The following is a 60948-nucleotide window of genomic DNA, read 5'->3' as shown; positions in this document are numbered from 1 at the left end:
TAATATATAATATTATGTACAGAGGATTTTTTTTATACAAAACATTTATTTTCCCAATCAGTTTTATTTTTTTTTCAATTTTTGAAAGTTTTAGGTATATTATTATTATTAAACGACTACTACGCGTATAATACCTATACAGTACCTACGTAGATTAAACAGTTACGTAAATACATATACGTGTATAAAAGATACTTAGTAGTTAGCAAACAGCTCACAGCTGAGTAATAATAATCTGATCGAAATACTATTACGATTACATTGGGGAGACATAAAAGGTACAGATAAACACAGTCTAGTATCGTAATAATTCATAATATAATATTATAATTTCTTATACTTTACAAAATTTATTGGTACCTACTATATGTATATATCTATTAATCTAAACTTGAATAAGTCAAAAATAATAATTTATACAGATACAGTTGATTCAATAATTTAAAATAAATAAAATATATAATATTCTTAAATTTTTTCAAAATATAAAAAGTATAAAACCTTATAATAATTAAAATAAAACAAAAATAGTATTTTTTATAACTAAATAAATAATTTCAATTCTATATACACTTTTCAACAATACAAAAATTGCCTAAAAAATAATTTACTATCTCATATTACATTAAAAAAAAAATCACCATTTGTTATGTATAGAATCCCATTTCTGATCAGCCGTTTTTTCAAGAAAAACGAATATCAAATTAAAGTAATCATATTATTATATACCTATCTAAATTCTAAATATCTAATATTTGTTATTTGTATATTTATAAATTATGAATATTATATTTTTAATCGTAATTTTAAAAACAATATGTTTATTATACGCTATATATAGTATAATATTATATTGCACTCAAAATACTTAATAATAATTACGTCAAATCACGTAGTAACGTAATATCTTATAAAATAAATTATAGCTTAGATAATATCTATAATATGTGTGGGTATGACGTATATACCATAATATTATTTTTACACTCAAAGTAGGACATTAATTGAATACATTTTTATTCAAACAATCATCTAGATAAAATCGAATACATTTTTTGAAATTATTTGAACAGTTTTTAAATACAATTAGACAGGTATTCATGTAAAACAATTATGTTTAAACAATTTTTCGAATAATGTCTCATTTTAATACATGTTTATTTAGATAAAAATTTTCCTAACTTCATTTACAGAACTAACTCGTTAGACGCGTGAGAACGTTTACTCGGAGAAAAATGCGTATCAACTCGGTTCACGGTTACCTTTATTGATGTAAACTCGACCTGCGATAATCAAAGGTAATAGAAAATCGATTGTAAATTGTAAACTAAGCCCGATAATATTTATCAGTGAAATGTAATGAACTCGACACAATTTTGTTTGGGAATAATAAATAACATACATCTATATCTTTTCACGGACAATACTATTATTGCCAAAAATATAATTAAACATTTAGACAGATCAATTCATTTTTGTATTGGAATTCTGAAACGACGTTTCAGCTGTTTTGTGATTTTTACATAATTGTCATAATACTCATAATTATGGTCGATTTAATGAAATAATTTTTAGAGAACAATGTGAATCACCTCCTCGTGGTGTCCTCTTGGGTATTGCCAAATGGACAAAATATGGTTTTCAACAATATAGGTAATAATAATAAGGTATAAAACCAACGAGAAGATTCGACGGGTCATATTTTTCTATTCGAGTGGAGTTTACATAATATCAATAATTTTTATTTGAAAAATATCGGGTCGAGTTTACAAATGCCAAATTCGCGGGGAGGGGTAGACGTATCGTCACGGATAGTAGCCCAACGAGTTTTCAATGCCACACTTGAAAAACGACGACAGGACGTCACCGTCGTGGACGGAATGTCGCCTGGCGGCCGGCTTCGTCTGTTGTAGCAGTGGCTGTCGCGCGTGGCCGCCGTACTGGACCCGGCAACCGGCCATGTGCACCGCTTCGGAGCTGTACGACCGCCTGCCCACGCCAGACGAGGCGGCGGCGCGTCGACGACCGTCTGCCACGGGCGCGCAGTCTGGACGGCGGTGATTTTGCCTGCCGCCGCAGCCGCGCGACTTTCGTGGTCCCGCTGAGGCATCGGCCGCGGTGGCCGCGAACAGCGCGTAATCGATGGCGCGAAAGTTGTCGGAACCGCTCGAACCGGACCGGCGGTGATGGTGTTTGGCGCCGCGCGGCGGCTGCGGCCGGCGTTGGTGCACCGCGGACGACGACGAGTACACGGTGGCCGCGGACAGCGACGACGACGGTGACGAAGACGAACCGATCGCCGCGGTCGTGTCGACGCCGGCGTTATTGCCCGGACAGGCCCGGCGCGTCATCTGCAGGTACTCGATGCTCTTGGACGGTTCGATGCCGCATCTGCCACCGCCACTGGCCGCCGGCGACGATTCGTCCCCGGCCATACCGGCGCTGCTGTCGTCGTGTCGTTGCTGCAACAGCATGAGCAACTCGTTCTTCTTCCATGCGGTGCCCGGCGAGTCGGCGCGCGACACGCTCGACTCGGACGCCGCGAACCCGCGGCTCTTGAGCTCGTCGAATATGTTCCGCGGGCGCCGCGGCTTGCCGCAATAACACTTATCGCTGTCCGCGCAGCTATCCGAGTCACAGCTGCACGACACCAGCGACGTCGTCGGGTCCGCCGCGCCGTCACCGCAGTAACAGCATCCGTCGTCGTCCGCCGCGTCGCCTGCGCTACACTCGGAACAGCTAAAGTAACCGCTGGACGCCCGGTGCAGGCAACCGCCTTCGGATGCCGTAGCTGTCCCTCGACCACCTCCGCCGTCACCACCGCTGCCGCGTTTCTTCGACGTCTTCTTGTAGAGCTGCGACGGTTGCTGCAGCAGTTGTTGTTGGAGCTGTTGATGTTGCCGTTGCCGTTGCCGCAACGCCGCGGCCGCGAAAAAGTCACTGTCGTCGGACGTAGACGTACCCGATGCCGTGCGGCCTTTGCTCGCCGACTTACCCGCCGGCCGTTTTCCCGCAATGGCCCGCCGCTGGAATTTCCGTTCCGGTTTCCGGTCCACCGCCGGCCGAACTTCGGCGGATGACCCTGCTACCGCCAAACACGAACATCGATGTCTCCTTTGTTGTTGTTGTTGTTGTTGATTTTGCTGCAGTAGTTGTTGTTTTTGTTTCCGGGACCCTCTGTTCCGGGTTTTGCGCTTGCAAAAGTTCGGCATCAACACGGCACTAATTCGCGACTTTGCCGCCCGCAAGTTCAACGCATCTCGCAGTTTGTCGTTGAGACGTCGCCCGCGACCGGCCGCTTGCGTAGCGACCGCCGGGCGCCGCTTGTTCCGCTTGCGTTTCTGTTCCGTCATTATCGCTTTGGTTCGTTGGTACAGCTCGTCTTTAGTGAGCGTCAATGCCAATTTCATCAGAAACTCCTTGTAAATGGGCTTCAGATCGTTGTACGACATGCCCTCCACGTTGATGATGGCGTTCAGTATGTCGTCCATGTTGTTCAGACCTTCCTGCGCGCGCAACTCGTTAAACATTTCCGAGAAGCCCATAATGCCACTACCGTTGCTCCGGCGTCGGCGCCTGTCGGCCGCGGCCGTCTCGATGCCACAGCCTGCAGCCCGCCTCGAGTACTTGGTGGACGCCAACCCGTTAGAGTTCAGGAAACTCCTGCTCCTGGGTATGGCCACTTTGGTGAGTATGTCGCCGCCGCCTTCCGGACGTTGCTGTCTGGTGCTGCGGGGCTGCACTTCCGCCGCCGAGCCGGCAACGCTGCTACTGTTGCACACGCCCCTCTGAAGCGACGGTGCCTGTCTGACGGTCAACTGGAAAGTCTTGGCGCCACTGCACACCTCGCCGTTGCCGTGGTTACCGTCAGCCGGTACGGACGTCATCGCCGACGAAACGCCACCGCCGTCCGACGTTGCACTGGTGATAGACGACGTGGACGACTTTTTGTTCCTGCGCGGCGGACGGGGCGGTGGTAGAGCAGGAGCCTCCTCCGCCGCGCCGCCACCGCCGGCCACGCTCGAACCGGCCGTACTGCTCATGCTCGTGAACCCGTTTCGCTGTCGGATAACACGTCTGGTCGAGGTGGCGGCCAGTCGTCCGGCTCCGTCGCCGGTTGTCGGCGCGTCCGCGTCCACCGCCACCGCAGCCGAAGACATGGCCGCGACGAGGGCACCGTACAGGTTGGCCGCCATGAGAAGCGCGTCGTTCTCCGTCTCGCACGCAAACCCGTGACACTCGAGCCGCTTGCCGGCCGCGCGCGTGACCACCGCGAACACCGGTGCGTGGTCGCCGGCCGCGTCCAACCGGGCCCTGTCGCCCGGGTCCATGTCCCGGAAAAGCGGCGCCTTGTCCGAGCCGTCGGGATCTGCGATTAGCGGCAGGAAAGCGTACTCGTAACCGGCACCGGCGGCACCTTCTCCGGCGATTCTCCGTTGCGGCGTCGGCGACCGGCGGCGACACACATACTTGAGCGCCGCCCACACGGCGATCGTCGGAAACGCGTTGGTCCGCTGCTCCAGGTCGCCCAGTTCGTTCCTGTAACGGATAGTAAGACCGCCCGCCGATATCTCCAACAGCCCCGAGAAGTCGCGCCGCGTGGCCGTTCGGTCGTTGTCGTCGTCATTGTGATGGTAATAACCGCGGCGGTACAGGTTGTCGCCGCCGCGGTAATGGTGTTGATTTTCCCGGTAACCGAAGTACATGTCTCGGACGGGCTTTTGGAGGCCCTCTAACGAGGATATCTTGCCCGACAGCCCGGCGCACCCTATGTACTGCACGTGGAATTTATTGCTTCCGGTATCCGTCGCCGGCGCTGCCGAGTCCATTGACACGTCGGTATCGAGTTCCGACGAACTGATTTCCGCAAACATCTTTTCGATCTTCTCCTGTACCGTATTCTTGTTGTTGTTGTTGTTGTTGTTTCTATCGCCGGTATCGGCAGCATAACCGTAATCGAAATAGCCGCCGCCCGCACCACCGTAGTGGTTATTGTCGTCGGCCAACGACTTGGTCAAGCGACCGGCGCGGTAGCGGGTCGTCCGCTTTGTGTCACCTGTCACGGAAGCGGTCGTCTTGAACATGCTGTCTATTCGTTTCTTGGACGCAATTGAGCTTGTGTCGTCGCTAAGCAGTGCTTCAGACGCGGCCGCTACCGACGCCGAAAAATCTCCGTCCGCGCCACGCAACCGAAAACTTTCCAGTTCGGTTTTGATGCTCTCGTAAAAATGATGGGCACCCCCGCCGGTTTGCGGGTAATTGTCCATCGCGTAACCACCGTATTCGTCGTTCGGGCGCAACACCATATTCTCTATATTGTCTCGTATGAATTTTGTCGTCGTCGGTCGACACTTCGTCGATCTCAGCTCTGATTTTGAATTTTACCTGAAACCACCAAGATTCCAGTCATTATTATCCGATTATTATAACATATCAAATTATGATTAAATAACTATAATGTGTATATTACAAGTATTTATAGATACAGGCACTCGGGATAGTAAATAGATTTTAAAAATTGAAAAATTATTTTTTTTTATTATTACATTAAATAGTATTTCTTATTTTGTGATATTCTATAATATTTAATACTATGGGTGGGGGCTCCACCCCCACAAATGCATTGTATTATGATTTTGAACGCATACATTAAGTTGAAACTCACACTACGCCACTGGGTATAGTATATATTATATATATGGTTTATATAATTTACTGTTATTGTATTATATTTTTAATATACCAACAATTGTTAATTGTTATATATTTAATATTTTAAATGCAGAATTTAAAAAATTGGAAAGTTGAAAGTTGACAATAACTTTTTGCTTTTGTTATGCATAAATATTATCCATGTATTTATTTATTTATTTTTAACGTCACGAAGTTCAAATATACTGCAGGTATTAGTATAACAGTTGTATTAATAACAACAAAAAAGCTTACATCAAATTAATTAGGTAGAATTTAAAGAAATACTGTTATAAACTATAAATTAGTAATTACTTATATTAGGTATAATGTTTTCTTCGGACGATTTATACGCATTTTATAGTTTCCATAATATATTTTAATTATTATACATCGACCATCAACGCATTTGTAAATTATATGACTGGCCAAAACAGAAAAAATAAGGGCACAGAAAAGAAAACGACATCGCCCCTCTCCTCCCCCAAATGGAACCGCTTGAAGTATAATAAGAGTACGTAATACAGCGTAGTATATTATATACTATTTATATTGCGTGTCAGCATATTATACATATTTCCGTTATATTCCTATGCGGCTGTGCTAGTGCATTACTCGCAACAAAATAACACCATGCAATTATCGATATTGAAAAGTGAAAGAATAATCTACATTGTTCAATTAAAACAGTTTTTATTATTGAGTGTAATTAAAACAATAAAAAACTCGTTAATGTCCATTTAAGTAACGTATTATATTTATAAGATATTTATTAGTACAAAAAAAACTATACCTACTCCTGCAGATTCTATGTACCTTTCAATTAATAACATATATTAGTTACTAATTGCCATATATGACTTATATATAACTAATATTTAATTATTGTTTAATAGTTTTGCGAAAAAAAATAAGCACTATGTGGGTTTACGAGTTGTTTACATTTCTCCACAAACGTTTAGGTAATAGATTTATAATTAAATGAATTAAATTAATAAATTGACCCAGCTGTTTTAAACGATACATACATTTTAAATTATGCACCACATAATTATTCGCGAAATACTTATCAGTTATCACTAATTAAAATAGTAACGGACAACGATCATAAATTGAAATTATATAATGGTAATGTAATAGCTGCTGATCTTATTATAAGTTGAAAAATATACTTTTTATTATTATTACGATTACCGTAATCTTTATACGATTATCTTTATAGGTGTTTAATTGATTAAAAAACACTTAAATATAATTATGATTTTATAATTGATCTTACCAATAGTATATAGTTAATTAAGAAAAACAATTCGTAATAATAATACCTACGTGGACTATGACCATATAATCCAAATATTCATAAGGCTATGTGAAATTGTGAAAATTATTAATATAGTATTTATTAAATACTAACAACTCTGAACTCATCTCTATTATTAAAGAAGTTATGAATGTCATATCATGTATAAAATATGCCTCATATTCTATTTTTCTAGTTTTAAATTACAGATATTAAATTTCAAGATGTAAATGGGGCGATCCTCGAGTCATTATGGGGGGGGGGGGATCGGCGTGGCCGATAATAGGGATGTTGACCCCCCGGAAGGTCTATGAACTAATAAGTTAGCAAGATGCTTTGATGTAGGGCCTTCTAATTTAGAAAAAAAATTAAACATTAAGTACTACAAGAATGTATAAGAATATAATATAATAATATTTTTCTTATCTTATTAATTAACGTTTCTACAAAGTAATCGACGACAAATAAAACAAATAATGGAGTGTACATTGGTTTATTTTCTTCTGTTTGTTAAAATTATTATGAAAAGAAACGTTGACACGAGTCTTCGTGTTGTTTATAAAAGAAATAATTTCGAGTGCATCAGGCATTATATTGAATTGAATTAATTGAATTGTGTGATTATAGTTCGCACACCGGTCATCATTATAAGACCATGAAATCAATTTTTCGTCAAAATAAAACTAGGCCTCGATGCGGTTTGATATAATTTGAACGTTTTCGTTGAAAAATAAACGAATTTATAAAAGAAAAAATCGAAAAAAATCGTTGTAATGTCATATGCATGGGTAATATATTTTATGTTTATGCGGACGATTATATATATATAATGGAATATATAGCTGCGGGGGTTTGAAAATTGGGTCAAAAACTCAAAAACATTCCCCGAAGACACGTGATTTGAAGCGAACGTTATATTCGGTATTTGTTTAAGCGCATTTTAGTACCTGTAGGTATAAAAAGATGGACATATCCGTATAATATGTCTATATACCATAAGGCATTATAGCTATTAAGATTGTTAATTTATTGTGCACAGTAATTAAGGTTAACAATAATTTCGTAGAATTCGGTGCAAATCATAAGTCGTCCGTCCGACTCTAGAGTTTAAATAGACAGTTTGTAAAAGCAATTAGGATTTAGGTACCTTTATGCATATATTACGTATAATACGCGTTACACAGACGCTTGATTGATTGGATAATCGTTTCAGCGCAAACATATACATAAATAATGTCGATATCGTGGCGTTTCTCTGCGGTACAGCTGATTCCTTCGTTTTCAATAATAATCACAGTACAGCATAATATTCGTGTTCATGTTAATTATTGTATAGACTGTACAGTCCAATTTTGCTTTTGGCCAAGTAATATAATAATATACAAATACATTAAAAAAAAAAAACATTATAATTTATAATAGTATAATAACCATTCTACAAGTATAGAGGTATAGGTAATATTACAAACACTGTTTAATGTTTAATGGATCTATAATACATATTAATCAGACGAGTTTTTAACTACCGACCATTTACCAAATAAATTATTATAATTTTTTCAACTAATAGAAATATTTTTTTTAAACTTAGTATTATATTAATAGATCATAAATATATATTCACCTTATTACTCTAAAAATATTTAAATAGTAGTCTATTATAAGAAGCACATAATTTATTCCTTGATAATTATTTTACGAATAATACTGCGGTTTTGAATAAAATACAAGCACAGAAACTCTTACGATGAAATTTCGAAGAAATTAAAACTATTAAATAAACGCACCCGCCGCGAAACTCCTCTAGACGATATCAGCTATATAGCAACTATTATTTTTTCATTGTATTTTTAAACGGTAAAATACATTATTACTGATGTATAAAAAAAAAACCACAAAAATACTGATGAAGTTGTCACTAACCCATATTCTATTGTAAGTCTTACGATAGACTAAATTTTATGTTATTGTGAGGTAAAGTTATTGCTGCCGTTTTATAGCAAAAAATAAACAGCCATTCTCCGCATGTGGGCAGGTCGTTGAAATAACGGGTTATAATTAATTTGTAAGCAGCTGTCGCGATTATTATCGATGTAAAGAGTAAAGACGCTAAGATGTTATTGCTTTAATATTATTTTATTTGACACCTGTTGAATTTATAATTACCTACTTGGTATTATGAGTAAACCATGTGTATATTGTATACACAATGATTATTAATTCTATCATTTATAGATATGTACCTACAATGATTTACTATATTAAGTGCAATATTACCTATGATAAAAACTGTTGCACTAATTATATAATAAGATATTTTATTATTTTTTAACTAAAAAATAAACACACTAAGCTAAACGGGATTTATTTAAATATATGATGATATAATAATATGATTTAACGGAAGGTATTTCACTTAAATAGTAAGTCTACTTTTAATATGGCTTCTAATAAGTCAGATGACACGATAATAAAGCCTATTGCGTATTTAAAATGTATATACATAGCACGCTCGATTTAATCAATTGTAATAATTGTCAAGAAGATGATACAACAGTGAACAGTTCAACACAGGCTAAGGAGCAGACACACACAGTTAATCAAACACAGAAATGCGCAACATAAATACAAAAATTGACGAGGACATAAACTAAACGTCAGACTACATAGCAAGTACGGAAGCCAACAAATTTACGATTGGTTAACCAATAAACCGATTTTCCAAATAAGCATAAAGGCGGACTGGAAGAGTTGAAAATAAAATATTTTGTGACTTCCGAGGACGACACAGAAAACAACCTCCTGAAACATATCAGTTGCAACCTTAGATCAAATACTATGGTTCATGGTTGTAATTATTATGCGTAGTTATACCGAATTGTGCTCAACATTATCCCCACCGCCTTCAAAATTTCACGGTACACGACCGATATACGTATAATACCGTATGCTCAGGATCAATTACCGCGTATTAGTTTAACGTTATCAGTCGTAATAAACAACCGGCTAGTTCCGAGCATCCGCATTTCACTGCATTTGTATCGAGTACCGTGACATTTTGAAGGTGATGACGATAATGCTGGACGCTAATACGCAGTTCAATAAAGGTGCCAATATACAAAACACAACTACATCCCTAGTATATTATGATCCAAAGGAAAGACGATCGTGAACATATATTTTGAACATCAGCAAGAAATTTGCAAAAGAATTTTGCTTAACGTTATCATTTTACGAATTTCAGACACCTAGGCCCCCCACATCAGTGAATAGAAGATGCGTATTTGTGCATATTGATATACTTAATGTTATAGTGTAAATGGAACAAAACATTCTGTAAAAACCTGATGATGCATTTTCTTTTTACTTAAAAAAGAAATGTTATTTTTCTTTTCTTTTTACCGATATATATATATTAAATCTGCACAGGTACGTATGTTTTTTTTACTAAAATGGAAATATCGAAACCATATGTATACATACTTATCAGTTGTCCACTATTTAGTTTCAATGATAATTATACATAAATAATATTTTATATTTAGCATAATAATATGCTTTCTCACACACAAAATATGTAGGGCTTTTCAAGATAGTTTTTACTGTTATGTTTAATTTAGTTTCAAAAATATTATAATAAACAGCGAACTAAGACATCTATAACCAGCTCCGATCTATATATTACACGGGTCATAAATAACATTCATAATAAATTCATTACATTTATCGAGATTTTTATGTATAATAAAATAAAGTTCTTTTAAGTAGAACACTGTGTTTGTATCACATAACTGCAGTGTTAGTTACAACTTATAATAATAAATAATAATTATCATCAGCTTAATATCCATCATGTACTGTTTCCCAAGCGTTTTTGTGTCATCGAATGTTGTGTGTTAGATCTTTAATGGTATACAGAATTTTTGAATGACGAGCCATTGACAGGTTAAACGTTCGAACAGTAATCTGTTTGAAAAATAATTTGTATGTACAATATATATTTAGGTAATAAATAGCATTAGTTTACTTTAAACTTTAATTGGACTTAAACATTTCCAAACTAACCCGATTATTATTGATTAATTGATAATCAAAAGAAACAAAGATAGGTATAGGTAATATATAGATAGCAATTATTATTTTCTGTGCATAATACAATTTAAAAAATATTTATTTTAATTTCAGCTATTATTTATACCATGAACCAATTTACATCGTTGTATGGTATGCGGTATACCTACAGTTAATAAAAACAATATATTATGATAAATTATACCTAATAATTAATAATATAATGTATGCAATGTTTTTGGTATAGACAAGTTCAATATACTGTACTTATATACTACTAATAGAAAAATAAATTACTTATATTAATTTAAATTAATTAAGATATATCCTTAGGAACAGAGGCTGATATACAGTTTTACTTAGAATCATTTTTTGCATGCAATGATTTATCATCAAATTAAAAATTAATACATCCCTATAACATTGATGAAGATATAATCAGTTACCTGCACTCGAAAACTTAACCTGTTTTTTTTTAATATTTTAATTTAAAGTATAACCCATTGAATTACTAGCTATTGATATAATTGTGTCTCAGGAATTTTTAATATCAATTAATATTAAACAAAATGAACCAAATGTTGAAAGGTGCCTGTAATATTACTGGTTTCAACTTTTCAAGCATGTGCATTAGCGATGATTTTTATATTCTACAAAATTGTTATTAGCCCTTTTCGCATTTCAATTGTTTTAAACATTTTTAATGTTAAAATTGATAGTTATTTAAATTACATTTTTTTTAGCTATTTTCACCTAATAGATACTTATTGATTATTTTGAGTACTTAAATATTGCTAACACTATCTTAAATAATTATCTTATACATTTCCTTTCGCTTTATCATATTTTTAATTGAATAATTATTCATAATATTTTCGCATTATTTGGTACCTACTCGTTTTAATTTGTTAAAAAAAAAGAAAAAAAGATTTATTAAAATATATTAATGTTAATGATCATTTTAAAAACTGAAATTCCCTGTTTCGCAAGCGGCTCTAAATATGGTTGGCTATTGGTTAATATTGTTTTACACATTACACACAAAATGTTAATATGCTTCTATACTACATGATTGAACTACTGTTATTGATTATTATGATTTAACTATTATAATGTATTAATATATAATAGTTTAACTATCATGCAATATAATAATTGATTTAAAATTAATTAATGATTATAATATAGTCCCACCACAACAAGCCTATAAAATGTATAGTCTATCATTGTACATAAGGTTCAGATTGGATTTGTGCAGTCCTTTCAAATGTAACCAGATCGGACAGGGGCAGCATGAGTACAGCACAATACGACCTTTCTACGCATGTACATAATATAATAGGCATTAATAGCTAATGTTTGTATATTTGCAGTCGATTATATTATTAGAACACCGCCGTGATCATTTTTTTGTTAAATATAATTTTATTATATGAAATATACTATTATTTATCATCAAAATTTCATAATGTAATATACGATTATACGATAATATATATATATATTATATATGTATTATATGATACTGATTATTTATTATATTATTATATGTACTTTTTAATATTATAATATACCTAATAAAATGTTTTATTTCGTGTTAATTACACATGTTTACGTGTATTTAATTTTTGTTAATATTGTTATAACTATTATAATAAATAAGATAAAACTATACTGATACGTTTGTGATTCCATATTTCTATGTACAAGATATATAATATACCTATATCTTATAAAATATGCAATATTAACCGAGTAATAAGTATTTATAATAGAACACCTGCCAAAATCTGTAAATATAATAGCTGTACATTATTACCTGTGTCCGATTATAATAGTTATAATTATTAAATCTTCTGGAGTAACGGTTGGAAAAACAATAACTCGTTTAGATTTGGCTCTAAATAGACGATGATAGGTTTTTTTTTTATAATAATATAGTATTTTAATACATTTAACCGCTATACGAGTTGTAAAACGTTCAATTATAATAAAATTTGATATTTTAAGCGTCGTTTTATATATATTATATTATACATAAGCGTTTTGACCGTTTTTATGTTTAAAATTCTAATTTAATAGCATATAATAAAACAGTTAAATTATTTTATAATATGTACAATGTACTGCTAGAATTATATATAAATGGGAATATGGGATAATATGAGAACAGAATAAATTTTAGAAAGTGAGGTTTCCGGGATCGACAAAATATATTTCGTACTTAAATGCTATAAAAATAACGTCTTCTAAAATAATCCGATTTTAACCCGCACTCCCGCAGTAAACTGCAATGTAGGTTCCTATTTACAATTATCATATAAAAACTATTTACTATTTTATCGTAATCGAGGTTAATGGTAAAAATAAGTAATGTATCGTTTTACTATATATTAATAATTACCTATCTAATTGTTTATAGCAACAAAATTGTTGAAAAAGTCCTATTTAACAAGGAAAATCACTATGCTTTGTATAATAGGTGTCAAGTGGACCTCATTTTTGAGTAGGTCACTGCAGCAATATTATAATCATGGATATTCTACTAAATTTGAATTCAACGATAAATTATTATAATTATAAATTGTTCACAAAAACGCATTTCGTAATTTCGTCCATATTCGAACCCTTAAAATATCTACAAATAATAATTGTTTTAATATATATATATATTTAATTTTATGGACCAGTATGAACAAGGTACTTATAGGAAACCTTTTAATAATTTTTCAAAAATAAATATAAAACGAAAAGTTATTATGAATTTTTAACTACAAAATACCTTGCATTTTTTTGCAATTTTGATAAATTTGATCAAAATTACAACTTCAAATGCATATAAAAAAAAAAAATTTATCTTGATTCCTGGTGGAATTTTTTATAGAGGTTAAACAATTTCTAATGCCTATAAATACCTCAAAAAGTGTCAAAATATTTTATAAATTTTATCGTAAATAGAAAATGATTATTATAAACATTTGGTTTCAAGAATCTACTGTAATTCGTTTTCGCGTTACACCAATACAACAAAATTGTTTTTGTCGAAAATCGGATTCGCTTAAATATTCCTGTTTTTCTCTTATCTATTTATTTTTATTTTTTCAGATAATAAAAAAAGTATTAGGAATTTATTACTTTGACCCTCTCCCTCACAAAATTCTAATTACATCAAATTTGTTATTATAGTATTACTAATTAACCCCAACGCTTAGCATAGAATCTAAAATGAAACATTAATTTTGATTTTTTTGGAAGCTTAAATTTTTTTTAACAATATGAATACATTTATAAATAATTTTAATTATTGTACTATTCTTCTTTTTTTTTTTTGTTAGTTTTTTTTACAGATTATTTTTATCGATACCTAACTTTATAACATCCAATACGAACGAATGTAGATGAAAACTCCCATATCGCATCAAAGCAATGAAAATAATATTATATATTACGAGAAAATATGGAATACGAGAAAAACCTTATGATGTGGTACGAATTAAGTGCTAGAATTTGGTCCGTGAATAACGGTTTACAGACTGCAGAGTTGGGATAAATCCGGTGGTTTATGAAGCAACATATTATTATTCATTGTTGTCATTTTGTTTTTTTTATATAATATTTACAAAATATATTTTTTTATATGATAACCGTTACATAGCGATTTACAGCACTGTATATTATAATATAATATACCTATTTACTATTTGCTACTACATAATAATAAATATATATTAACTATTTACGTACCTAACTATTTATAGTTATAGGAACCTGGAGCATATAGTAGCGGTTTCTATAGAGTATAAGTTATATTTTTGGTATATGTAAGTCTACAAAAATGAATTTTGTAATCATACAAAACATAATAAGTGTACATTTTCACTTAGTTAATTTGTAGATATTATAAGTAAAATTAAAAAGTCTATTAGGTTTATGTATATCATTTTTGTTCAAAATCGCAAATGGTCATTTTTTTTATCAAATAGAAAGCCATTCAATCAAAAATATTCAAATAATCTCCTAGCTACCCTGAAATAAAATTCTAACTAATTGTAATCCCTACACCAGTTATAATATCTAGAATTATTTGAATATTTGTACACTTTGAAATATTATTATTTCAGTGTTAAGATATGTTGAATAGTTTACAAATAAAGGTTATCCTGATATTTAGTGACAGCAACTGACGAGATAATCGTTGAAAATGTCAAATGTTATACGATGTTATCATGCATAATATAATAGCCAAAAATTATTACAGTATCTACCTATAATTGGACGGTATATTATGATTTATGACAGTCGTCAAAAAAAAAAAAAAATGATACTATACCGTTCTACTACATAGTTTATTTATTTCTCGACATATTTCCCAATAATTTGCAGTCATTTTCATAGTGATATATAGCTCATTAACCGCGATGATATTACTATAACTTATTACGTTTACAAAATGTTTATAAATTCAACGTTTCCATATACGTGACACGATATGTGACCATGTATTATATTAACCAATTTATTATTTGAGACAAGTTTATACAATAAATATACGACGTAGACGCGCGAGTATAGACATATAATATTATATAGGTATTATGCTATTTGGTTGTTATACTCTGCGTGTCGAAAAAAAAAATGTAATGAAAAAAATTGAAAAAAAACCCGCTTATTGTAACCGAGTAATATTAAACATTTTCCACGGCCTTGTCTTCGATACCGATGCAGCACCACATTATTATTATTATTATTATAATAAATAATAATATTATCTATTGGCACAAACAAAGTTACGTTATGGAGTAGGCGTATCATAAATGTATATATATATATATATATATATATATGTATAGTTATTATATACATATGAAATTATTTATATATACACACATACATACACATTTGAATATATATATACATACCTATTTGGTGAACGGTGGATTTTTATACATTTTAGAGGGAAGCAATTTCTAAAACCACCGCGTCGGTATATTATAATGCACCGTTTTTACCTGTGAAATAACATCGTCGCGTATATTATACGCAGGAAAACATTTTTAACATAATGCATCGTCGCGAGAATATCTAGAAAATCGAACTAATTGGCCGTGAGTAAATGGGTGGGTACCCGTGAAAATGGACCGGCTGTGTACGTTATTATTGTTACAGTGTGTATAACGTAATAGTATTGCTTACAGTATAACGTTGTCTTTGTTTACGTGTCTTCTTATTTCCGTGTATAATTATGTATTATACTTTATACTGATATGTACCTACGTACAAGATGATTCACACCAATTAGCGTGCTTAACCGGTCTCTTTGATACTTTAATATAATAATGAATGATGTATTTATTTTGAATTTTTAAATTATTTTAGTATACTTTCAGATACATGCTTTTATTTTTTTGACAGAAGCTCGATTTGTGTAAAACAAAATATTTTTAAAAAATTGTCAGAAATTAACAGAAAAAAAAATAATGATACCATTTGGATCACAGCAGTATGAAAATATGATATTTATGTATTATACTAAAATAAGAAGTTGAATAAATGTATAATCAAAGGAAAACGAGGACGAGAATTCTTGATAAATCTATCAGTATATAACCGCAAGTCCGCAAATAAATATGTACAAGAACTTTACTGCAATTGTATACTTGTACCACCGCCAACGATGGCTTTTGATGATTTTCAATATTTCATAACGAAATTATTATTCTCCGTGATCATATAAATCGTTGTATTATATGATTCGATTCGAAGATTCAACAATAAAATAATATTGATAATAAGTGATGGTTTTACATATAAATATGCACAAAGTTCATACGATTTATTATTAACCTATTGGTACCAATAATAATAACATCATAAAAAAATCTTCAAATTATTTTTCGTTTAATTGAAATTATTGCATGGACGATTAATCAATATAAAATCCTAAATTAGAAAATATGGCAAATAAAATACGATATTAGGTTCACTGATGATTTTACACGAATACAATACAATATTTATGTATTATAATAGGAGCATTATTCTATTGTTTAAAAATTAAAACGTATATAGAAGCGCATAAACATAATTTACTTTTTATAGGTTAACGAGCTACGATGACAATTTGTTGAATATCCGAGTGTTTGTGAAGTAGTGACATAGAGAGCAAACAGAATGAAGAAACGGCCAGTGAATCAACAGTGCGCTAATTATGTCAAGTAATTTACCATAAAATGGTACGTAGTGGTCGAAAGGAGATTTGACTCATCCGGTGGCGGTGGTCAGCCGCCTTCTATTGAGATCATCCGCCGTGGAGACGACACTTAAGGTCATGGTACAGTGATATTTGCCTAAATTGTGGTTGCATACCACAGTATTACTGCTCTTTAAGTTTATTTCGAAGACGAAACATGTAACATTTTATACATGTTCTTGAATCTTGAACATTTTTACTCTATTTTATAAGATATCATTTAAACATAACGATATTCATCACCGTGAATAGATAGTGCGAGTCATGGCATGTGAGCCAAATATAAACCAACTAATACTGTCTTAAAAATAAAAATCAATAATCATACAACTAATAAACAAGGAGATCCATATAGATCATACAAAAAATAAAATCTTCATAATATAAATATATAGACGATAGACAACATTGTAGTGTTTTTAAAATAAATAAATTATCAGGTTTGAAAGGAGATTGTTTGATTTTCTGAATAATATATTTGCCTACATAATATATATAGTTATGTCGAATAAAATCAACTGTACAAGTTATACTTATTTTTATTGACGACTTTATCATTTGACGGCAATGATTATTAATATAATATATTGTATAGCTACTAGCTAGTACCTACAAGTACAATACATATTACATGTATACTGTTAAGAAAGTTTTTAAATATTACAAACTTTTACAGTTTTACGTATATGTGCAGTTTTGTTTATGCGAGTAAATGTATATATTCTATACATTATATTATATTATTATAATTCGATATAGGCTCACAGTAAATATTTTTATTCAAGTGCATATTAATTTCAAACACATGATCCCTTAAAACTACAAATATTTTACAGGTATTGATATACATGTAAAAATTATTATTTCGATAATTACATTCAATATCTAATATTTAATAGGCAAACTGAATAAAGCTCATATGAGTCATATCTATTGTAAAATATTACATTATCTATTCATATTATTTTCCTAATACATTTTCTACGGAAAACACGACAATTTTTATCGTCTGTACTTATTTATCAGTTTATCAACAACCAAATTTGTCAATCAACAAAATTTAAAAAAAATTTTAAATATTTTTTGGGTTTGATTTCAGTTGAAAAAAATTATTTATTTATTTAAATTTATTTACTTAGTATTAAATTACCTAATTATAAGTACCTACTTGATTTGAGTGAAGGGATCTAACTCCCCCTCACTATTTGTACCAATATTTTATGTATATTAATATTATACATGGAACTACTGTACTTAAATGTCAACCATAAAATAACTATTTTTTTTTCTTGTGATGGGAACAATTACTCGTACTATAGGTAAGTTTTTCAGTAAATATTAAGACGAATCATATAAAGAAAAAGTATCGTGTAATACGACGTTTGTTTGTATGTTATTATTTATCTTTACATCGCGAACTCGTATACCCATAAAGTACCCATATAAGACATATGTATACAAAATGTAGGTATACTCAAGACCTAAACTACGCCATATTATACATACTGGATTATTATTTGTATACCATTTATACCTACTCGTATAGCATAATATAATAATATTATTACTATAAGTGTAGTAAGTAAAGACGTATATAGTGACACATACACATGCGTTCACTTTATATAGCTTAGAGCACTAACGGTACCTATCACACGCATCATCATCCACCGCTATCGTTCATATATAGTGGCAATATCGCGAAGTTGCCCGTGTGGTTGTATGGCGCTGTGCCGCTGTATGTACACTTTTTTATCCTGTATGATAAATGATCATAATATTAATAGATTGTGAATAGTAGAATTTTAATTCTGTGATAGTACTGTATAGTCTATATTAGTACCTGTCTAATCAAATACCCCGTATCTAATACATACATTTTACGTTAAACTCAGCCACAGTCTTCAACTGCACATAAAAATGAGACCTGTACCGGTTTAACAAATAATAATATTATATTATTATAGTATTTTACTGATAAGTTATAACCAGTATTAGAACCACTGGATTTTGGGACAAGTCACTACAGCAGGTTATATATTTTACGTGTTTAATTATACACGTACAGGTCAGGTATACCATAATACTGTTTTCAATGGTCCAGATGATTCGAATGTGGGTCACTGGGGTTAGACACTTATACGAGTTTATTTAATAATAATACGCATGTTAATGCGGTAGTCTACATATTTAAAAATGTACAGAACACGTAGTCATTACTTATATATAATATATATATAGTATATATGCACAGTATAAATATATTCTATTTAAAAGATGTTATTTTCAATAACAAACACATGGAAATATACTATAAATTATAATGGCATTACAAACTTAATGTACCCCGACGACTCCGGCTTAATTTTAACAACCGGACGTCACGACATTCCATTGGACTAAACTCCGAACAAATAATATAGTTAATATAAATAATATAATATATTGCGTTTGACTTCTTCCGTTCTTCGAGTATCTACTATTTCTCGTGCACCGTATACACAGACAACGAGTCAACGAATTATTTGACGTAGTATTTTAATTAAAATTATAAACAGGGCGATGATCTTCCAAGCATACTCAATTCTTTATTTTCTTCAATAACTTTATTATTGAAGTATAAACTAAGGAAATGTGTATACTTGATTTTAGTATTGGCTGGTAACATAAAAGTAACCAAGTATCTATTATTCTAGATTTTTAAATATACAGCAAGTATGTATAATACAATATTTTTGTAATTATACCTATTGATAATATTTACTTCAAAATATAATAAAATATAATAAAAAACTCTAATTTTTTAAGGATTCATAAGTCTCTAGTGCAGTTGTGTACCTCTTTAGTTACGCCAAGGAGCGTATAATACCTATTGGTCAATCAAATTTATCAAAATCAAATGTCATTGAATTTAAGTGAAGTTTAATTTTATTTAAATTTCTTATAATATTTTAATTTACTAATAAATTGTGTCTCAATTCGATTACTCAACAAAAATATTTCTATTTTTAAAACTTTATATACCTGACTATCTTAAATTAGTAACTTATTTATTAAAAAAGTAGATACTAGAATTATTCTATACCTATGATAGGTGTCTGCAGAATTTTTTCACAGGAGATGCCAGTAGTACAGTACATATATTTCAAAATAGCTCAATTTTAACTCCCTTCAAAAAGGCATAAATCAACATTTTTTTAGAATTAATTTTCACACAATTACAAAGTTCACAAAATAATTGTCAATATATGTATATATTATAATCTAACCTATGCCACAGCCCACGACATATCCGGCACCCTCCTCCTCTCGTGAATACTATTTGTACTATATAGTGGTATTATACTTTTAATTATACGCACATTATAAGTATGTATTTATAAGTATGATTTATAAGTATGTATTTTAAATTTTAATATCTTTGAGATTAAAGCATATTTAACAATCTGGAAATATATTTTAGGTTAAATTTAGGTATAATAGGTATATATAGGTTAAACATATTTTATTAACTGTTGTTTTTAGTATAATGACTGGACGACTGGTGATTATAAGATAATGAACTTAAACAACGCGTTGATATTAAAACGATGATACTTCATCTCTATAAAAAGTGTTAGGTGGCCAAACGTAAATTAGACGTTTTTCTATAGTATAAGTACTATCTAATTACTTAGTCATATACCACATCATGTACGAATATAGTATTCATACATTATGTTATTATTATAGTAGGTACTAGACTATTACTTAAACTATATAATTTAGACGACGCAAGCTGAATATAATGTATGTAACTTACGGTGTAACGACTGTTACGTGTATTATTTGCTCGACATACATTATATATTATTATATCACTTTCATAATTGATCTATTTAATTACATATAATATGATCTTTAACTGTTTAATAGGCTATTATAGGCAGGTTAACATGCAGTTTGAATTTAACTATTCAAAAGGTCTTAATGATCAATATTACGACGTAAGTATATCATAATATCTAATACAAACGATGTAATTACTTAAAACAAATTAATTCAAATTTTAATTTTTAGAATTATGTCTATAGGTATTAGAAATTACTTTAAAAAGAATGAAGACAATATTTTAAAATACTATTCTAGTACTTTCTAGAATTAATTATTTGTTTTACAAGAAACATAATTTTTTCCTTAAAAATTGTCCATTTAAAATCCTTACAAAGCAACAAATTTCTAGATTTATTGAAACTTGGATGATATGAGAGAAAAATGGAAGCTCTGAAGATTTGAATATTTTACTAACTAGTAACTAGGTAATATTAACCTGTCAATATTTTATAATTTATAAAAATTGTTCGAGTATAATAATTAATTCTAGATCCAATATTAGGTACACCTATTTTATATATTTTTTTAAATAGTTCAAAGACTATCAAAATTAATATTTATATTAACTTAGGAACAGCTCGTTAGAATTTTGACTTAGATACATCAACATTTTTAAGAAGTCATTTGTTTAATACTTTACAATTACGAGCTATAGATATGTACAGAAAAACATTTTGAGAAATTTAAGGTTATAAATATAAAAAATATAGGTAATAAGAATCTTAACTTATAATATTTAAGTAATAAATGTTTTCGTACAACATTTGGAATGGGAGTTGAACCACCGAAATCACGGCATAGATATCGTGTGCTTGCTATACATAGCTTTTATAAAAATCATAGAATCAAAAATAAATGCAGTCATTATAATATTTTAATTTTTAATACCAGATTAAGCAAATAATACAACGATTGCACTATAACAACATTTTTTATGTAAATAGGTCCTACGATCATATAATAAACATATTATTATAGTCATAAACTCATAAATTAATAATATATTGGTAGAACCAATTATAACATATAGGTACAAGTATATACATAATAGTATCTATGGTACAGATCATAAAAATTAAATTTGAAAATAGGTAAGTAAGTCTTAATCGTCGTATGGTAATATAGGTATATTTATAATAATTAATAAAATATATATTATCTTATTTTAGTATTGCAATATTTATGTACATCAAGAGTTTTGTACTACCTAGCTTATATATTAATAAAATTGTATGAATGTAGGTTCAGTGTAGATAGTTAATACATAATACATAGGTTTTTAGTATTTCATATTTCCGCATAGGTAATAATGTAATATAGATACAAATTACTCATAAATGATAATAGTACTCATTATTATTTTAAGTCGAAATATACAATCTACAATATCAGTAGACATAATAAGCATATGATAATAGAAAAAAAATAGTATGAAATAATACAGACTTTAATAAAGAAGTCACCCAATAATGACACTTTATAACTGGGTTTTCAAAAAGTTATAGAAAGAATATACATTTACATATACATTTACGTACATATTTTTTTAAATTATTCTTTTATTATTGTAAAAGGTCTCTACACCATTTGCGTTTTAAATGTCTAGGAGGGCTACCTGGGATTGTGAGAGAGGAAAGGTTTTTGAGTAGGAGGGAAGGCGGTCGTGGAATCTTTTATAGAAGCGTTTGGCTTCTTCATGGATTGTTTGTAATTTCATGTCTGAGTGGAGAGTACGATTTGAAATGTATGGAGGAGCATTAATTAATTATCTTAGGGCAATACATGGTACTCATTATAAATAAAATATTAATATAATTTTATTATTCTTAATAATTATTAAAAACAGTTTGCAATTAGAAATTATATTTATATATCTATTAGGTAAATAATTATATATATATAGCCATATAGGATGCTTAAAATTAATTTTTAAACTTATTATAAAAAAATTATCAACATTTGAAGACTATTTAAAAATAATTTATTTATTGGACAGAAAAAATTAATAATTATGAAAAACATATTATACTTGAATGTTTTTTGCTAATAAATAGAACTATTATTTTATTATTGTTGTAGCATAATAATATGTATAATGTATTATGATGTATATTTCCTATATCATAAATAATATATATTAACGGTAAAACTGTATAAGTGCAGTGGTACGTAAAGATAAAATAAAACTTGTCCTTGACTTGCACTTACATGTAACGCGTGGACAATGTAGGGTAGCTGCATCGGCGGTGAATCGCAACAGTCATCATCTTCGGTCGATGGTATCACACACAAACACTAGTATATAATGTTTTATCGATGATAAATAAATACTCGTTAGTCGGATGCGCCCGATGATCTCATACGGAACTCTGATATATTATATTATAATATTTTTCTTAATTTTACACTACACGGGATAAATGTATTGTACGTGTACAAACATAATATCATACATATAACTATATTAATGAAACCGGACACTACCGCGACTATCGATCTAACGTTTACGCTCCGACTGACACAACCGGTCCGCGCCGCAGACGCATTGCGTTTATAGATTTTCCATCTTGTGTATTATACGTGTTTTTTAAAATTTATCGTTTTTTTACCATTTCCTAGGCGGATAACGCGCGCTCGTTCGACGGAGAAGGGGAACTTACATGACAGGGGCAATATACGTTCTGTAGCGCACGTGGTGAAGAAGGAGTGAATGGAGGAAGGGCGCGATCTGAAGTGATTATAATATAGATTGGTAAAACATAACGTACATTTGTCATTATGATAGGTCAGTATCATTTTTTTTACTTTGTAACAAATAAATTAAGAAAATAATGTATGCATTTAAAAATTTAACAGATATCTTAACATTAAGGAAAATTAGAGTAGTGTATCAAGCATTAATAGAATTCATAATTAATTATGGCATTTCTATATGGGGAGGTCCAGGAGGTACATATATGAAACAACTATTGATCCATTAAAAAAAATACAAAATAAAATATTAAAAATTATTCTAAAAATAGACTCGAGATACCACACAAAATGCTATATTCTATACGATGATATGAATGTTATATACCAGTAAAAAAAATATTTTATGTATTAAATATTTTAATATATTATATTTTTGTATTTTAATCGAGGCGATAAAGGTATTGCTGTATCTAAATTTCTATAATAATGTTTTTGTACACAATCTATGCTTAAGTGCTTTAATATATATTGTTATAATCAGCGGCGCCAAATATTTTTTACTAAGGGGCGACACCGGGTGAAATTTTTTTCTGGTGGTGCATTTATGTATGGTTACTCGATAGTCGGTAAAAATGACACGGAAAAAACGATAGGTCAAAAACGTTAATTTTTGCTAAAAGTTATTAAAATAATTGCCGTCATAAATATAATTATTTTTAAATGTATATAGAAATTCGAAAGCATGTTTGTTGAAATAAACTTATAAACTTTACATTTACATTAATTTTTGCAATAATTAAGGTTCTGATTTAATAACTAGGTATCTATATTAAATAATTAGTACCTAATAATAATATGTATGTTATATTTGTTAATGCAATGATACCTGAGTGGCTGAGTGTGTACTCCTCGATAACTATAGTTTATTGTTATTATTATTTATACTTTAAGTAATATTTGGAATTTTAGAGTAAAATGCATTTGTCGTTTTTTACCGTTTCGTTTTTTCTTAGGGTATCATATTATCAGGAAAGTATTGCTAAACATTTTTTTGTTATATGTTATATTTCTAAATAAATAATCAATAAATATAAAAATATACTAAAATATATATATTTAAGATATCTTAAATCGTGGCATGGACTAAGATTTAGCTTGTTCGTGGTGATTAATCTTGGACCGAGTTTCAAATTACAAAAGTTCACGGTCTTCTATAAGACCATTAAGACCGTGCAAAAGTTCTTACATTATTATTATCACAGAACAATTATTTGTGATAATAACGAAAATTTCCAAGACTACCAACCGATTTTAGAGATATCCAATTTTCTTTCTAGTCCGTAATTTCCAATGATAGGAAAAAGTGATAATGATTATCAATACTGTTGTGATACTGCAACTAGACCTATCGTTTTTGTTATTGTTCAACGCTACTACTAGTACTACTTTACTTACAAGTTACAATCATAAAACAGGACTTGAAAATTGACAATTGTACATATTAAATTAAATATTAATATTGTAGTTCACTTTTGACGTAAAACAAGATCTCACTGCTCAAGAAAAAGTAATTGTAAATCATTCAATATGTCTTATATGTTAGCGCATTTGTTTAACGGCTGGCAAGTCGATCAAGCAATTCTTTCGGAGGAAGATAGAGTGGTTGTAAGTATAATGGTTTACTAATATTTAAATATAATTAGAATAAGTATGGATTTTGAATCTATTTACCTTTTTCCACCAATTCAAGTTGAAGATTTGTAAATGATTAAAAACTAACATATTAATAATATTTTTCTTTAATTTAATTTAAAAATTGAAATCAATTATAGATTAAACATAGGCTTATACTGCTTATAGTACTTAAGATATAAGCTAATTTTATTTAATAAATAAAAGACTGTTTTTTTTTTTTTTTATAAATATTAGTAGATTTGTTTATCTTGAAATCACAACAAACATGAAGATATTATAGTAGTATATTGGATATTATCTTTTTGATGTTTAGTTTCAAAAATGATACACTTGGAAACATTTTGGAATGCAATTAACATAATTAGTTGGTATAATAGAATATTATATTATATTAGAAAGCTTTGATAAAAATAGGAAATATAAATTTAAATAGGTAGGCAAGTCACAAGTTGGTACTGCTCTGCTGTATATTAGGAATCAATTGGAAATTGTTAACATTTTTTTTTTTTTTGCACTTTTTTGCAATGATAACCAATTGTCTACAATAGAAAACAATTCTTAGTGAAGACTGTTTAAATTTTGGTAACTACGGTTACAAAACAAATATTTTAATAATAATATTGGATTTGTGTAAAAATTCCCAGTTTACTTAAGTTTTTGTTTACTTTTTCCAATTATTAAAAAAAGTATTGGGAATTGTTAGTTTTGACTTCTTTAAAGTACAAACTATATCCAGTTTGTTATCCAAAACCACCCTCAAAATGAAAATGAAAGTATTTTATCAATTATTTGTATAATATTGTGTAAACCTTAAATAAGTACTCACCCGCCAACTTTTTCTCAAATTTTAAACAATTTCTCAATAATATAACCTAGGGTACCTAATATGTATTTACTTAGGTATAGATATGTCGTTAGGTGTGACCATGATAGTATAAATTATAGACTAATCTAGCCGTCTAGGTCCTAGAGACCGGAGTCATTGGGAAACCCACCTCTATTTTTGCATGAGGCGGCATGATTTTCAGATCTCTATTCTTTTTTTTCCATAGTTTTGTATGTAATCCATACTTTATTATAATAATGGTTTAGTAAATATTTAATATATTTGGACTATTTTGATTAACAGGTTATTCGTTTTGGTCACGATTGGGATCCTACATGTATGAAAATGGATGAAGTTTTATATAATATTGCAGAAAAGGTGAAAAACTTTGCAGTTATATATTTAGTTGACATCACCAAAGTACCGGATTTTAATAAAATGTAATTCTAAATAAAATATTTTATTAATTATTATTATACATAATATATCTACTATTGATTATATTTAATTTAGGTATGAATTGTATGATCCATGTACAGTTATGTTTTTCTTCCGTAACAAACACATTATGATTGATTTGGGTACCGGAAATAACAATAAAATTAATTGGGCACTTGAAGACAAACAAGAAATGATAGATATCGTTGAAACAGTGTATAGAGGTGCCAGAAAAGGACGTGGTTTAGTTGTTTCTCCTAAAGATTACTCTACTAAATACCGTTATTAAATGTTTAGTATAGTATGTACTAGTTTAAATCCTATATAATTCATCTAATGTTAATATAATGTATTGTGTGTGTGTATATAATATATTTGTGTATCTTAATTTAATGTTTTAATTCACTTCAATAAAAACAAATAAAATATTTTTAATTACTGTAAAAGTGAAAATAATATAAACAATTTAAATGTTTACTATTTTTAAGTTTTACATTTTATTTATAAGTTAAAAGTACAGCATCTTTTAGTAAAATACTATTTTGTTGTATTGTGTTTTTGTAACATACATTAAAGTTGTATGATGACATTAATGTATGTAGAAATTCTTAATAAGAAATAATTAAAACAATTATTTTTCATCTTGCATAATTTTTATTTCTCGATCCTATTCATACAATATAAAACCTTAATAAAATGTTAAATTTAACCATTAGTTTTGATTTTAAATACTTAAGTCCGCGCAACAAACACGGGCCGGTGAGAACCTGCGGTTAATGGCAGTTTCATGGCGGACGAGTTTTGGGATTACCAGCCAGTTTTCGTTGCACAGACTTTAATATAATATTAATGCTATATACTATACTAATGGTAATTAATTTTATACAAATATAATATAACACCCTAATTTCCAGTATATATGTTAATTTATGAAAATTGTTGACTGAAATACTGTGTTGAATACTGCTATATTGATTTTCAACAACATAGTGCTCAGCAAACCACATTTAGAAATAGTAATACTCTATGTCTACCAGTGGTCTTCAACCGGTCGGTCGCTACACATTTTTGGGTCACGTTAAGTCTTCTTTATAGAAATTTTAAGCAATTTTGCTTTTTTACAAAGCTTACGTGGGTTGCCAAAAATGTAGGCCTAAAAAAGTGGTAGTGAGTCCAAAAAGGTTGAAGACCATTGGGTATACCACACAACTTATAAATCATGTCAATTTATTCAAGTATTGCTCTGTGTTAATAAAGTTTGAATTTACAAGCACATAGTAGAGAAAGAAATATATATCAGAATACTGAATATTAAAAATTAAAAGATATTTTGCATTGTAGTTTTGTTTGGTTAAGAACTTGTGCTAGTAGTTAGAACTTAGGAGTAATAAATAACTTAAGATAAAAGTACAATGGTAATGTAAGTTAAAACTTCACCAACTTGTATGAAATGGTGACAAATGACCACAGAACTCATTATCTATACTCTATAGTTTATACCTACCTTATGATCATTGATCACAGAATCATCATAATATAAGGAATAAGGAATTTGTATTAATGTAAGTAACATATTATAAGTTAATTAATAACGATTTCTGTGTTATGAATTTATAATCATCACCGCCGCGGCGTGGCTTTAGAGTTTAGCACGAAGTGCCCGAAGTGGTAGCGACCACTTAGATAAACTATAAAGCCGTGATCATCGCTTAATTTAATATTATTGATCGCAATATAAATATTATATTATATTATATTATATATCCACCTTGATTGATCGCTTATGGTTACCAGTTATCACTTTATTTATTTTATCAGGCTAAAATTCGTGTTATCATAGAACAGTAATAATGTTATTCTGTGTTATAATTACCATAATATCACTGAACCATGCATATTGTACATTATATTTATCTATGTATCACTCATTCACTCAATAAATTCATATTCTATGTTACATAGTACATACTGCATTATAGGTTTAAACTCAGTGTTTTATATTTTTTGTAAACTATTGTATAATTACAATAATTAATAATTATCAAATAATGATGACAGATGATGTGCTAGCTTCAGGCCGATTTATTTCATAAAAATAGTACATAATAATACATTACTAATTTTTGCATTAAAACATTATTTGTTTATTAATTGATAAATTATAATTTTAAATAGTAATTTAAAAAAATTAAAGTTCTAGCACATCTTCAACGTTGTAACATATGTTAAAATAAATAATAACCAACGCAATAAATTAAAAAGTCAATAATTTAATTTTCTAAAATGGATGTAAGTGATTTTTACATAAAATATTATGTACCTATATAATTTTCTAGTTGATATTTTTGAAATATAATGCATGCTACTGAATTGCATTCATTATATTTGGTAGTTCATACAATGTATATTAATTCTTTGAAATCATGAAATTACACAGAGTACTGCCTTAGAACGGAAATTGAATAGCAAGTCTGTAGCTCTCACGTTATTAAGCGAAGAATTAGAGAAATGTCGAATAGAACGTGATCATTTGAAAATAATTTTGGAAAATAAAATGCTACATAATACATACAATAGAGTAAAATAATTTATTTAAAAAATTAATTTTCTACTAAAATTACATTTTTACATAATTTAGAATTACCAATTGAATTATGATAAACTTGTGAACCAACTAAGAGAAGAAAATAAGATACTGAGATTAGAAGTAGAGGATATACGTCAAAAATTACAGGATGCTCAAGGTGACAACCAAGTAAGATATTTTAAATAATTTATTGACATTTAAATTTATTAATATAATCAAATAAGTATATTAAAAACTTCACAATTAGGAGCAGGGAGTAAAAAATTTCTGCTTAAAATAATTTTTTTAAATTTAAGTTATAAATTGATGAAAAGATGGAAATTTAACAACAGATTTAAATGTATGAATTTAAAATTTGTTCAAATATATTTTTTTGATATTTGGTTTTTATTTTGAGAAACAGTGAAACAGTTTTATAATAATAAGTATGCCATATTTGTGGTCTTATACGACATATATACTTATATTTGTACCAAATGTATTGCATAGGTAAATCAAAGTTTTATAAAAAATTAACATATATTTGTTAATATTATTCTATTTTGATTAATTTAGTTTAAATATATATATATATATGTACATACAAATCTAAGAAAAAATGTCTATACTTAAAAAAAAATATCAGCTAGTGGAAAGAATTATCAATACTACACGAAAGAAACATAAATAGGAGAATCTCAGTTTGGAATATACTTGAAGTGATGTTAATTATAGTTAAAGTAACTAAGAAATAAACTGGATAGAATCACATATTATAAAAATTTAAATAAGTCACCAAAGAGAAATTGGACAACTTCCATCAAAAAAATATTTATATATATATTTAAGACCACTTAAAACTTCCATCCTATAATTTGTATTGATAATAATAGTAGTATATAATATTTAATAATGATTATTAAAAAAAAAATATGTTTAATAATTTTTTTAAAGGTTTTAAGAACTGGTGGTTTTGTTAAAGATTGTATCAATACAATATTAACAAGCTCCGATAGTAAAGAAGAATTAGTCAAAAATTTAGAAATAATACATTCAAAGGTATATATTATAATTTAAATATAAAATTTTTAAATATATTAAAAAAAATTGTTTTCTGTTCACTTTTAGTATCAGCAATTAAAGCTTGATTTTGGTTTATTACTGGATGATAAACAAGAATTAATCACTGAACGAGATGGAGTTCGAAGTAAAATAAGACGGTTAAATTATCAATTAGCAGCTTCTTTAAATGCTAATAAAAATCAATGTGTATTAGATATCGATAGTTTATTATTAGAAAACAAGTAGGTTTTTCAAAATGAATGAAACTTAGAATGAATTAAAAAAATATCAATTGTATAATATTTAGGTATTTAAATGAAAGACTGCAGTTAGAGATTGCCGAAAAGGAAATGTTAAGGAAAACAAATTCATTTTACCAGGTTTATGTCCTTTTACAGCTTCTTACAGTACAATTTTTGAATGTAGACTGTTTATATTGTTCAGTTGATGAGCTGAACATTGGTTATTAAATTATATGTATATGTACAATGATTGATTCATATAGTTGATGCCATATTTGATATTATTTTGTATTAATATTTTTGTGCACTTTTTTTCTTCTTTTTTTTTTCAAAAAATTAATTAATATAGAATGATATAATTTCATTGCAATATATTTTTAGTTATTTGACTAATATTCTGTTGTAAATACAAATAATTTTGATTTTGTTTGTTATAATTTGTAATTACACATTTTAACTTTTTGAAAAATGCACTATTTCATGTTTATTATACTATCTATAATTTATATAAAAAAATTAAGTGGCAGAGTACATGGTTATTTTTATAGCAAAAATAATTTCATGCTGAAATGAAAAGAGAAAATAACAGGCAAGCATTACATTTTTACACAATATAACTTAATTTTTGCAATAGCAATCATTATTTAAATAACTTCTACTAAAACCGTTATTTACTTTTTAAAACTATTTTTATTTTTTATTTAGAGTTGATATAATGCTTTGCTTTAGTATAGATTTGTTATCTAACTCGCATGACATCGATATTTAGTATATTTGTAGTTTTCAGAGTTCTTGAATGCATAAACTGTGTTTATTTGAAAATGACTTATATTATAATAATTACATTTTTACAATCAAACGAGAAATATTTTAATTATGATGTAGTGTATTTATTTTTTAATAATTTACTAACTTGTTTATTTGATGTAATATTTTTTGTGCTAAAAATTAACAATAATGCTTCATTACAGTTAATGTTCCACTATATTTATAGTTCATATTATTTAGATTTGCTATTAAAATGTATTCATTTTATAAAATGTTATTATTTTAGAGTACATCAAAAACAAATGATGATTTATCTTTATTATCTGCTAATAATTCAATAACTCGTAAAGTAATAGCTTGCAAACAGAGTGAGTAATATTAAAGTTATACTAGTATTTATATCAAAAAATTTCAATTTTATTTTAAATTAGTGCAACAAATTTTGGAAACTGGAAATCTTCAAGCTTTGTTTTCAAACAGCACAACACTTTCAGATTTAAGAAAGTTATGTCAGACATTATTTGAAGCATTGCAAGATAAAAGTATAGCGCTTAATCATCAGAAAAAGACAAATAAGTATTGTTATATATAATTTGGTATATTTATAAATATGTAATATTATTTAAACTATGTTTAGAGTATTGGCTAAAAGATTAGAAGACTTGGAAAAAAAGTTAAAAACGATTAACCAAGGAGAAGCCATTATGTCTCCTTCATTGGTTTTGTTGAATGAATGTTCAAATACATCTGATGAAACTGATATTGAAACAAGTTCTATGGATGGTTAGTAAAATAAAACTGCGAAATTCTTTAAATATCAACTAGACAATTTTAAGTAATTTCTTTAAAATATTTTATTTTTAGAAAAACAGTTATAATGTATAATGGGATCAATAACTAAAAAATAAAAATATGTCCTAGTAAAAATTAGTTTTAATAAATGTCATGAGCCAGGTCCACCTATTACTCTATTATGCGTAAATTATGTAAATAGTATCTAATATTATTCCTTTCTCAATAGTTTAATAATTAGTAATCGGAACTAGATATTTTCATTTGACTGGGCCACTCATGAGAGTCATTTGGTACCTATAATATCCAAAGGAAAGGGAGGAGGGCGATAGGGAACACCAATTTTTTTTTATTACAGTACTGATGTTTAACATAAGTAATTTATATTTATTTTATTACATTTAAAATAATATGTTCTTAGCAAATGTATACATTAATACGGAGCCAATTAGCTTGGGCTATGGTCCAGTTCGTAGTTCCGCCCATGAGTATTAATTACTATTGCACTGTTCGTACAATGACACTTTTGATAGAAGCTATCAAATTTTATTATTATTGTAGGGATCAGGCTTGCTTTAAAACCAACTTCTTAATATGACAATACTTGATAATAATCCTTATTCCTTAAATATTATGATAACAGGTAATAACAATATAATATTAATTAATGTATTAATTTTATAAAATTATTAAAATTATACTTTTGTTTTATTTTAGAACCAAATACGTGCTTAATCTATAAAGAAGATGATTCTATAATTAAAAGTAAGCATTTATTATCATCTACCTAGGGGTGACTAACATGAATGTGTTTATGGGCCATATGAAAATCAATAGTAAAAATACTTAAAAATATATATTCATTTTTTTTATAATATGGTAAATTTTTATTATTATAAAATATGAAAACCAAAAAATTTAAATTTCGTAATAGTAAATTTTGATTTTTTTTTAAATAAGATGGTGAGTTGCAAGTTGCCACCCCTGGTTTATACTGTGTTTATGATATAATTATTAAAAAAAAAATGTACCTATGTTAAGGTCTTTTATTAAAAAAACAATATTTTTTCATATTGTTCAACTATTTATTATAAAATACTGTAGTAAAACAAGGCAACAGTTTTTTTGTTATTCAAGCCATTTAAAGTTATTTGACTACTTGATTATAAATTATCTGCTGTCTGATTAGATTTGAATGCTATGAAAATATTTTTACACTTACCAAAACAGTTCCTCTAAATATGTTACTTATTATTATTATTTTTTTTTTCAGATATTAATTTTGATAAGTATCCTAATGAAATGAATACTCTACCAATAAATTTGCAACAACTTGTTACTGAGGCTATGCAATCAATAACCTTTGATTCGTCTAATCCTACTTCTACTAAAGATTGTCTTGATTCTACTTCAGATATAAATATATAATGTGATACTCTACAAAATAAATGTTGAATTTTTAGTAAATATTTTTTTATTTTAAAAGATGAAGTGTTATTTTACAAAAAAACTATTTTAATAGTACTTGATTTAAAATCATTGTAAACAGTAAAAAGTCTTTTTGCCATTTGTATTTTAAATTATTTATTATATTATTATTCAAGTTAAAAGATAAAATATCATTATCACATATTCTAATTGTACATATATATTATAACATTTGTGTAAAAATGCAATAGTATTATCATCACCATGCACTTTTTATATTTCTGTTATTTTTTTTTGTCTATATGCAAAAAAAAAAATACATTTACACTAAAATCTTTATTACTTTATTACCTCATAATTCATATTGATAAAACATGTATAGAATATAAACACAAAAATACAATTGGAACAAGGATATTTTATCGCTAGTGTGATTATTTTAGCCATTACCAAAACAGTTATAAGAATACATATTACCATATTACCTTTAGAAGTATTGCACTTTTTCTTATTACTAAAATATTAAAAATAACAATTATTTGGTTTAATATTCTAACACCTGTATTTTTGTAATATGCATATTTTTTTAAAATTAAGTATACCTATAATTCTAACATTATATTTTTCTTTGTCTACCGGGCCCAGCTAATGGTACATCTCTTTCTTCCCAAAGTGTTACACCATCACAAGCACATATCTTTTTGTTATTTTCAAATAAACCGGAAGATCTAGCAATAATACCACAAGCAATTCTGTAAAAATAAAACAATGATAGTTTAATTGTTAAAATAGAAAATGATTACTGATGATCAGGGCAGAGGACTACTACCATTTGTAAATTTGACATACACAATAATCGTAACTTATAAGTAAAATGCCTGGTAGAAACAAATATGCTTAATATAAGGATAGACAAATTTGTATTTTTTTTTTTTATATATATTTTTAATATTTACACATATTTTTGCACATTTTTTTTTTAAATAATAAAAGATTGATTTGAGTATATACTAGTTATTGACCTAGATCAGTAGTTTTCAACCTTTTTAACCATGTGGCACACTTCATAGTTCACCTCCTACAAAATTTTTGCGGCATACCAATCCATATAATATGTGACATATTTTATATATTATATACCAATATATACATACTTATAAAACCATTAATAGAATTTTCGCGGCACACTTCAATAGCGCTCACGGCACACCGGTTGAAAACCACTGTCCTAGCTATATTATTTAATATTGTTTTTATTAATAGATGCTATTTATTATTTAATTAAACCACTTGGAAATAAAATTAGTGTATAGTAAAGTATTCTAGGGTTGTATACATAATTATTTACTTTTTTTGTATTTTTATAGAGCTATAATACGTCTTCTGCCTTTAATAATCAAAAAATATAAACAAATCATAAAATTATAAATTAATAATAATTTATGATTATGTAATTAAAGATTTTACTAAAAATTTACTAAAAATTTACTAAAAAAAAAACAATAAGAATTGATTTAATATGTAAATAAAATATATTTAATTATAATTTTTTAAATATATATATACATTTTAAGCATATATTATTATCAGTTAATAAGTGTTAATATATTATTTAAAATAGTCATTTTTTTTTTTTGAAGGAGGAAAATTATGAGAACCTCTGTCTGTATCAGTTAAGGTATACTTAAGTATATTTAATATTTTGATTACAGCTTACAATAATTCATGCTCTATCACCGAATGAGTAGGTTTTTATTTTATTACAGTCATAAATTTATAACCCAAGCAAGTATTTATTCTAAAAATAATTATTCAAATAATGTAAGTTTTGTTTTTTAATTAATCAATTTACTTTTTTCCGCTATTTCCATCAATATCTGATGTATTGATTTTGGTTCTACCACAATCATCTTCATTTTCTGTGATACCAACTGCTCGACCAATTAAATGTGATACATTTATTAATTTATCTTTAAAGTAAAATATTGCCCTTCCATCTTCATTAGCAGTGACATTTCCTAAATCGCCTGTGTGCTGTAATATAAGTATAAATGAGCAAACTGAACACAAATAATGATAAATGATAAACAGTACCAACCAATTATAGTTAGAATTCTTGTATGGGTAAACTCATTAAAAATCAGTCATACCTATATTGTGCCCATTATAGCCCCAAAGGACAAAGCAGAACATTAAAGCAAAGCTTAAGTTCTATAATAATGCAAAGTAAAAAAAAAAATTTTTTTTTTATCATACCCTAAAATTTGGGTCATCAGTTTGATTGCCATGTGATGTTTGTTTCAAATTAAGATGATCTCCAATCCTAAAAATAAATGAGTTAAATTAAAAGAATCATAATGAATTATTTTAATTACTCAAACCTGTCACATCCATTAGATAAATCCCCACATTCATATACATGGATGCCGTGTTTTCCTGGAGACAAACCATCAATAGTACCATCCACTATACATTCATCATTGTTTATCTGAACAAACCGGACAACCCCATTTATACCTGATTTACTATAACCAGTTGATCCACCTAACATGGCAACAGCAGCACCTAAGTTCCTGTCAACTTGAAAAAAATTAGTTGAAGTTGTATTAAATGAATGTAAAATAAAGACTGAAAATATAATTCTTACATGTAGCACTTCCATATCCTTTAAGTACTGCTTTAATTCCTGTTTCTTCAATAGAATTCAAAATAAGAGAAGATGGCTGATCTGTAGTAACAGTAACAGTTCCGGCTTCATAAGATATATGAATGTCAGATTTTGAAATACCGTTTTGGCTCAGTTGATCTTGTATTTTATCAGCACATGACGGGGAAGACATTTTAACAGCAAATTCTAGCTGTATAGTTAAAAAAATTGTTAAGTTTAATAGGTACATATTTATACTATCTGTTTTACTATTACTTAGCCTAAAGGAGAAAATGTAACATAGCACATTACATTAAGTGGTAATCAACTAAATCAGCTTAGATTTAAAAAATATCTAATACTACAATAATATGTACTTATATTGAAATAAAAATAAAAGTTAAGCACATCTTACCTTGGCAGACATTTCAGCTGTATATTATTTCTATTATGTAGTTCAATTTTGTATAAAATGATTAAAATGTATTTGTATTAGCTATCTAATTATTATAATTTAATATTATTTGCATCGACAAGTACACAAATATTAAGGGTGTTGTATGTGGTTGATAGCATTCAACAAAAACACAATGTTACAACATTACTAATAGGCAGATATGAGATAAGTCACATATAGGTAAGAAATGTTGTAGTATCTAAGTAAAGTAGTATTAGTATTTAGTAGTAAGTAATGGTTATAACTAATAGAATATCGAAAATGAAGTTATGAATTAATACTTCTAAATTTTGACGAATAAATAAATGAAAATGAACTGTTAAAAGAAAATATTCAAACAATGATTGGCATTATTGACAAATTAATATTTAAATATTTATTATGTGATGTAGTTACATAAGTCGTAAGTTACATTATAATACTATTAAAAGTGGATTAGGTATAACGGCACAGAATATTCTGTGATAATAGTACACATTACATATAGTAACAGATAACAGAGCACCGGCCAATCATTTTTTTATGGCACCGGCTATTGATAAAGGAAAGATGGAATCTGATAAGTGATAGGGAACTAACTCAAATCAGTTTAAGTTGACCCACTTGTCAGAAGAAAACTGGTCGCGGTTGCGCATGTCTCGGAGTGTTAGTGTCCGATTTTGCAGTACCACTTGTTGAATATGACATTATACATCACGGTCTTGGTCTTAGTCATGGGCGTAGCGAGGGCGGGGCAGGGGGGGGAACAAGTGCCCTCACCTTGCATTTTAAACTAAATTACCTATATTTCTTACACCTTATAAATTTTAAAATTGGCTATGCCACTGCCCCCCTCTGATTGAAATTCTAGCTACGTCCATGGTCTAGCTTAGTCCTTAGAAATAATTACTTATATACCTATATATTTATGTCATTTATGATTTAAGTTTTAAAACAATACCTAGTACTTACCGATGGATATGAAATTAAACATATTTCATATACCTACGTGTTTAATATATTAATAAATATACTAATATATAGTAAATATAGTAACTACCTACTTATAGAATTAATAATTAATAAATATAATAAAATAACAATAATAAAAATACAAAATAATAATATAATATATAATTTATAAGAATGAATATAATGCGTGTGCCTAAGTACGAAATAATTTTTGTTAGTTATTAATAGGGGACGGATCCAAATGCTCTGAAAAACAAGAAGAATGCATTAAAAAATACGATTTAATGCATTCATAACAGAACTTTTTTTTAAAATATACAAATTAATGTGAAATGCCTACTAAATTTACTTATTCATACGTTACATACAAATTTCATTTTTTTCTTCATTAGTAGATTATTAAAAACCTGATAGCAAAATTTGATCTCATAATATAAGACAAATATTTTGAAGAACAATAAATTATAATTATTGATGACATAATAATTATTCACGTTTTATCCATTTGGCATTCAATTACATTCATCTGGTTTCAGTGTCAGTACTTATTATTTTAATTTCATCAATAGTCAGTTTTTTTTGTAATTATCTGAATAAAAACTATGATTTATTATAAAGTTTTACTAGCATTGTCAGCTAACCTAACTATAGTGATTTATCGTCACAAAATAGGAACATAAAAAAGGCTTTTTCTTCTTTTAATACATATATAAGGATTTAAATGATCAGTAACTGTTGAATTAATTTAAATATATGGGCATGAAAACCCCGAGATTTATGTATAAGCGTTTATCAGCATATAAAATTCGTAAAACCTAGTGAAAACAGGAGCGTCTCAAGCGAATAATCTATCACAGCCTACAATATATTGAGTAATAATAATAAAAATTAGGTCAAATATGATCCATCATATGTTTGACTTTAGAATCAAATACAATAAATGATATGTGTATCTTATTATTTACGCGTGGCTCACATGACAGAGTTGATTCAGTCTCTATATGGTTGAAATGTGTACTTAATCGTCAATAAATAACTGTATTTAAAATATTATTTTATTGTGATTTTGCTAAAAATATAACATAGAAAAGATAGAATTATAATTTATTTAAATACAAAAATTACATATTATAATCAGTCAATATATTTATTAAATTTTAAAATCATATTTTTTTTAAATGGTCTTATACTTTTATGGTAAATGATAATTACATTTTGAAACAATATAATCATTAGACAATAGACATTAATCAAATCTAATATGGATATTATATTCATACTGTATATTGTATAGAGTCGTGGAGTGTACGTTTTATCAAATTTTATTTTTATAGATTTTAAATATATGTATAGCCATACAGATCATAAATTATAAAATTTAAAACTTCTGTACGTATAAACAAATATTTATAATTATGAGTAAGGTATTTAAATAAACTGTTGACTAATAAATTGACTTTATACGGTTTTATCAAAAAAATATAAGAAATTATATTAGAAAAATAAGGTCAAATGTGGTTGTTGATACTATGTTTGATTTAGAAATCAAATACAATGCATAATATATTATGTGTCTTATTTACACATGTCTTACAAGACAGAGTTGATTTAGTGCTTGTTTATTTTTATAATGTTTATTGCTGAAATGTGTACTTAATTGTCAAGAAATAATCGTGTCTTTTCAGAAAATATCACTTATTTTAATCTTGCAACTCAAAATAGTTGGTTGTTCTTTGTAATAATCTAAACGTACTGAAAAATAAGAATGGTATCTTCTCAAACGTTAATAACATTAACAGTGATCAGTATTATAAGATGCAGTGATTCCAATAAATATAAAGGTAATAACAATTATTTTATATAAAAATGTTAAAAAAAAATTGTTATGTATAAACTTTATATTGTAAATTTAAAATATTGTGATTTTTCTAAAAAACATAACATAGAAAATATAGCGTTATATTATACTTCATACTTTATATTATATGAAATCATGGAGTGCACATTTTATTAAATTTTATTTTTATAGATTATAAATATATTATGTAGCCATACATATTATAAATTATAAAATTAAAATGTAATTCATTTTATTAATTTACCATATAAAAAAGAAGTTCAAATTTAAAAAAAACCTCTTTATTCACTAACAATGATTTTAAATTAAAATTAAGTGCATTAAATTAATATCATTTTTAGTAGAGAAAATTAAAAATGTTCAATGCTTATTTAAAGGAAATGTGAAAAAAACAAAAATATTAGCAAAAACATTTTTTGATAAAATAAATTTGAATCTTTTTGTTGTAATTCATAAATGAACAATATGAATTATAACACTTTTTAAATTAAAAAGCAAAAAAATTTAAAATATTTGTTAAGGATTTAAGTAACCTGAATTTTAAATATTTTTCAATATTGATCCAAATTGTTTGAATATAGGTGATTTTGGATTAAAAGAATATTTGTTCTCGTAATAATAATCTCGTAACTGGTAACTAAACCGTACAATTTACACGTTCCACAGTCGTAACGGTAGTATATTGAATTTGTATAGTGTATTATGATATCGATTATTGTTCTATAGAGATCTGTATCATTGACTTGTTATCGCTAGACGCTAATTTACGATAATCTAACGTGTAGGCGACTTATAACAATATTGTCCTACACTAATCTAGTTAATTTCTTTTCTCTGTGTTATTTTTCTAAAAATAATAAGTTTTGAAATTGTAGCTGGTAAACGACAAAATAATTAAGTTATTTATCAAAATGAAAATTGTCTTATAAAGTTATAACTAACCTTGCCAAGTATTTTTGTGCGTTTAAGTGAAAATATGTTAATAAAAAGTGTAATGTTAAAATATACATAATTCGGATATTTTAAATATGACATTGACCATCGAAACCACGAAAAACAGCCGATAAACTTATTAAAAAAAAACTATTTTCAAACCAACTCTAAAGAAAACTTAACGATTTCACAGATGATCCTGAAATAAAAACTGTTGAAGGTGAGTCATTTTTAATACAAACAGATTTGGTATCATTTTTTATTTGTTTTTTGTTATAACTACATGTCATAATATTATATGCATTAGCATTTAGTTTTTTAATAATAATATACGAAATAAAATATGCTGAAAGAAAAGAGGGGGACTACGTACAGGGGTTTGGTGTCAAGATTTTTAGTTTGTGTATTAGTAAGGTAATTATTAGTGATGAACTATTTATGTACCAAATTTCAGCTTTCGGGGAATTAGTTCCAAACGTTGACGATTTTTTGTTTAATTTGACTGGACTATCTCTACTAAATGCACGTAAAAAAGGAACTCGATGCAAAATTGATTTATGTTTTATAATTTTTTTATCTACAAAATTATTACGCGTTGACATTTTTGAAAAGTTATTAACTAATAAAAGAATATTTAAAGGCAATAAAAGTTTTTTACTTTTTGCAAAAGTAAAAATTTTCCATTTACACGCGCATGAGGCATTAGTGAGCGTAAAAAATTATCCTCCTTGGTCAATTTTAAATGTTTGAATACTTAAAGTACCAATACTATACATAAATATTAATAAACTATACAAGAATGAATAAATTATTTATTTATTTTTTTTTTAAATCTGTCATTAAAGTTTGTTTTATATTTTGTTTTTGTAAGAATTTAAAAATTAATTGTAAGGATATTTAATTTACGCTTATTTTTCATTTCACTACCTATATTATATACAAATGACTACAAACGCGTGAAATCACAGTCACTATATTGATTGTACTGCTTATTTGTTTGTTCTTGCTGTAATAAAAATACGATTTGTGTATTTGTGATAACGAAAGACGATTAATTGTATTTCGAATAAAAAGTGTAACGTTAAAATATTCATAAATTAATCTTAAATAGAAAAAATGAATTTTAATTATAATATTATCGAAACCGCGAAAAATGGCCGAAAAATTTATTAAAAAAATAACTATTATCAAATCTACTCTAAAGGAAACTTAACAATTTCACAGATAATCCTGAAATAACAACTGTTAAAGGTGAGTCATTTTTAATACAAACAGATTTGGTGAAAACATTGATGTGTTTTTTTTAGAAATAGTAATTTAAAGACTCTAAGCTCCACAAATACAATATTTGTTGATGATACATACTCTTTATTTAATATTTTGTTGTTATTCAAAAATAAATACATATATTTTTCACCAAATGATCATGTATTGTCATTGTCTATAATAAGTAGTGTACATTTTTAACTCTTTTCGAGCTATTTATAATATTTTATTTAAATTTGAAATGTTTCTAAGTTTTATTTCTATAATTAATGTCGATAAAAATGCCTTACTGCACTAAAAAGCTAAAAAATGCAGTGTAAGTATTCTCATGAGTTGTCGTTATAGCAATATAAAAGAATAGAAATACATATTATTATAAAATAATTTTTATTTATAAGTATTTTTAATGACATTCATTTATGTTCAATTAAACATTAAATTTATTTAATGCATTTTTTTTTATTATTATTAGCTTGCAATGGTAAAGAATATAATATTAGTAGATAATATATTTGATAATTTATTTATACAACATTTACATTACTATCTTTTGGATTTTACGTACTAGGCATACCTTTTTGATATTTACATTTTAAAGAATAATGCCAATTCGTTTATCATGTAACGAAATTCAACTACCTATACTTAATTTGTAACTCATTTCTTTTATTCAACAACCTTTTTTCTCTAAAAAAATAATCTTTTGAAGATTAATATATTCTGATTTATCTAATTTAAATGTTCATATTTCTTTTTTCCAATTAATTTTTTTTTTGATCAATATTTTATTCATAATTTTGATATTTAACCAACAGATGCTCTACATTATGCTGGTTATTCGAGTGAGTAGTTATAAGTTTATAACAACAACAATTTGTGTGGACATACTTGTTAAAATTACGAGTTATCAGTTGAAATTGTGTATTAATTTAAATTATTTTATAATAGTTAAATTTAATTCATAAATTCATATTAAATTTACGCTTTACACAAATCAACGTTCAACTTAAGGATAAATTAATATGTAATATATCATGTTTTAGATGAAATTGGATTTTTAAACTACTGTTATGTTATGCAATTTAGTGAGTTTTTTAGATAATAATCTATAAATTAAAATTATGACAGTGACTATTAATTTCAATACATTTTGGGCGCTTAGCGATTGTTTTTTGTCTCTTATTAATAATTTACAGTCATACAATGAACTTAATATTAAAGACTTTATTAAAAGTCATTATGTTATTTATTAGTAAATATTTAAATTAAATAAAAAAAAAATCAATTTTTATTTTTTGTATAATGTCTATACTCTATAATAATATAGTGATATATCATATTTTCATAGACTGTTTAAACAAGTAAAGTGCAGTCTATTAAATTATAAATGTATAAATAGTGTCACTTGATATAGTCATTGTATAAACATTTATAATAATTTATACGTTTTAAAAATTATTTCTATTTTAAGATTTATGTGACATTTCGAGTGTGCGGATGATTGTAATTTAAAAATTAACTATTATAGAAAATCATGAGGAGTTAAAATCATATATGATCGAGAAGAAAATATGGAATCCAAAAGCCGAAGGTAGGTTTTTATATTTATTATCGTGAACTACGTATTCTAGTTACGACACGTTACACGTTAACAAATAAATATTTTTGCTTTTTCTTCTTGATCAATTTGAGAAATGCCAACATCAATGCCAAATGATAATATACCTTCACATTATACATTTTTGTATTTACTCCTATTATTGAGAAAAGTATGCTAATCTAGGAAAAAGTGATGACTAAAAATTAATGTTATCTTTAAGGTAATGTCGTAGAAATGTAGAATGGAAATGGAATGATTAGTTAGGATGTTTTTTTTTATTATTGATCTAAAATATACATCGACAACTAGGCCATTAGTACAAGAATTTTTTGGTTACATTGTTAGTATTTTAGTATTTACATGATTACATTAAATTACATTGTACAATTCTGTTTTTTTTTAAGAATAAAATTAAGTTTTTAACGTCTTGTGGGTTTGGTCCAAGTGCTTTAGGATGTTTTATATAAACGTGTACCTATAATAACGAAAAAATATAATAAATTAAAACGAATATAAGTTATAATGGTTAATGTGAATCGGTGGTTGAAGATAATGGTAAATTTTAGTTACAATGTATCTAATTATCTATATTATAAATGATGTTATTCACCATCACTAAGTGTTTAAAAATGTGATCAGATAACATATGTTTACGCAATTGCTATTAATAATACTCAATTTAATTTATTCGAAATTGGGCAAAAACTAAACTATACGGTGTTTTAAATTTTTTTTATACTTTTGAGTAAGATGTTTATATATCTTTCCTGACCTACAACTATCTGGTGTGGAAAATTATCGTATTTATATAACAATTTAATTTGTATAGTACAAATTATATATTAGACCGATTAGTCAGTTCTAATAAATATTTTATAATATTAGAGATATGATATTTTTTTGCAACCAAGAAATAATAATAGTAAGCGTATAAAAGTAATTAAAATATCAATAATATTTATCCTTTTTAGAAATTGTAAATGAATTCTACGATGTACTAAAAAAAAATGGATGTGATAATTGTGGTAAGTATAATTCTTCAATATTGTAATTGTTTTATAATTTTTTATAGTTTTTTTACAATTCATTGTTCGTATTGTTGTATTAATTCTAGTAATTGTATTATTTAGAGATGTTCGTAAAATTATAATATGTTTTTGTAATATATAACCCAAAAAAATAACATTTTTCATTTTAATTTATTTGTAGATTTTCTACATACTCCATTAGAGTATTGTAATAAACTCGGCAAGTAATAGTATTAACGTTAAATATAAAATTTTCAAAGTTTATAAATCTGAAATAAACAATAAATATATAATCTGATACGATAAATATTTCGTGCAAAATAACATAAGATTTACTTAAAACATAATATTACCACGTATAAAATTTGACAAATTCTGATATACCTACATACTATGGAATGATGACACGTGAATAGATTAGATGTATAGGAACTTATACGAAAATAACTCGCTCGATATTAATCTAAATTTTTTCATATTTTTTTGTGATATGTGTGAGTTGTTACGTTTTTTCGTGTTGAATTTTCTTTGAAGTGTGTACAAATCACCGATTCTAATAATGCAATAGCCTGTTTTATTTCTTCTTGTTTTGCGTGTAAATTATTCTACAGTACCTATATGACATAGATAATGGTTATTCCAAATAGGCAATTGTTTTTTTTAATTATTATATTATTATACACTTTACTTGTTTGGCCAACATAATGGCCATAATTTATTTATTATTGTTTTATTATAGTTATTATTGCATTACATTTTTAAGTTACCGTTATTTTTTTTTTTATCATAGTTTTCTATTTGTTCATTGTTTGTATAAATACAAACACATACACACCTACCGCACAAATAAACACACAATATACAAATTTCAATGTCAGTGCGTAGTGGTGTTAACAAGTCTTTCGGTGAAATTTTACGGAGTTGTTATAATTAGAATTAAAAAAAAAGTTAAACGTAAATAATGTTTTTTTTTTTATGAACCTTTGAAGTTTTGAAGTTAAAATGTTGATGAGATTGGATATTTACGCGTAAAATAACGATTTCTCATTAATCGATATCGTTATTTTGTTTTAGTTTAAATACACATAACAGCAAATTTGCAAAATTATCTAAATATTTTTATTTATTTAAATATTATATTTACATTTATAGATTTAAGTACCATTAGTGGTTTTAAATGTTCTGGACCTTGTGGATTGAACGGTAATATTATTATAATATTTTAAATTACAGTAATTTATCTTTAACTAACTATTCATTTTCAGGAATTGTACAAATTTATTTAAAAAATAAAAATAAAATTTATGTTAATTATTGTTGAACTTTACAAAGAAAAAAATATATCAGCTAGTATTTGACAAATACATTCTTCGTAGATCTTCGTAGACCTTTATATAAGACTTGAAAATCTAACGTCGTCTCTCACTATGACTTTCCTAGTGTTGAAAATATGTACCATGTACCAGGTTTTGGCCACCTTGTATCTATCATAAATTTATGACCCATCTTAATCTGTCGTCCTTGTGGTATTTCACTTACAGAAGTCAGATGTATCAGATATTTCAATGTTTCTTCTTTATGTCAAGCGTGGCTAACCGAACTGAGTATTAATTATTTTTATTTTTATTACTATACTGAGGTAACAACAGTACTAGTAGAAATCCTTAATCTACTCATTGTTTCGGATAGTGATCTCTACTTGGTGCATGTGTTTTGGTGAGAGCAGGTATAACATAGTGCTAGTAACTCTGATCAGCCAACAGACCATTGAGACTACATCAGAAAAATTTGATGCTATAGTACATGTTATTTAAATTGTGATTTTAAAATAACCTTTTTACGATTTTTGAGTTGAAAATTCTCAAAATGATCTGTATTCGGTGAATAAGAATACTAGTCAGAAGATTGTCAAGTACTTGCACATGTTTTTTACTCCATAATAATAGAACCATTGTATTTTTTTCATCACGTCATATTATTTACTAAAATATCATATAATCTGTCTCTATTAAGAGTTACCTCAGTCCTCAGGTGGCAATATATATTTTAGCATTCATAAATAAATTTTTACGAAATTCTGATTGGCTGAAAAATGCTTTACTATTTTAATCTTAACAAGACGTAGGCTACGTGATTATTATAACAGTTAAGTTTTGCTCCCGAGAACACGTTATTCAACGTACGTGTTAGCCACGCTAATTGTTGATTTCGTACGCTGAAATCAACCATCCGTGTATTTATCTGATACAGATTATAGTATTTTCAGCTTTAATACAGTTTCCCTCCAATATTTCTCTACCTAATCGAAAATACTATAGATTTTTTCGTAGAAAATCGGTATCTTTTAAGTTACAAAAAGGAAAGCCGACTTCCAATTTTATAGTATTGAATGCTTTTTTTTTAGTAATGTCGAAGCCCTATGTTAATTGTGTTTTGAGGTCTTAATGTAACGGGTACTTATTTTATCGACAAGCTTCCAACCTTGATAGTCAGAAACTAAAAAAAAAAAAGAATGTGAAAATTAATACATCGTTAAACTTAACTATGGGCGATGGGAGATCAATTTTCTCTAGTATAATTTTCTAATTGTAATATTTATAACTAATAACTTTTGAATACATACTCTTAATTTATATTTGTTATCAATGTGTCATTGTATTTATATTATTATAGCTTATAATAATATACATCACACTAATTATATCACATTTTTTTAACATTATATAAACACAACTTTAATAAATAAAATTACAATGTATATCTGCAATTAAATTTAACCGTTATTCGAAAATTATAAAACTTGTATTAATTTATAATCATTAACTATTTTATTGCATTCATTTAGCTTTGTTTTACAGAGGTAACGATATACGTTTTTTATCCAGTTATAATTTATATTTATTTCTTCAGTCTTTACTACAGCTGTTATCTAATAGCCAATACTTAACTATGAATTGGGATAGATGTACAATCAAAAATTGTATTATCAGTAGTTTATCCTTATATTTCGACGTTTATATTAGTATGTCGGTAGTTTTACCAAAAAATGATCAGATATTAAAGCTTAGAGCAATGATAACTTAAGTTAATAGCATGGCCAAATTTCTGGTAATAAAAAAAAAACAAAAACGTATTTCTTTTCTTTTGAGTAGTGTGATATCGTTTAAACTGTTTCAAGAAGCAATGCGATAGTCGTAATACGTAAGGTTATGTGAACTTTTACGCATTATTATATTATATTTTGAATTAAGTCTCTAAGATATATAACTCACAGACAAACATAAATAAACAAATTGAATAATAATTTTAAACCACATCAAAAAATCATATATTTTTCTTCGATTTTATTTTTATTTTATTTTTAATTTTCATACATTTACAGAAAAAAATATTGGTAAGTCGACTAATTTTATATATTACGCTTTTTTATTATGTATACATATTTTTATTACAATAAAACATTTTTTTTTTCATTATTGAATGGAATAGTACGTCCTAGTGAATTAACTGATATATTACTATACACTACAAAATAGAATATTTTCAACATTTTATAAATTAAATAATTGTATATATTTGTTATTTAATTTAAGTTATATGTATCAAATTATATATTGTATATAAGCTAGTAGATATTGTAAGTTGTAATTGGTTATGATTTATAAAATTAATTAATTAATTATGTTTATACCTACATTCGCAGAAAATGAAAGTAAGCTCTTAATCATACGATAATTATTATATTATTATACATATTTTATCTATAATTTATAATAATTAATTATTTCAAACATATTTATATTTAATTTAAATTTGTCCGGTTAACAATTGAAGAATAAATTAAAATTGTATGAACACACAACAACTCGCTGGCATTTACATTATACTTACTAATAAGATCGTAAAATATCACTTTATTACTATAAAATCATTACAATGTTCCCTTATATTTAATTTATGTGGATTTGATTTAAATCAAATTCCATACAACCTCAATTCCATTTGTTTTATACCAACTATCTTTATAGCACCGAGACTAATACTATTGATTATAATCAATGCTAATACCAAACGATATTTGTTAATTTACAATATTTATTTTTAATATTTCAGTATTTGCAATTCTTCTAAAGCCATTAAAGCTTACCCCATTAGTTTCGAATCAGCCAGGGCCAAATCTTAACTGTGATGAATGATAACTAGCTAGTTCTGTAACTCAGCTTTTGAGTTTCTACATTTTATCTTAGAAAAGAAAAACTTATCTAAACCACTGTTGATGGTTTGCCAATCTAAGAATGATTTTTCATTGAGCAAATAACACCAAATCCGAATTTCTTTTAAATCAAGTTACCGAAATACACAATATAAGCATCTATCATAAACCTTTACGTAATGTTTAAAAAAATATAAAAGAATTTGATTTCATGATAATGTAGATATGGGTTTAATTAAAATAGTACAATACAATTTATCAGAAAATTAAAATTTAATTTACAATTGTTTTATGTGTTTAGATTGTGCAAGTAAGATAAAGGAATAAGTTACTTTAAATATTTTATAAATACAATTTATAATAAAAGTACCACCTAATACAGTAATACATACATTTTTATTATTAAAATTGTTATTTATTAGTTTATTCCCATTAGTATAACAATTAATTGCCCTTGTGTACAACATCAAAATTGTAAATTTATAAATTTGTATACAGAATTATTACAATCAAATGATTTTTATAGTGAGTATAATACTTTATTTATTATTATTTATGATAAAAATTTCCTATTTTTATGTAAATAAAATTTCTTATGTAATTATATAAGACATAAGTCAATTATATATCTAGAAAAAATAGTTTGTATTTTTTAGATGGTGATGCATACACTAATATGATTAAAACATATAATCATCGTAAGACAATTATTATAGTATATAATTTAAATTGATTAATTAATATTATATAGGTTTAATTTATACATAATTAATATAGCTCAGATATTGTAGAATATAGCATAGAAATATAATACCATAGATCGCGATGAGAAAGTTATGACTTTATGAAACTATGCGTGCATGTATGCGAGTGAGAAGAAGTCATATACAAAATATAGTTAGAATAATAGTAGGTATTTTTAAGGAAGTATCCATACCCGTTTAATCTGGCGAATGAATATAATTTAGTATTAATATGAATTTTAGTATTTACTATTTAGTATGATAGGTAGTTAAAAATATTACTGTAAATTGTAAATGCCTTTATCAGTTTATGAGTTGATGGCCGGGTAGAGTTTAAAAGAAGAGTTAAACCTGGCGTTTTATAAAAGAGATTTATTGAAATGATAATAGTTGAATAGCTAAATTAAATTTAAACAAAAATATTTAAATAACTTGCTGTTTTCTTACAAAATTGTACTGTTCCAATTATAATATATAAATTTATGATATCAACTAGTCTATGCATATTATTATCATTAGTCCACGCAAAAATTTACTTTCAGTTTTTCCCGATTTTTCCAATTTTTTTTTCATATAAACATTAATCAGACTGTTTCAGTTATACGGATATAAAAGAATGAACTAAATCGGTTCAGCTGCACACAAATTATGCAAATTCCAATGAATGACTTTAATTTTTATTTTTCTAGATAATAATCGAGGAAATGATTAAATTATTTTTATTGTTATTGACATTTTCGAATTTATTTTGTTTTAATCATTTTATGGGGTTTATAGTGTTAATACTTTGTGATATGTTTTTTCGCATATTTTATAAACAGTCTCTTTGAAACTGTAAAGTAATGCTTATTTATTTTTATTTTATTTATTAGGTGCTGAATATATAAAAGATAAAGGTATTAATAAAGTCAAATCTAAAGTATAATACACAATACACATTGCACATGCATATAAATTAACACTAATTTTCCTGAAATTATTTCACACATAATTTTTAGAATACTAATTAACATAAGAGTTTAATATATAGTATAGTTTTAAGTACTTAAATAACTTATTTACTTATTTTATTATTATTTTAGACAATTTATTGAAGATTATAAAAAACCATTCAGGTACAATTTAAATATATTATTTTCTAGAGTATAAAATTGAAAATTATACAAAATATGATCTATAATTTAGAAAAAAAATATTTGTGGATTATGATGTTTTAAAAGAACTCGAGTGATATTTTAATAGTTATATAATTGAGGTCTATTGATCATATTAGTTGTGTTACAATTCATAAATAATCTTATAATCAATTTATATTACATAAAATATAAGGCGTAGTCGTAAAATTCAGTGCATTTTTATTTTGTTATGCCATAATTTATTACCCGGAGACAGCAATTATTTACATAAACTCTATGATACTAAAAGTTTACAGAAATCTAAATAGGATTGATATAATTTGTATTATATAGTTGAATTTAGCACTGTGTTTAAAAAAATACGATATTCACTGAAATCAAAGATAAATTTTATAAATACCCACCTTGTAATCTTTATTTTATGGTGTATAACTATTATTATATATTATTTTTAAATAATAATAATACAAAAAAATAAATTCGGCAGCAGTATAGTTACACTAATTAAAGTACCAAAATATTTTAATTTGTACAATTCTGTTATAGTGATTCAAAAAAGTTACTACGACTATCATACAGGCATTTTACTTAGATTGAAAGGAAGTAAGTATTCTTGTGGAATTGATTAATAATAATATTTTTTGATTAAAAATACTGATTATTTCGACTTGTAGTTAATATAGGTACTATATTTCAAAACGTTTGCAATTTACTTTTTATCTTATATTTTGTTTTTACATTATTATATTATATACTTATTCTATATAATTATAGACATTAATATATTATACTAATATACTTTATATATATAAATAGTACAAAGTGTCCGCGATATGCAGTTTTAACAATGGACCGTACAAAATGACCGCTAGCTTATACCTCTTGTAAAGGTAAAAGGACCGTTTTAATTGGCTGACCGGGATACTGGTGATCGGTGGTTGTCGGTGTTGCTGAGTGATCCTCACTGCTCATCGGTGGGTTGGGCTGGGTTGCTCGACGTCGGTAAGGCTTGTGAAGACGAACTGGACGGTACTTAAATAAGTGACCGAGTCGTCGCCAATGTTCGTAGACTTATGCCATGTCTTGACTTGACGGCTCTTGCAGACCGGCGAGCCGGTGGAATAAGCGATGGCGCTCGCTAACAGGTGGTTGAACTACCGTCACCGAGTTGTAGAAACCGACTGACTTTCGCTAGTACCTGAGGTTACAGCCCGAGCACTGGTGCTCAGCTGCGAGTTCAGCCGGCGTTCACGTACAACGGTTCGTATTCACGCCAGACAGCGTCGGTGCTGGGCGATTACGGTGAGCTTGTTCTGGACTTCTGGAGCATCGATTCGAACTGCGTTGGCAGCTGTCAGAGTAGTCATCTGTATTCGATCGTCGTTTTTTTCATTTGTTACTTGTTGACAATTTGAAAGAATGAAACACTATTAGTACATAAATATTCTGTCCTTATGGTAGTCTGTGATTGGCCCACATTATTGGCGTTTGTATCATCCTGAATTACACGATCACTCCGTATATATTTCAAGCGGGTTTAGGTTGTTATTATACTGATTTCTGTGAATGCGTGGTTTTCCTAGGTTCTGATGTCGATTGCTGGTCCATAACAATATGTATAGTGTTTTATTAAATGCATTAATACCAATATTCCTAATAAATTGCTAAATATTTAAAAAAAATTATTTGTTTAAATTCAATTAGATGTATAATAATGAAAAAATAGAGGGCATAAAATGTAATCATGTTGTATTTTATTGTTTTTAGGCACACGATATTTGACTTCAGTACAATGGTGCAAAAACAAATTTGATCCTCCTAATGAAGATTTAAAAAATACACCAAGCACCGTGTGAGAAATCCTACAGTACCCAGATAATTTAATTGTCATCTTATTAAATCAATACCTTTATTTGTACTTTAAAATCTAAAATATTAAAAGAAAATCGAGGAATTCACTTCTAATATCGTAGTAAGAATTTCAAGTATAAATCATAACTTTGAAATTATTTATTTATTATATTAAAATAATAATTATAATTTAATTAGTTGTAACAAGTAATAAGATTTCTAAATTTGTTAAACCTGTATATTAATTTACTCTTACAGTAGCCTATGTTATTGTTATTTATGTTTTACGCATACTTTACATTCGAAACATGAATACATAATACCTTACACGTAATAATATGAAGAAATTTGTATTAAATTAAGAATATTCACCATCAAACGTTAAATTATATAGTTATATGTATATTTAATATAATGTACTTTCCCAAAAAACTTGAAAAACTAATTATTGTACTAATTCTTATATTATAGGTAATAATCATATTTGTATTTATATTTCACGGCATTTAAGAACGGATATATTAAAAAGGTTTTTAACAAGAGAAGAAAATTACTTAAATTTATTCTTATTTTATTTATTAATGATTATTTGTAGGTGAAAAGTTAAACGGAGATAATAATAACCGTTAAGTTTAAAGTATAACTTACTAAATTATCATGCGACATTTTCCAGCCTCTGGAAGTTAAATATACGGCGCAAATACGCTTTTTGAGCATGCAGACAAATAATTTAATTTCGAACATAGAACCTGGGTGTAATAGTATAGCTTTTCGGGAAATAATATCGTTATTTTACCTACGGGTTCTTATGAGTTGGTTAAATTAGAGCTTGTTATACAAAAAATGATGTCGGACTTTGTCAGATGGTTTGAATTAAAATCGAACAGTATAATACATTTAAGTGTTCGATATCGGGCACCCCCCATGACATTGACTTTTCAAGATAGTATAGCATCATTGTTAGGTTTTAGAAATGTCGTATACACTAATAATGCCACTCATGAATTTGAAAATACAGTCAATATAATGAAAATAAATTGTATAAAAATAGAAGTGTAACTTAATAACTGGCTTATTAGTAACGGATCGCCGAGCCAGACTATACATGCATTTTATCCAACTGTTGCTGCGGGGTAAAAATCGTGGAGGTATCTAGACATTTATAGTTTTTCATGGTCTTAATACTACTTCTATAAGTAAGGTTAATATAGTACTAAAAGATCATAAAGATCGATTGATAAATCAACGTGGTGAACCAATTACGATTTGTTTACAAACTGATACGGTACTATTGGCAATGCTGTTTTAGTATAAATATAAATAGAGCTACAATAAAAAAATTCGCCAGTATAGTGACTACTATTGAGAAGTCAACATCTATGTCTAAACCAAAAAAAAAACGAAATAAAGTTAACGAAAAATAATTCAGACTTTCTTCGTTTTCTGCAAGTATAATTATGGATGACGCATATTTAGATGTGACAGCAAGCTATGTCGATGATTGTAAAATAACACAAATTTAATTAAATATCAATTATTTACTATTTACTCCATATTCAACCACGTCTTTTTCAAATAACGACGAAATTAGAATAAATATTCAAAATATGGATTCTTATTTCTTACACTTTACCGTGTGAAAATTATATTTACGTCAAGTGAAAAATAAATAAGCCTACCGATGCTGTTGGAGACGTTTGTTTTTCAAATAATGGATTGTCATTTTTATTTTCTGAAACGGTATAGATATTCAGGAATTAAAATCATCAGGTATATTGCCTTGTTTGAAAGGGTATTGTTCGTATACTCCTAATAATTTGCGTACACTAGAGAATGCGGCTTTGGGGTTTTATCGATTCCGCACAATATTTGCAGTCCATATATTTTATTCCTGCAAATAAATTTTATATTAATGTAATCATTTTACATTTTTTTATTATTAAAATAAATAATTTACAAATATTCAGCGGATTGATAACCGGCGGAATAAATAAATAAAAAAGTACGGCAGAGTTGATACTCGATAGCCGGAAGACATGTTGATATTTGATCAAACTGATGTAGTATCAACGGTAAAACAAATTTATTTTTTCGTTCAGTTGTTTAAAATATAGAATATTTTGCAGTGTTAATAGATCGATTCAATAGAATGCAACCCTTTTTTTAAATTTTTGATTTGATTACTAACATAATATTATCTTCACGGTACTTCATAGTCAATAACTTATAACATTCATTGTCTAAAAAAAATATTCTTTTAAAAATAGGGTATAGTATTAGTGGTTGTCTTTAGAATCGGCTTTTGTAACCTACTTTCTGTAATAATATATACAATACCGAGTAATGTCTATTGATTAAAAGAAAAAATTATATTGATATATTCATTAAAATATATAAGTATTACTTAAAAATTGTCATTAATCCTATATGGTTATATATTACTAAATTTTACCTATATAGTGAAATAATATATAATAGCTCAACCTAGTTTTCAAAACTTAATAACTAAAACATAATATACTGACTAAGAATTAATTAGGTATGAATGTTATTACATAAATGTATTTTTTAACCTAATTTATAATTCCAATAATATTTATGTGTTGTATCAAGTAGTAATATCATATTATCTGTTGTCCTAATTGCATGTGTATTATATATAAATATTATACTTAAATAGTTAAATGCTTAGTACAAAAATACTAGTGGCGTAGCCAGGATTTTTTTTCGGGGAGGGCTGATCAATTTTTGTAAAGTACAATTTAAGATTTTTGTAGCAATTTTCATAGACCATTAAAATTAAAATAATTTTTAAATTTTCTTGATATTTCGGGGCCCCCTCAGCCCTCCTCCTGGCTACGCCACTGATACAATACCTATAATACTATTTTATCATATTATATTGTTATACAACTATTTTGTTGTCAATAAATTCAAATACGTAATACAAATATTATACTTATACATTATAGTTTAGATATAACATTTTTAACCTCAATAAAAAAAATAAAAAATAAAGTTTATAAATAATTGATTGCATTTGCTGCTAATAGTATACAACAGAATAGATTATAAATAAACTGCTAATTAATAACGAAATGCTTTACGAAAAACAATTGATTATTAATGTTTATGGTATACTTACTTGTTACTTGTGTCTTGTATTGTAATATCTTTTGGAATAATGGTCAATGGATATCTAAATATCTTTAATAATTTATATTTTAAATACAAGTATTGCATGTTAAAAGTCAAAATATTTGTTACATTTTAAAATCTTAAGTCGTATAGTTTTATGTTAAATAATTTTCATTTTTATTTTGAAACAATATACCTAACCATAGACATTAATAAATCCTTATATAGAAATTATATTCGTACCTACTCTAATGTAATATATTATTTTGATTTTATTCGTTAACACAGTATAAAAAAAGCGTTTCAAATGATGAAAAAACTCATTATTTGCTAACAATTACTATATACTTAAATTACATTAAATTAATTTATATTATTTAATATCAATATTAATATGTTATTTTTACACACACACAATGTTATTAATATATACATATACCTATTATATATATATCAATGACAGTTTTAACTCCAAACAAATCTTAAACAGACATTTTAAAATATTATATTGACCATTAAAACCATGAAAAATAAATTAATTTAAAAAAACTATTTTCAAACCAACTCAAAAGAAAACTTATCTATTTCACAGAAAGTCCTTTAAAAATAATAAATCGTGAAATTTATATTTTTTTATGTTATCTTTTAGCATAAGAAAAACTAGAGTAGTGCATCAAGAATTAATTTAATCAAATAATAATTTATTTCAATATTATTAATCGTTATTAACAAAATATAAAATAGGCTGTATGTAAACTGCGACAAAAAAAAATTAACATTATAGGTACAAACAGTGAATTTACTTTATATATACATATATAATATATATAGATATTATGTACATACCGATACGATAACATTTATGCACCATATATACATATGTGTTATTATGCACATATATCATTTAATTAATATGTTATGTTGGAGACAAATTTGTAAGGAAAATCCAAATTTATTTTTAAGTTTTAATGCAATATTATTGGTGTTAAACAATTTTAAATTTAAATTTAAATATAACTCCAAAATAAGCAATTATTCAACATTAATTTTCTCAAAAAAAAAACATGCAGAGCGCCAGAGCCAAAGTGGTTTTAAATAACGAAAATATTACTCTACAAGAAAAATCATTACTAATACATAATCTATAGCTATATCATAACATATATTATAATTAAATGATTAACGTATATTTGTTATCGTATCAGTTATGTACATAGTATCTATATTCTAAATATTCTATGTATATTATATATATATATAACAAATTGTCGCAGTTTGTATAATGTATTTTATCGGTTTTGTCGCAGTTTACCATCTCCCATAAAATAACACATTAAAAATTATTCTAAAAAAACAAGTAAAAATTGATCCAATAAAATTTATTCAATATTTTACATTATAAAAAAAATCTTAATTTTTAAATTGATGACATTTATAAAATAAATATACCAACCATCATGTACAATAAAGTACTATTAGACATTAAGAATAAAAAATAATGGAACAGTTATAAAAAAAATAAGTTAAAACACTGATCTCTGTAGGAATAAATTAATATAAAAATATTATAACAAATTAATACATTTCATAAGTTGTAACAATTAAATATATGATGATTATTATTTTAATATAATATATAATTTCGAATAACAATTTATACTTGAAATTCTTACTACGACATTAGAAGCGAATACTTCATTTTCCTTTTATTATTAAATATTTTAAAATATAATTAAAGGGTTTTAATTAAATAATAAGGTGATAATTCAATTATCTGGGTTCTGTAGGATTTCTCTCACAGTGTTTGGTGTAGTTTTTAAGTTCTCATTAGGTGGATTAAATTTGTTTTCGCACCAATTTGTTAAAGTCCAATATCGTGTGCCTAAAAATTATAGTATAAAATAATATTACATTTTATGCCCTATATTTTTCATTGTTACATACTTACATCTAATTCAATTTAAATTACATAATTTCTTTATAAAACTCTGCAGCTATTCGTTAGGATTTTTTATATTTATATATTTAATAAAACACTATAAATTCAGTTGTGAATGCTCTTTGTGGGCTCTTTCGAGAAAATAAGTATTAAATTATTAAAATAATACATTTTAGAGAAATTCAGTAAATACTCGTAGTAAAAAATAGAGCAATCAAGATTCATTATAGTCTATTCAAAAAGTATTTTTGACATCTGTTTTTGACATTTTTGACAAAAAAAGTCAAAATATTTTAATTTAATCGTAAATAGATAACGCTAATAAAAACATTAGGTGAAATTTCAAGTATTTACAATGATTTGTTTTTGAGTTACAAAAAAATCAAAAAATCGATTTTGTCGAAAAGTGGTTATGCGTAAAAATTTCCGTATTTCCGTTATTTTTTAGGGTTTTTCCTGACACTTTTGACTAAACTATTGGAAATTTTTACTTCCCCCCCCAAGTACTAACTAGATTCACTTTCATTTTCAAAACGGTGCTAGAAGTCAATAATCAAAGCACTATTTCTATTCTAAAACGTGATGACAGATACAAAAAAAAAACAACACACATCATTGTAAAATCAATACATTAATCACTCCGTTCAGAATCTAAAACAACACAACAGTCTTTTCTATAATTAATGATAAAATTTAATATAGTATCGTTATTTTATTATTTAACTGAATAAAACTTAATTATTTTTCACGAGAATACGTACTTTCTTTCAATCTAAAAATAATATCATTATGATAGTTGAAGTAACTTTTTTGCATATCTAAAACAAAGAATTGTAAAAATTAAAATATTTTGGTACTTTAATTGGGCATATCCGAGTTGGGCCCCAGATAAAATGTATGATAAAGAAAAACCACTAGTTGGGTCTGAGTATAAAAACTGTACTTAAGTTAACTTAAAAGGATATTAATATATGGTATTTTTAAAACCAATAAAATTAACCTATATATATATAAATATATTGCCAATTTTCACTCAATAGCAGTATTCCTATTCCACATGTTAAACGTTATATTATATTATACTAATATCACTTGACATTCTAATCTGGCTGTATCTATGTTTTCTGTTTAAAATGAAAAAATTTAATGTTATGTTCAATGAAAAAGGAAAACGCGTGTACGTTACCGACAGATTTAAATTTTCATTCCATAAATCTCTAATCAAACGATGTTGAACGATGTCGCTGCGTACAAAGATCTTGTAAGTTTTTTTAAATGTAAAAGTAATATTATATTGATTGATGAGACATTATTACATAATCACGCACATAATGAGGAAAGTATACTACATAGGCAAACGATTAGTAATAGTGTCAAAAGAAAAAGATTGGAAGATATTTGTAAAATGGTCATCTAAAATATTACATTGAGAATTAACATTTCAAACAATGATTAACCACAATTATTTGTATGCCCACTAAAGCCATTTATTAAGTAAATCCAATTTTTAAATTTGAATTCATTAATTGTTATCTAAAAATTAGATACACCCAATTCTTTATTTTTCATACTTCATTATAACAACATAATTGATCACAATGAGCTCAAAAAAGGTCTCTAAAATTATTTCTAATTTTTTAAGTTATAATTAATTATTTACCTCGAATTTTATCCAACAAGTCTGATGCAGAATTTGTAGTAGTTGCTGATTCTGGTGAATCTGGAATAACATTTAAATTTGTGTCATAAACAAATTAATTTTGTTTACCTGATTATTTCAAAATAAGCAAAAATTAAGAATATAACTTCTTATTACGTTCACAATAATTATCGAGATCTAAACGATATAATATGTAGTGTGTACTGTGTAATGCAACATTGTACAACAGCTTTTTGTTATTACCTTCATTGCTGGAATCACTGTAGCTTATAATACTTATCGCTGTTAATGTTATGAGATACCATTCTTATTTTTTAGAATGTTTAGGTTATTACAAAGAACAAGCAACTATTTTTCGTTACAAAATTAGAATAGGTATGATTATTTTCTGAAAAAATGCGGTTATTTATTGATTATTAAGTACACAATTTAACCATAGATAATATAAAAAAAAAATAGTCACTAAATCATCTCTGTCTTGTGAGTTGTGAGACATATGTAAATAAGGTACACATAATATCATGTATTGTACCTATTTGATTCTAAAACCAAACTTATCACCGATTTTATTTGACCTTATTTCCACCACTATTACTCAATAATATATTGTTAGGGTATTGTAATGGTAAAATATTAAAGCAACAATAGTATTTCTTTTCCAAATTTTACTGTACGTCAGGGGTTGCCAACCTTTTCAAACAAGTGAGCTACATTTTAAATTTTAAGTCCCCGGTGATCGACATCCAGGTGAATTTAGTTCATTATTTAAGAAGAAATTTGTTTGATGAGCAAACAAAAAATGCTCTATGCTTCAAAAAATATTCTACATTATCCAATTTTTATATCGCAATTGACCGATAATGGTAAAATTTTTTTTTATTTCAATCGATCATCGACCTATATTCCTAGAAAGATCGACTGGTTGGTGACCCCTGCTCTAGGCAGTGTACTAAAAGTTCTTTCTACTGAACAAGTAGAAGCTGTTCGAGTTAATGCGATAGTTAGAGCAGTATCAACTGATGGATATACATTTGCTTTATCTAAAATGCTTATAAAACTTACAGTGACGTGTCTAGCACAAAATAATAGGATAGATCCTTTTTTTTCTGTAGTGTGTAAGTGTGTTTATAGCTATTAGGGAAGATTTTTTATATCTCATAGAGTGTGGGTATGATAATAAGATTCAATAATAAATATTGATAAGATTAATATTAACATTTTTATTTTTGATAAAAAATAAACTAAGCAGTCAAATAAAAATTGGGTAGGATCGGGCTTAGTCATCCTACTAAATAATAGCCCTGTAAACACGCCAAAATCGTAATACATTTCTAAATGTTTTATAAAAATTATTTATTTAAATATAATTAGATTTAATAATAAAAAAATAAAAGGCACAAAATGTAAAATTATTTTTTATTATTGTTTTTAGGCACACGATATTGGACAATAACAGATTGGTGTAAATTAAAATTTGATCCTCCCATTGACACTCAAACAAATTCACTTTAAGCACCGTAAAAGGAAGAACCTAGATAGTTGAATAGCTATCTTATTTAATAAATCCCATTTGATTGTATTTTAATTTTATTTTCCAGTTAAGGCTATAAAGGCCATGGAGATGTTGGGCGCCGACATCAGACATATTCATATTTCAGTAATCTCTATGCTTTTAACAATTGTACATGTACCGTGTTTTTAAATTGTATTTAACATAAAGACATTAAAATAATAAGATACAAACAAATTCTTATTTTTATTCAAAAATATTAGTTTTGAACTGCATATTTGTAATGCATATTCTGTTGGCTATAAGTCATCTGCCTTAGTTT

The 60948-nt window shown here is 27.5% G+C and overlaps 5 protein-coding genes across 5 annotated transcripts; 3 read left to right on the top strand and 2 right to left on the bottom strand.

Moving 5' to 3' along the window:
* Positions 1-296: 296 nt before the first annotated feature.
* LOC132921583 (uncharacterized) lies at positions 297-23732 on the bottom strand. Its single transcript, XM_060984679.1, has 2 exons — positions 23394-23732; positions 297-5385 (listed from the first exon to the last, which is right to left on the bottom strand). Exon 2 carries the CDS (start codon positions 5304-5306, stop codon positions 1806-1808), a length of 3501 nt encoding a protein of 1166 aa, XP_060840662.1. The 5' UTR covers positions 5307-5385; positions 23394-23732; the 3' UTR covers positions 297-1805.
* Positions 23733-25276: 1544 nt separating this feature from the next.
* Positions 25277-27479, top strand: LOC132922778 (thioredoxin-like protein 4A). Its single transcript, XM_060986473.1, has 3 exons — positions 25277-25544; positions 26704-26840; positions 26914-27479. The coding sequence occupies exons 1-3, from the start codon at positions 25467-25469 to the stop codon at positions 27125-27127; spliced, it is 429 nt and encodes a 142-aa protein (XP_060842456.1). The 5' UTR covers positions 25277-25466; the 3' UTR covers positions 27128-27479.
* A 1263-nt stretch (positions 27480-28742) lies between these two features.
* LOC132921540 (coiled-coil domain-containing protein 149) lies at positions 28743-33735 on the top strand. The gene is made up of 11 exons (XM_060984610.1): positions 28743-29127; positions 29276-29416; positions 29477-29593; positions 30359-30463; positions 30533-30708; positions 30774-30846; positions 31763-31844; positions 31908-32052; positions 32114-32259; positions 32986-33033; positions 33542-33735. Exons 1-11 carry the CDS (start codon positions 29122-29124, stop codon positions 33694-33696), a joined length of 1194 nt encoding a protein of 397 aa, XP_060840593.1. The 5' UTR covers positions 28743-29121; the 3' UTR covers positions 33697-33735.
* Positions 33736-34017: 282 nt separating this feature from the next.
* Positions 34018-37235, bottom strand: LOC132921541 (copper chaperone for superoxide dismutase). Its single transcript, XM_060984611.1, has 6 exons — positions 36759-37235; positions 36344-36554; positions 36078-36276; positions 35953-36019; positions 35549-35730; positions 34018-34448 (listed from the first exon to the last, which is right to left on the bottom strand). Exons 1-6 carry the CDS (start codon positions 36768-36770, stop codon positions 34313-34315), a joined length of 807 nt encoding a protein of 268 aa, XP_060840594.1. The 5' UTR covers positions 36771-37235; the 3' UTR covers positions 34018-34312.
* A 2221-nt stretch (positions 37236-39456) lies between these two features.
* Positions 39457-48632, top strand: LOC132918962 (uncharacterized). The gene is made up of 9 exons (XM_060980317.1): positions 39457-39592; positions 40736-40762; positions 41767-41793; positions 42624-42650; positions 42852-42893; positions 43337-43399; positions 44380-44433; positions 45589-45639; positions 48550-48632. Exons 1-9 carry the CDS (start codon positions 39517-39519, stop codon positions 48630-48632), a joined length of 450 nt encoding a protein of 149 aa, XP_060836300.1. The 5' UTR covers positions 39457-39516.
* Positions 48633-60948: the final 12316 nt, after the last annotated feature.

The sequence above is a fragment of the Rhopalosiphum padi genome, chromosome 2, assembly GCF_020882245.1.
Source record: "Rhopalosiphum padi isolate XX-2018 chromosome 2, ASM2088224v1, whole genome shotgun sequence".
NCBI classification, from domain to species: Eukaryota; Metazoa; Arthropoda; class Insecta; order Hemiptera; family Aphididae; genus Rhopalosiphum; species Rhopalosiphum padi.
Note: the sequence above shows the minus strand (reverse complement) of the source record. Positions and strands in the feature narration are given on the sequence as shown.

Bases quoted from the DNA above. Each gene is read 5' to 3' on its own strand.
- LOC132921583 (XM_060984679.1), bottom strand. From the start codon at position 5,306: ATGGTGTTGCGCCCGAACGACGAATACGGTGGTTACGCGATGGACAAT.
- LOC132922778 (XM_060986473.1), top strand. From the start codon at position 25,467: ATGTCTTATATGTTAGCGCATTTGTTTAACGGCTGGCAAGTCGATCAA. The intron at 25,545-26,703 runs GTAAGTATAATG...TTTGATTAACAG, and splicing joins CGGAGGAAGATAGAGTGGTT to GTTATTCGTTTTGGTCACGA. The intron at 26,841-26,913 runs GTAATTCTAAAT...TATTTAATTTAG, and splicing joins GTACCGGATTTTAATAAAAT to GTATGAATTGTATGATCCAT.
- LOC132921540 (XM_060984610.1), top strand. The intron at 32,260-32,985 runs GTTAGTAAAATA...GTTTTATTTTAG, and splicing joins TGAAACAAGTTCTATGGATG to AACCAAATACGTGCTTAATC. The intron at 33,034-33,541 runs GTAAGCATTTAT...TTTTTTTTTCAG, and splicing joins AGATGATTCTATAATTAAAA to ATATTAATTTTGATAAGTAT.
- LOC132921541 (XM_060984611.1), bottom strand. The intron at 36,277-36,343 runs GTAAGAATTATA...ATTTTTTTCAAG, and splicing joins AGGATATGGAAGTGCTACAT to TTGACAGGAACTTAGGTGCT. The intron at 35,731-35,952 runs GTATGATAAAAA...CTTATATTACAG, and splicing joins CTGATGACCCAAATTTTAGG to CACACAGGCGATTTAGGAAA.
- LOC132918962 (XM_060980317.1), top strand. From the start codon at position 39,517: ATGGTATCTTCTCAAACGTTAATAACATTAACAGTGATCAGTATTATA. The intron at 42,651-42,851 runs GTGAGTAGTTAT...ATCATGTTTTAG, and splicing joins ACATTATGCTGGTTATTCGA to ATGAAATTGGATTTTTAAAC. The intron at 44,434-45,588 runs GTAAGTATAATT...TTACATTTATAG, and splicing joins AAATGGATGTGATAATTGTG to ATTTAAGTACCATTAGTGGT.